The sequence below is a fragment of the Acyrthosiphon pisum genome, chromosome A2 (assembly GCF_005508785.2).
Source record: "Acyrthosiphon pisum isolate AL4f chromosome A2, pea_aphid_22Mar2018_4r6ur, whole genome shotgun sequence".
Taxonomy (NCBI): domain Eukaryota; kingdom Metazoa; phylum Arthropoda; class Insecta; order Hemiptera; family Aphididae; genus Acyrthosiphon; species Acyrthosiphon pisum.
Window position 1 is genome coordinate 11,969,746 of NC_042495.1, and position 64,553 is coordinate 12,034,298.

The following is a 64,553-nucleotide window of genomic DNA, read 5'->3' on the forward strand; positions in this document are numbered from 1 at the left end:
AAAATTTCATGTATCTGCAGTTATTCGTTTTTGAATTACAACAAAATAAGGAAATCGCTACATGAGAAATCGAGTAGAATATACAAATGTTAGTAAAAATTTGAATTTCAAACGATCATAAAAATTTTAATTTGACTTTCTTATAGATATTTTTTGTTTGATAAAGATAGATAATCTTATAAGGAATCTTGTATTACATTTTCATATCTTAGATTTAAAAAGAAAAATTTTTTATGAATTTCTAACTCAAAATAATTTGCAAATTTTCGTGATTATTATCCATATTTTGTCATTTTTTGGACTTTAAATGCTTATAAAAAAAAACTGTGACTAACGATTTTTAATATTTTTCATCTGCCTTTGAAACAATATACTAGGAGCCTTCTATTAAATTTTCAAGCTTTTTTATCCAACAAATAAAATTTTATTGATATTTTTAGAAAAAAAAAACTAAAAAAAAATGGAAAATGAAAATATCCGTAAATAGCTCAAAATATTTTGAAAATGTTATCGTGTATAGAAAATGGAAATATAAACAACCATTGAAAATTTCATGTATCTACAGTCATTTTTTTTAAAGTTACACCAAAAACCAAATTCGATTTTCTCGAAAACAGATTTTGCGTAAATATTCCCGTTTTTCCTTAATTTTTCTTTTGTTTTTCCCGGCGCTTTTGAAAACCACTGGGAAATTTAAATTTTGACCTCCCCAATGCACCAACGATATTCACTTTCTGATCGAACAAGATACTGAAGTTGAAAATCGTAGCATTATTTCGACTACTTATCATGTACACAGACACAAAAAAAATAAAAAATAAAAAAATAAAAAAATAAAAAAACACACATCATGTAAAATCAATACATTCATCGTTCCACTCAGAATCTAAAAAAAGAATCAAAATATTTTGCCAATATTCGATAAGACAATTTCATGTACCTGTACATGTTACCTACGGTAATTATTTCATTATAAATCGATTTCGATGAAAGTTGGCTTTGTGTAAAAATTCTCATTTTAGATTCTGAGTGGAGCGATGAATGTATATTGATTTTACAATGATGTGTTGTTTTTTTTAATTTTAAAACTGTCATTACCTTTTTGGACAGCAAAAATGCTTAGATTTTCTTCAACAGTATCTTTTCTGATAGGAAAATGAATATTTTGGGAGGTCTAAATTCAAAAAAAAATCGTAATAGTGTTTGAAATCGTTGGAAAAAAAAAGAAAAAACGGGAATTTTTACGCAAAGATGGTTTTCGGTTTTTGGTATAACTACAAAAAATGACCGTAAATACATGCAATTCTCACAGGTTGTTCATATTAGCATTTTATATACACAAAAAAATTTTCAAAAAATATTAATTTGTTTTGAACTGTTTACGGACATTTTCAGTTTCCATTTTTTTCTAGTTTATTTTTTCTATGAATGTTGGGTAAAAAAAATAAAATTTAAAACAAGGCTCTTAATTTATTGTTATGCGTAGATCTTGAAAAAAATTATTCTTTTATGGGTATACGCACGCTTCCAATTTATCATCAGACAATTCAGTCATACTAATACCAAACAAAAGTTTAAAATAATAATAATAAACAAATTAATACAATATTATTATATTATGACAGTAAGTACACTGTCCAAAAATAGCCCAGTACCCGCATGAAGTTCAATTAAATTTTACCCTACTTCGGGTTCTTGCGAAGACGATCGGAAACTGCCGAGCGTGTATACAATTAATGTATAGCAGCGGTTCCCAAACTGTGCACTTAAGTTTTAAAAATAGATTGTAAACCACTGCTTTATCGTCTATACACCGAATTTTGTACCGTGTATGGTTATTAACACGGACTAAGATATAATGGACTGGAAACGAGCAGCTTATAACTCTAATCAAAATATAACTCTCATGGAAGCAGATTCAAATATTAAAAGATCAATTAGAATTAAGTATTGAATCTTTTAAAGATAATATAGGAGATCATATATGAACAGGGGCGGACTTACTATTTTTCCACCCCTAGGCATTACAACACTAGCGCCCCGTACATTGGCGTGCTCCCACGGGGGGGGGGGGGGATATTGTTCCATGAAATAAAACAAAACTATAAAAATTGTTTTATTTAATACTTCTTCTTGTTTGGCCAACTTTTCTTGTCTTATTTTTTTAAACTGGTGCCCACCTTTTTACTGGACTTATTTGAGGAACACCATTGGAGAAGTAAGTAATAAAAGAAATCATAATTCATATTTTACAATATTAAATATAATTTGCTTATTAAATATTTCAGAAAAGATTAAATGGTCTGGCTATGATGTATATTCATAAGGATTTAAAATTAACGGCTGACGAAGTTTTGGACGAATTGGTAAAAAAAAAAAACGAAAAATTGATTTTTTGTTGTAATAGTCGTAACTAAAATGCTGTTTTTTTTTTTTATGTAAGAATTAAATTTTATTTAGTAATTATTCATGGGTTAAACTTTTTTGTCTTCATACATTATGAGATAATGTTAAAGGACCCCCCCCCCAGAAAAAATTCAAAAAACCGCCACTGCATAATTGTGTGCTATATTAGTTAGGAAATATAATATATCATTCTCATTAACCTACATTTAATTAATTTGTGAGAAACAATAACAATACATATTAGGTAATATTATACCTGATAACATTAGAAACAAGTCAGAACAATTATAAATTTTAATTGTATTTAATCAATATTGGTACCAATATTAACTAGCAATATAATATTATGTAAGTACTTATTTAACAATGTATTTTAACATCATAAACAAAACTTATAAAAATAGCCATCAGGTAAACGTAAGAGTACCTGTAGAGAAAGTAAAGAACATAACTGAAATCAACAAACATAAAAAATGTAAACTTTACGAGTTACCAAAAAAAATCTTATATCCACGACCGTGGTGTACCTAAATAGCCTATACATAACGCCGTGTGGTCATTAAAATATTTTTCAAATAATATTAATTAATATAATTAATTAATACAATTCAATTTGTATCAAGATATTATCTGTTGTTAATAATATGTAATGTTTTCAATTTCTGATATTCTCTTATATACTTATAAATATTATCATTTACCACCAGGAAAATATACGATAAATTGATTGGCAATGATGAGTGTGCGTGTGGTTTTTTTGTGTAGGTATATGACGTGGTCTCCGAATAATATGAAGATTGTAATAATATAATATTAAATCGGTAACTCTAGAATTCTAGATAACTATAGGTAACGCACGACCAATCTATTTTCACCATATTTGAAAACAATGGAAGCGATCCCATAGTCAATGTGTCAACACAAACACTATTTGGTGGGTGGTTGGATGTAGGTGTTGGCTGTTGATTTATTATACTATGAATACTTATTGTAACATAATTTATGCGATTATGGGAATATCCGTTCCTTTATGTCTTCATTTAACTGGTCTTCAACTTTTTCTCAATACGACCTGAATTCAGCGGTTAATGTGTTATACGATGCATTGCATAAATCAATCCTTATAAACGCTTATATGTTACTTCGATTTTTGAAAGGAAGAAGCTTATTTTGACGACTCATACAGCGCTATGCTGTTTATTTAAATTGAGATCTATATGTTGATAGGAAAAAAAAATTCAAAAATGTAACTTTTTATTGAAAATAGGTGTAAGTATACGACATACCTGTCGAATGTTGATGGCTTTATTAATACAATTTTGCAATGAAAGATTTCCTAGAGAACTTCAAAATTAAGCTAGACAGTTTACACTTTACAGCACTATCGAGTAATAACTTTGGCAAAAAAAATTAACAAAAATCTTTTTTCTAACTAGGAAAAGGATTGAGAACAGGGAGTTTATTTTTTCGGCTCAACTGCGCTATTCTATTCATTCAAATTCATTCATTTTTTCGTTGTCACGAAGGTTACCAAAGGTCACTAACAAAAACATATATTATAATATGATCCATAGATGTTCCTTGTAGACGAAAAATATCGAGTTGAATGTATATTTAAAAAAAAAAAAGCGATTTGAAAAAAATATATATTTATTTATAAAAGTATAGCATATGGTATAATAATAGATAATTATATAATATTATTTTATGGTCGCGATGTATATATTTCATATAATATGTGTTATTGTTAGGTATATGATATAGGTACATATTTACACAATATTCACGACCAATTTGATTACGTTTTTTTTTTTTTTTTTAAATATTATTATTATCTGTGTATGACATCTTAGATCCCATACACAACTGAATATTATAACATGCATTAATTGTGTTTACAAACACTATACATTTATAAATATAAATTATTTTATTATTATAATTATAATGGTTTAGACTTATAGTTCTCTTAAACACAATATTATATTATATTGATACATAAATATTATATTATACTTGCGTATTATAAGGCGCAGGCGTATTATTAATTATTATTATCACGGTAATAATAATAATAATAATAATAGTAATAATATACCTATAATAATGATGATAGTAATTAAAAGCTGGTATTGTTATAGTATAATATATCGATCTTTGTATACATGATAATATTGTTTTAAACGCTATAAAATAATATCTTTAAGACTAATGTTATACATAAATATAATATTTACAAAGATAAAAAAAAAAATAATGTACATGTTTTATGATGATAATAATAACATTATATACGTTATAATATTATAATATCACTGTCGTGTTAGAAATATAAGATTTGTAACTTATTATATTTCGACGACTGGCTTCCGCTATGACCATTATTACACACGATAAAATGAAATATAATAAAAATATATAAAATATTATCAAAGCAGTAATTGTAGTGTTTAGATATGATCAGCGGAGGAGCCGTCGCCTCGCCTTTTCTTACAAACAATATATTATTGTGAACAATTTTTTTTTAATAATATACAATTGCAGTCGAACGTGGTTAACTCAAAGTTGAAAGGACCGGCCAAAAAGTTCGGGTTATCCAATGGTAATACAGTTGTGAAAAATTCTAGGTGAAAAAGTTCAAGGGATCGAAGATTTCGAGTTAAATAGAAGTTCGAGTTAACCAAGTTCGACTGTATAATATAATATAATATTAATACGGTTATCATCTAATTCGAGCATTGCTCGTACGTCATTCGTCATACTGCTTACTACAGTAGATGTGCTTACAAATAAATAAAATAACTTAAACGGACGTTTATCGTGTCGGATCATGAAATGCTATAAACGTCCGCGGGCCCTGCACAGAATATAGTGTACTGCGCCGTATTCTGCGCATCGTAGCGTGTATCATTATATATATATTATAGGTACACCTATAATATACATTATATATTTTTTTTTTATTAAATTTTTACGATCGGCCAAAAATAGGTACCGCAATTATTGTGTGCTCGCGCACGCACAGGAAATGACACGAAGGACGATTTTTCGCAATTGTCTTTGGGCATAATTATATACTTAAGATCACGAGAACCGGTTCGTGGTTAATGTGATAACGACATGAAGATAATCGATTATGGATATTATTCATTATTATTTTTTGCTACAAAACCGCGGTGCGCGCGAATGAAAAATCAGAATCGGTTTCGTCAGATCGTATACGACCTGCCTATATATATTATTATGGATTTAACGTTGACAGGGGTGTTTGTGTGGGTAGGGGGGCGTCGAGGTGTGGGTTTGGGTCGGAAAATGATTGTTTAAGCTGATGACACGGGTGGCCCGCAGCGTGGCCGGAAGGCCCTACGAGCTGGCCATCTTGACGAACTCGGCCGCTTCGAACGCCGCGCCGTGCATGTACGGTCCCTGTGCGGACGGCGGTGCGCCGCACGACATGGCCTTCGCGCTGTTCATGGACCGGACCCGCAAGAACAGGAATGTGACCACCAGACAGGCGACCACCAATACGGACAGGAGCATGGCCAGACCGGCGACGAATGACGGAACACTGATGCACACGCTGTCCGCCGAGTGGCCGGACCGGGTGGACATGACGACCGTGTCGCCGTTACCGCCGCTGCCGTTGGTGCCGTTGCCGCTGTTGGGCACGTTCAATGCGAAGTTGACGTCGCCGGGCGCGACCACCTGTATGATGCGGCTGGTGTTGACGTCCAGTTCGGGGTCGCCGGTGGACCGACGGTGGTGTCGGTGCGGCTTGGTGGCGGCGTCCATGTCGACGGACCGCGGACGGCCACCCAACGACACCAAGTTCATGTGCTGTTGCTGCTGTTGCTCGTCACCGCCGACGGTGCCCTGTCGCTTGACGGTGGCGTACGACGCACCGTGGCCGGGCAATGGTGGTGGTGGAAGGTTCAAACCGTCATCGTCGGCGTCGTTGCCATCGTTGCGGTCGTCACCGGCCGCGGCCGCTGCGTCCGCCTGCGATGGTTTCGGGCTGCTGGCCGACGGTGGCGCCGCGTTCGGCAACACTATTTCCGGTTTCAGTTCAGAGTATGCGCCGGCAGGTCCGGATGGGTGTCTGGGGTCCGGATACGCGGGGTAGTCGGCCAACTGTGGCGGTGGTGGAGGTCCGTACTCGTTGGGGTGCACCGAATTGAGGCCGGGGGACGCGTAGTCACCACCGGTGGCGTCGGCCGCGTGCTGTGGCAGTGCGTAGTCACCGGGGCACTTGGGCTCGGGGCAGTGGTATCGGCACACTTGGATGACACACTGGAAGTGCACGTTCATCGAGTCGGGGAACTTGAACGCCTGGAAGTACGTGAATGACACGACGGACGCGGACGGTCCGAAGTTCTTGATCTTCTGGAACTTGTACATGATCTTCGGCCGGATGACACAACCGTTGTGGTCGACCAGCTGTATGGGCGTTCGCTTGCCGTCGTGCGCCACGCAGTTGCGCACCAGCATGTCGAACTTGTTCTCCTCGTCCTTAATGGCCAGAACCATGGTCATGGTCTGCCCGATCTTCACGATGCCCGACACCTCGGACGCCCACGGGCCCTTGCCCACCTGGATCTGCATCCAGCATTGCAGGTTGTCGCCGAGGAAGTTGGCGGTGACCGCGTGCAGCATGTCCACCTGGAACGGCTGGAACGTGACCGCCTTCTCGTAGAAGTCGTACCACGTGCACCGCAACTTGCGCGCCTGATCCCACACCTCCTGCACGTACGGGTCGTACTGGATGATGATGGTGTTCTCCACGTAGCTGCCACTAGGCGTCTGCCCGTAACCGGACACGGCCCCACCGCCACCGCCGCCGCCGGCTCCGCCTGACGACGTCATGCCGCAGCTGTTCAACAGTATCTCAAAAGTGGCGCTCAGGTGACCGGTGCCGGGTTTCACGTGCACGCAGTGTGGATCGCTGTAGTAACCTGCGAAAATGTTACATTTTTTTAGTTGATGTCTATTTATTTTATTCGTAGTTATTATTCTAATCGTCGGTGTCTACCGTAAAGGTTATGAGTACGTATTACGACTAATGATTGTCAAATGTATAATATTATGCAAGTTTGCGAAACATACATTATATTGTTATGTTCTATACGTATAACGTGGTCCAAGGTTTTTTTTATTCTTTGTTCCGCTCCCCTCCCCCCTCCTCATATTATATTTTCGTGTCCGAATTTAGGTATTTAATAGAATATTTAGGTTAAGTCTTGAGGAAGTAGAATGTGGTAATAGGTACTGAAAATCTATTAGGAAAAAGACACCATTGGATATTATGACTGCACGTACCAAAATTTATCCGATTTCGAAAATAGATTTTCAAAGTACATAATGACCGAAAACGGACGCTGTGCTGTGTCTTGCCATTATAATTACAACGAAGAACGCATTTTCGTATGATAGAAAACCCCATATTTACCACGGTTTTTACGTTTAGGTTCGGCATATTTGAATGTACACTTGTATTATGTTTGGTGTACACAATTTATTAATATGTACGTTTTACGTATGATATACGCGGCGTACGTGTGAGATGTGGAGTAAACGATTTCTTTTTTGTCAAATAGCTGGCACCGCGGGAAGTCTCCCATCACCGTGCGCGTATAGTAAGTTACATTAATAAATTGTATGAAACCACTTTGGAAAAGCATATATTATAATATTATAATAATACGGTTCACATATAATACACGGACCGATAATTACGATTTACGAGCTGCAGCGGTCAATTAGAGTAAAAACAACAACGAAAAAAAAATATATAAAAATAAAATACTAACAACCACTACTACTACTACTACAACTGCAGTACGCGACTTTCAGCGTATGTATATATATAATAATAAAATAGTACGCGTGTGTATGCGATAGAGAGTGGCTCAGCGAGAAGTTTCATAAATATTAATTAAAAATACGCATACACGGGCATTTAGTGGGTCAGCGGTGTGCTTAGATGTGTATAGGGGCTCTAAATACGGGTCAAGCGAGAGATGACGTGTACGGCGGCGGCGTAACAAAAATATGAACAACTATTATATTACTACCATAGTAAGTTGTGTACCATTTTATTTTTTTATTTTTTTTTATTTTATTATTTGTTTTTTCGTTTAGTCGTATAGTTTTCAACGGCCATTCTTCTAATATTAAATAATGTTATACTATCGAGTGATTGTGGTTATTGTGTTAAATATTGCAGTAGGGCCGCCGCGCCTCAATCTACGCCGTTAATGATAATATTATATTTTCTGTGTGCTGAGCCATATTATAGCATCCGTCCGTCACGAAATATAATATATTATTATTAAAGTACCTAGGGTCTCGCCCATCAATGACTTTTTACTTTATTTCATTTTTAAAAAATGTGATTTTGGAAAATTATTGTTAGGTAGTGTTGGGTTCTCTTTTCTAGAAAATCTTAATATCTTTACACTTTAACCCAGACTTTCAATAAAAAATTAATAATTGTCGTTTTCGTGATTTTTAATACAATTACAGAATATAATATACTGTTCGTATTTTGAAAATTGAATGTCTATAATATTTCTATTAAATATTGAAAATATTGTTATGTACGGTATAAAGTTATTTAGACATGATAGGTGGAGTAATATTACTATATGTAGTACAAGAAGACGGACATGTCTCGTTGAAGATCTATAGACCTATAAACGTAAAACCTATAACTGCGATCTTTGGTCTCGTCAATGAAATCCCAGCCGTGATAAAAATTGTTTTCTAAATCCGTCGTACACCCAGAAAACGTATTAAATGTTTTTATTGATTATTATTGGTATTGTGTAATTTACCTACGGAATTATATTATTATAAGTCGTATATTATACGAATCGCGTGCTTGTGAAACGAATAATACCTCTGCTCCAGCCCATCGGCATTGCTAATATAATAATTTATAACAATATCATTGGGTCTCGTTTAAAATAATTTGGATAGATCACGTAATAGATATAATAGTATACTTCGTAATGGAAATTATCAATTTGAAAAAAAAATTCTTTTTCCGACGGAAATTTCCGAGAGGACTATACGTCCCAAAAAATCCTTATTAAGCCCTTCGCCCCCCCCCCCCCCGGACCAATTAAAACTGCACGTCCGACACCCCCGAAACCGCGGTCGTCGACTGTAAATTGTTGACATTCGAGCAAACGCGTTTGCACAAAATACAATAATAATATTATTGCCGTTATATTACACGCACCTTTAGAGAAAATCACTCCGTAGAACGGCCTGTCGAATTCGATGTTCACTCGCATGTGTGTCTTCTCGCACTGCACCTGCAGGTGTTTGATCTTGACGGCGTCCGGCACGGCCTGCAGCGGCCACGTGTCGTCATGCGGCCCCTGTAGCGGACCGCCGGACGGAAGTGGCAGTCCGACATCGTAACCGCCACCGGATCTGTGTTCGAGCGGTAGCGCCGCCGCGTTGTTGTTCTCCGGCCCCAGGCTACCATCGCCGCTGGTGCTCTGTAGGCCAAACGATTGTAATTATTAATTTATTATAATATTGTAATTATGTTTTTTGTAAGGTTTTCGTCGTCACGCGGTTACACATATCAATATTTAATTGTATGGTTCATATAGATTTTACTTGTAGAGGAAAAATATCGAACAGCGCGTGCTTTTATGGTTACTTTTATAACCTTAACTATATTTTAATTTATATATAGTAATATGATGTATATATTCTGGTGATATACACCCTTAAGAAATTCAAGATACGCTACTGAAACCACGTTATAAGGTACTTGGAGAGCGTACGTATATATACTTTTATTAGCTATAATATAATATTACATACCAGACAATTTTTTTTAGGAGATCGTCGGGTCTTAAAATATTTTAATATAATTTTCTATATTATATATTTTAAACAAAATTTAATTTTTTTTCAGATAAATAGCATGTGCTGCACCTCGATATAATATTACTGCTGCAAGTCAGCAGTCAGCACTTATCGTTGGCAATTGGTACTGTGTCACGCCCAATACTAAAGTACTCTTAATTCGGTATGACCTGTACGAGGTGAACGAGACTGACAGTGTATTATAAATGCTTATAATAGTATAATATTGTTGTAACAACAACACGTATCCGAAATTACACTACAGTCGACTTACTCGACCCTGTGAGCAAAACCCGGCTATACTATTTTATATTATGTGCCTACATCCTACGTGGAATATTATTATTTTTATCTTATTTTTTTTAATTACTAGACACTGGTAGTTAAATTACTATTCTTTGTACGTATTTGTGTGTATTTTATAGGTAACATAATATTAAGACAACGATGAAAACGCGTGTTTCGTGATTCACGATAATAAATGCTAATTATTATTATATTATTATGAGGAAGATTAGCGCGCCGACCGATAGACGTCAATTTGAATATATACCAGTGCATTATACCAATAATAATTAATAATGCATAGCGTGATCTCGTGAATTGATTAAACTATAAAGTATTAGAGTATCCACTTATAATATGTACATAATATTACCATATTACTGTAATATATTTTTTCTTACGATATTCATATTATTACGAAATAAAAATTTAAAAGTGAGTTTGAGATTTTTTTAACGAACAGTTTAACTCGAATAAGAAAAATAAATGTTTTGGTATGTAAATTTAAAATTACTCCATAATATAATTTATTATTATATAACATAAAAAACTTTTAGTTTATTTTCTCAATACAGTTAATTTACATGGAATAACCTCTACAACGTCAAGCAGCTCTACGTTGTAAAAACCATCATAAAAAGAAAAAATAATAATATTCATTGCAGGCAATTTGAACGTATGTGTTTGTTTTTAAATTGTTTATAATATAGATACTTCATATTGTAATTAGAAATTATTAATTATCAATGTTGCATGTCGTGAACATTTATATTGGAAACCATAAAAATAATATTCTACTAATATTGTTATTAATGAAACACGGACGTCGATGGAACCATCATATTATTCTATAATATTATATCGAGCACTATAGGTGAACTCGAGGGGGTCTATAAAATGCAAAAGCAAATTGATATTCCACAATATAACAATAATATTATTATACTCACGTGTAAGAACAACAGAGCTCCGAGGAACACGATGTACACTTGGTGCCTCAGGCATCTCTTCATAGTGAACCCGACGGAATGATCTGTAAACAATATTAAATCAAACGTTATCAATGAAAAAAACCATGAAATGTTAATATGGGATACCCGATATTATATTACGATCCTTATATTATATCCAAACGGGGCCGCGTCTCAATCAGTCGACCCCGCGTGCGTATAAATATATAATAATATATAGGTAATATGAATACAATGTTATAAGATTATATTAATGTACTGCAATATTACGATTTACAATAATATTCGGAGACCGGATCTCAAACGTTTTCGGGGTGAAGGTCGTCTGCGCGCGGCATCCGGAACGATCGGAATCGGACGCGCCGGAGGCGGGGCAAAACGGCGTGTTTGGAAAACGTAAAATAATATATAATATGTATCTGGAACACGCGGGCCGCTAGAGGCGCTCGAGTCGACCGGGCCCGGGAAAGTAAGGCGCTTTCACTGTCTTCGGGATGTGGGTGGGCGGGCGGATGGGTGGATATTATATATATATATATACGTCCTGCCTGCCTATAATATACCTCTTATTGTATATATATATATATATATAGCGTATAGTTGTGCGTCCGTTGCAATTGCACTTTCAAATATTTTACGTCTTCGGAACGCCAATTAGAGAGAGAGAGAGAGAGACCACGTGTATAATAAAATGTATTATTACAAATGTGCGTTAGAGTCGCGTCCTCACTTATAATAATATTGTAGCCGCGTAGTTATATTATATGGAGTCCGTTCTACAAATAAATTGTTTTCGTTTCTTTCGATTTTTTTTTCGAAGCAGCGACGGTGTTAGTCGCGTCAAGCACTGCACATACATTTGATATAATCATGTCACTAACGTAAACACGTCAGCTCCGCTAAAACTCACCACCCGAACGATATTGAGCACTGATCAAAAAAACTGTAAGCCACTGCAAACCTATAGCCGATAGGTTTCACATGGCTGAAATGGCAGTATAGATACATTTTGATAACGATATATGGATTTCGAGGAGGGTCGGACCGTTATACAAATACTAGAACGGCGATATTTTCAGGATGTGGTTAAGCAGCCAACCCCCTCCCCCCCCTCTTTAATTGGACTCACGAAAAATGAACAGCAAAATAAACGTATATGATGTGGCTGTGTGGCAATACGGCACTTCATATAACAAAAAACTGCAGGGTATTTAATATAATAGGTATGAATATCTTCCGAGTAACGTGATCTGAGAATTTTTTAAATATTATGTACAGGAAAAATTTTTTTTTGCAATCCGTTAAATTTGATAATGGACGCGCGCGTACACAAAATCGTGACCGAAACGCGCGGCGCCCGAGGTTCTCATCCCGACACTCCCCCCTTCCCATCCGGGGAGTTTCCTCCCGACCGTCATTAGGCATATTCAAACGATTGTTGTCAATTGGGCGGGTCAACGATGATAATGACTAATAATAATATATAAGTAATCACATTAACAATAATAATAATAATAATTGATCGACGCGGACGTGTGTACAGCGCGGAATATTCGTCGCCACACTTGACATCATATCTATAGACTATAATATTATTATTATAGTCTTGCGCTGAGATAAATTAATATTTAATAATAAAATAGAAAATAGAAACAATGGCCCATGGGAGAAAATATACACATGTTGAAAATAGAAAGAAACACCGATCCGAAGGTTTCGATTAGAACCGGTTTAAATCAGATATATACCTATATGATGAGTGTATGTGTGTAAATATATGTATCGAATTACTTTCAATGTTCGTGTAAAAAGGACCTGTTCTCCAAGATCAAGACCAATGAACCGCGTGCACGCCTATGAATATGGGTCAGTAGGATGTAAATATTTATTCCACCGCACCCTTTGCAAGGTCAAAATCGTTTCGTCGATCCCTCACACGACGGTGCAGTCCATACTACATATAGATAATATTATAATAATATGTTATATTATGTTTTATTACTGCTATTAAATTGTCGCGAATACATTATAATGGCACACAGTTACTCGCGAACAAAATTAAATAACACGTGATTTACAAAAGCGTGTAATACAACACAATAATAATATTATGTTCGTAGTTCTAGCATTATGAATATATAGAGTAGGGTGCTATAGTGTATTACGACGTATTGTTTCGTTTTTCTTCTTTATGACGGAAAAATAATAACTTATATAATATTTCGACCAATGAGATTCGATCAACAGGTACGTGACAAAATACAAGTCAATAATATTATATATGATTCAACCCGTGTTCGCACTGTAGGTACCTATAATATTTAGGTAACAGTATAGCACTGTGTAAACAAACAAACCTCGAAATGTTTGTTTTTAAGGCAGTTGTTTGTGAATTATCATTTACTATAAAATCATACGTATAATGATGAATTATTTATATTATTCATCATAATATAGTAAATGTAGAGGTTATAATATAATGATGAATAATATGTAATAATTTATGTAGATATATAGGCCCACAAGGACTATACATTATTATTATGCTGGGAAAACGGCTTTACGTTGTAGGAAATGTATATAATTAGGTTTAATACCTCTAGGTATACGATATAAGATATTGTAAATACGTAATGGTGTTAAGTGTAGACACCATAGCCGCAAATAGCGAGATTCGGGAGTGCTAAAGCCATATTAAAGTAATATCGAATAAGCTTAAAAAAAAAATCAGGACATTTTTGGGGGACTTGGCCCCTACCCCCCTTATTGATAATTCAAACGACTTTGTGACTAAGCAGATACGTATTAAACTATTATGATAGCGTGAGGATCAAATAAACCAATATTTTTTCGTATTCGCTCGGATGCTGGATGGTTGCAGGTGGTTGCTTGGTTTTATAACGCAATATCATTATTACATCAATCGGTGGCTCAACGACCATACACCGCGTGTATAGTATAATATACAACCTAACCAAGCCATTATTACGTCTGCTACAATATTATAATATCTCGCTTGTACCTATATGAAATATTTTATTATAATAATATGTGCGGGCACCTTGGGTTCAACTGGTGGCCACCCGGCATGCCGACCTGCAGTGACCACCCGGCCAAGTCGTACGGCCACCAACCGGCGAATATTTCATGCCCAACGAACGTATACAGTCGTACCTATATAACGTATGAGTACCTACCTACGCCTTTCCAATATATATATGTAATATTATAGAGGCTTCAGCCCAAACGGATGGCGCTTTCACGGACTCGATATAGCGCGCATTCGGTGTGAACATTGTTTCGGCAAAACGGAAACGGATGAGATTAACACACACACTTACTCACACACACTCATTATTGCCGACGTGTCTAAGTAAGTTTGAATGTATGTATGTGTGTATGTGTGCTTGCATGTGAATGTGTGTGTGTGTGTGTGTGTGTGTGTGTGTGTGTGTGTGCGCGCGCGTACGAAGAGATGTGCGTCCGTGTTTACTTTCTAATTCTTAACCGTACGGACGTGACTGGACGGACGGGAGATTAAACTCAGCTCGTTAATTTTCAATTACACGCACGCCATTAAATTTGGCGCGAGTAATTCGGGGCGGTGACGGAGACTTTAATGCGACGACGCGATGTCCCGCAAACGAATTCTCAACGGCGTTGAGGGTGGAACCAGGTTCTAGTAGGTATACTACCTATATCATACAATATACGCAATATTTTTGGAAATTATTGCAATCAACACCCCGTCGTCCCGCGGACTGGAAAGTGTCAAAACGGATAAGGATATGATCAAATATAGTATTATATACAAGGTGTTCAAAAAAATTTGGAAACGCTTTAATTATACTTATTGCATATTTTTGAACCTACATTATTTAATCAGCTCACTAATGATATCATATTATCATTTATCAGTTTGATTAGTGTAATTAGTCTAATGATGACCGTTTCCAAACTTTTTGATCACCACGTATAGGTTAGTATATATAATAATTTCTGACAGTATATTACACATCATTGGCAACTCTACAAGAACAGAATATATATACATGCATATATAGTATATAACTATACAAATATATAGGATTCTTGCATTACTATTATTACATTAATTATTATAAGATGAAGGTTTTAGTAATAATCATTTATAATTTTAGTATTTTAGTTCTATGTATTATTTAACTACACGATTTTTTACATAATAATAAATACCTATTATACATAAATATAGACAAAAATATTTATTTTTTGTACTGGTGTTTTAGTTATTTGAGTAAAACGTATTGTAAGTATTTAATATTTTGTTAACTATTTAATGCATTTTTATTTCAAACTGTGAACTTATATGACTTATTCCCCCACACGAACATTTTCAGCATTGATTTTAATGTCATACGTTATTGACTTTTTAAATGCGATAATAACTAACTGTTTTCAAACAAATATGTTACAATATTATAATAATACGTTTGGGGCGACGAGAAACGTTGCTTTCGCCTTTCCGCGACAGTAATATTATTACATTGTTTTTCTGCGACTACACGATGACGCGCGTGCATAATAATAATAATATAAACAGTACAATACAATTTACAATAAACACACGAGCACATAAGGACGTACCTATATAATATTATAATAGCGGTAATGTTCGACACATGATTCAACACATCCGGATCGTTGGTCCCGTTCAGAAACCGCGGGTGGACAGACCACAGTTTCGTAACACGCGACGTTGTCGGATAAAAAAAAATATCACACTTTCTCTTTCGGGGTTTTTTTTATTATTATTATTATTATTCTATCGTCGTTCGAAAAATTAATTTGGCGATAATAATTGCGGCGACGATGGCGCGATGACGACGCCATGTGCATGCACAATGAGTGCGCCCGGCGGACAATGGAAGGACGTCCGTCGCAACAGAATCCGTTCGAAACGTCGTCGTCTCGGTCGCGGTCGTATTATTCTCCGCAGCGATGAGTAGATTACCTATTATATATTATTATTATTATTATTATTATTATTATACACGCGATGCCGACTGATGATGGCTAATTTTTAAAATTGCTCAATTATTTTTTTCTTCTTTTACTTTTATCATATTATTCTCTCAAAATCGGTCTCGAGCGCGATAACAATCGTTTTTTTTTACCGCACCGCACATAAGTATGCATGGTTCGGTAACGCGTATGCGTTATAAAATATTTAATTTGCGACTGTGTAAATTGTGACACAGTGTTCACTATAATTTGTTATATAAAAGCACGTGGACGATTTCGTGAAGCTCCTATGGCTTTATACCTATCTACTGCAATATATATTTTATTCGGGTATCGGATTGAGACGATCTATATTGGTCGATGCGCGGCGGTGTTGGGTTACACGTGGTCAAAGCGAGCTGAAGCCCGCAAACGGATACATAATATTGATATATTGTATACCGATGTGGCGATGGGGTCAGGTTTCTAGATCGAACTAAACCCGTTCTAAGAGTTAGGTCCAATAGGCCTGCGAACGAAAAAGAAACGTAAATGCCACCGTCCCGCGAGCTTATGTATATATATACGTATATAGGTACGTTTATGCGTCCAGCGGAAAGAAAAAAGAAAACTATACAGTACAAGAGCAACCGTTTGTAATTAAATGTCGGAAATCACTTGTCAGGAGGAGAAATAAAACGCACTCGTAATTATATCGCGACTCTCGACGATAACGAGACCGACTGCTGTGTACGCCTGTGTATCGAAAGGACCAGATTTCACGTGAAATATGCGACCGGTGACAAATTCATCTCTGAACGGGTATATAATATACATTATATATATATATAACATATACCTAGGCGTACTGCAGTATATATTATATGCATTGTAGTCAATCAAAAAACGTCGTAATACGCGAAGGAATATGTAAATCGCAATCACTTTCTCTGTTGTAATACGCCGTAAACGTCGTGTAAATCTCGCTGTCAAATAATATATGTCCACTATATAAATAATAGCTGATATATGTGTATTGTACCAAGGTAGGTGTATGTTTTTGCTCGATTTCATAGAAGAAAATATCAATATCATGTAAAAATATCGTTGGTCATTTTGAAATTTCTCCGACTTTAGTCGCAGGCACCGTGCTTATTTGATTTCGATGACGTTACAATATTATTGTTGTTATAAGTGTTTCATATAATATACAATTTAAATTATAATATACCCATATATTATAACGTAGGTACATGCTCTATTGCCATACATAGCTATCGTTACAGAACAGATCAAGAAAAAAAACACCCGCAACAAAGTCTATAATATATTATTATATATATATATGCATAAAAATAAATACAGAAAAATCCTAAAATTGTCCCGAATATGTAAGTTGTGCAACTTACAAAATACAATTTTTTAACACGCATAGAATAGGCAAGTCGTGTCGAGTTGTATATCAACCCACACGAGTAATATGGTGCAGAAGTGAAATTCAGCACAAGTCAAAAAACAACATTTACTCAACCGAGAATCCGGATTCGGATACACCACGTTCGCCTAAAGCAATACACGACCGTGTTCACGATCAAGTCGCACTTTGCAACGGAAAAACGCTAAACTATACGTTTTTAGATTTTAGATTTTTTTTCGTCATTTAAATTTTTAGTCAAGGGATATTGTATTGTATAGGTACTCGGGCACAAAACTGCAGTCGGCATATTAGTGTATAGAAAGTATTAGCCGTGCCATTTCGCCGGTTGTATTTTTATTACAGAAGCATATAACACACACGCGGTATGTGTGTCAGCAACGGATGCAGAGAAAGTGCCGACGTTGTTTGAATGAATATAGCTGTGTATAGGTATGTACCTGCGTGTGCGTATGAGTACGTGTGTGTGTGTGTGTGTGTGTGTGCGTGTTTGAGAGTTAAGCAGAACTTCTGTAATAGATCGTCAATCTTCTTCCCCATTATTCCGATATGAAAACATCGCGTTGGGAGACCGGTTCGCTATAATGGGATGCGCGCGAATTCGATACGAGACAATATTATGATCGCGTCAATAACAATATTATTATTGATGTGCTACAGAAATTGGATCGGAGAGCGATTTTCTTCGACGACCTTGAATGGTATTAAGAGCGAAAGTAGTATTTTCCAAAAACCTAATCGTTTTATTATTGCTCGATAATTGTTAAAGAAAGTATAATATCATTATCCTTGCTCAAAATATTAATATCGTAAATTGTATATATTATCCGGAAAACAATCTTTATAACGGTCTCCTGGTGAGCGTTGGCTGTTCGTTTAAGTCTCCACGAAACGTGCTCGAGTTTAATAAATGAAAAAAACGCTCGTTTATTCTTCTAACATTATGTGTACAATTGAAATACAACTAAAACATTGGATGAAATGATTGATTAACGAGTCGCTTTACTTTGTAGTTTAATGGAATAGTAATTTAGCGTGTGCGATTAATGATTTTATATGTAGAACATCATGTCAATATACACTTATTTATTGTGTATTGCATTACCGTCGTATTTTTCCCGATTGGATTGATGTACTTTCTTATATATTATTTTAGTCATAAAATAATGTGTGGGTGGTCCTAAATTAAAAATCAAATCAAACACCGAAAATTCACGTTGTAAACGATAAAACAGTAAATAGTGTAAGTACCCCCCGTTTCCATCGACAAAATTGAATAACATAAAACATAATATTATATAATAGGTATTGTAAATATTGGCATATTGCATCGTATTATTATTTATTACCGGGTAGTGTGGTTATATCAATGCGGTGGCGTTATTTCGTTAATATAAATATGTTAGTATAAATATCTTGTAGGTATATTATACATTGATTTCACATGAATTATAAAAATTAATAATTATTATTTTTTACTTTTATAAAATAGGTATGTTAATGAGTGTTCAAAACGATCAAATCTGATTTATCAACATTTTATTTTTATTTCTAACCAATAATAGAGGAGTATTAGGTATATAGGTACATCTTTAAACCGGAAGCAAAATTACAAATATCACAAGGATCTCCCTCTAAAAACAATTCTGAAACGATGCCACTGGGTTAATGCGAATTCGGGATGAACACGGCATAATATTCATACATGGGTACAATAATAATATGATGATATGTATAATATTATTATACATCTATACAGGAGTATGCTGCAGTGGTCGGTACTTAACTGTTATCACTCGCTCGCCGATGGTCCGGCTGTCGCTTTCTATAAAATATATAATAATATACGCTCGACGTGGGCTGTCCGCCGGCCAATTATAATGGCCCGCAGATTCCGATATACATATTATAATAATAATAATATATGATTATGTACACACGTTTAACATCTGTACATATCATTATTATATTGAATAGGTGCGGTAAATGTGTGCCAAATTTCACACCTTTGCGACTCTTGTCCCATCACGTATACCCATCATACCTACAGTATAATATTATTCTGTATACCTATTGGCTGTTTGGTTATTACGACTTCCACCACCTCGGTGATGCTGCAGTTGGATGGAATGGCCGCAGATGATGAAGCGGCGGACTCGTATTAACCTAATTTTTTATTTTTTTTTAGACGATCGTCGTATAAGGGGAAACTGGTCGCCGCGTGCGCCGCGGAACTGGTTTGCGCGCGCGGGCCCCTAATCTCGCTGTTGTGTGTATTATATTCGCTGTTGGGTCCGACCGTGACCCACTCGCCGGACGAAAGTTGCACCCGCCTTGGTACGGTGTAGAAGTGCGTGTCCGCGGTGCAAGTGCGTGTGCAGTGTATACGTGTGCGCGGGCAGTGTACGTGTGGGTGTGCAGTGTACGTGTGCGTGATCTGCTGGGGGGGGGGGGGGGGTGGCACCGTGAGCGGGATGACGTGTGACCTTGGAGAGGACCAATGAAAATATGCGTTTTCATTATCGTGTGCAGTATTATTATATATAGTAAAGAATATTTTCTTTAGAGTCAATATAATGGTTTAAATAAAAACGACAGTCGAAAAATCTCAATTCAATAAAGCATAATATTTTGTTTTTATTTTTAATGTATTATGATATTTTTTTTTATCAGTTCTATACCTACAGGTGTAAACCTATTCCAAAAACGACTTAAAGTAAGACGTAGATAGGAGTAGCAAAAGCTGTTTACACATAATATTATGTAAGTATAAACCTATACGCTTATGGAGAGACAGGGACTCCCGACGATAGTGGTTGAGCACGTCGCGTTGTTATTCGGAGACTTTGATCAGATGCAGCATCAGATATCATTATTGTAGTTCACGCGATCAATACAATAACATAATTAATCAAGAATTCGAATTTCGATACGGCTAAGGACTTGAAACGATTCAAGTACCGATCGCAATCGATTAGACAAATTATTTGTCAAAAAAATTTGATTATTCGAATTTACTTTTCGCCTTCATTGAGATTTTTAATATTTTCATAATTGATAATAATAGTTATATTTCCATGTTTTCAAAGTAATCTGACAATATTATAAGAACACTATTATTTAAATTAGTTAAGATTTTTATAATTTAACGAGTATTTTTATATTTTAATCCATTTAAAGTTTGAACACCTCTTTTGTTTCGAAGAAATGGATTTACAGATATTTTAAGTACTTAAAAATCCATTAAACCGATATCTACTGTAACAACGAGTCGTCAACGACAACACACATGATTTCATTCTCCGTGCACAATTTTGAGTAGTACGAAAACTAATTAGTAGGTAATTGATAATGTAAACAACAAATTATCAATATAATCGTTTCTATAGAGTATTGAAATACATTATTAATTAATCACTAATTAATAATCACTGAAAATGACAAATTGATTTATATTCAATACCTAGTCCCGTTTTGTTTATGTTTTGGGATGTAATAATTAATGTCATATAATGATATTATAATATTTGTCCTTAAATTTTTTAGAATATTTTTTTTTACTTTAAACCGGTTACAACTTACTTGGTGTGTGTTACGCTATTTTACATAATTCGTTTGGTTATAATATTATATCGACCGCGGCCATTGACAACATCACGCATGGACTATTATAGGCACACTAATAATATACCTATCGTACTAAAAAAAAATTGCCGTCTTCCATGTTATATACTTATTATTGCGCTATACTCTACTAGTTACAAGATGTCGCAGAGAGGACCAAAGCGCCAAGGTCGTTTGAATGAATTTTGGCCACTGTTTACCGCGGTTCAGTGACTCTGAAAGTAAATTTCTTCTAAACCTATATACACATCTATGCACTACACGTATTATGCACAACGGTTTATTAAACTGCGGTATATTTACTATTTAATCGGAAACGATTATTCAATAATATCATTTGAACGATTGGAATTGATTTTGAATCCGATTCCGGAATAGCGTGGTACGTGCGGTCGCGAGTCGTGACGAGCAAGACTTTGTTCGAAATCAACGAAAATGGGCGAAACGAAATAAAAGCGGAGAAGATGTTGTATATACCTATATAGCAGTGATATTATCATATAGTACGATTTTTTCGTTTATAATATCGTAACAGTCGATTTGAATGCATTTCTAAACGGCTGACCTTGGGCGACAGTCCTTTCTCCGTGGAATGTCCGTTTATTCCGACGAAGAAAGTACCTACCCATATTTTATGTGCGCCTATACCCATAATTATTATTAAACTACGCGAACACGCGCCGGCCGGATGATCTTCGTCACGGGCCGGTACTCGCCCGTGACAGTAACCGGAGGGGTGAATAAATTTTGGGCTTTCTTGGCGTTTACCTCACACACACACACACAAATGGTCTTTTGTTCCGTTTTAATTCCCATTGTGCGCGTCTGCCCACAGTTTTGTCGTTTTACTTTCAATTGAAGGACGGCGAAAAGAAAAGAATAGTGTAACAACCTTAACAAACAAAAAAATCGTTTTTTACCGCGCGCCGCTGGACAATAATATCACCCATCATCGTTTGTATATTTAAAAATGTTGACGTTTAATAAGCCAAAGGCGAACGTGTGCGTGTATACAAGGCAAAAACAATACTCTAAATAGTTAGAGGACGTATTTGCTGTAGAGGCGGGAAGTTATATAGGTACAATAATCAATGGTGTTATTATATTATAATGTTATATCATAATATAGAGCCATTTGAATAATAACTATATTACTTATATTGTATTTGTTTGTATTATAGTACTTATATTAATTGGTATATTATTTAGTCGATGGAGTAAATATAGAAGTACGAGAAACGAATTACGTATATTATAATATACCATGGTTAAGTACTTATATAGTTTTTCTTAAGACTCTAAATAAAATCGATCTAAATAATATTATTATTATAATTCGTTATTTACTCACCCAATTTTACGACCATGTATATATACAACTGTATCCAGGTGGACTGTCACTACGATAAAAACCGGATGATGCGCGTTGTATATTATGGACGTTTATATTACGTTAAGTACAATTTTTTTTTCAAATGTTTTTTAATCGTTAAGTTTATTTTATGCTTTGCACCGCGTGGACACTTTCGCGAACGAGTGTAAAATTGTACTGTCCGATGTTCGCGCTGAAGACACTAGTATAATACTGACCCAGTGTCAATCGGTCGGCGCGATACAAGTCTAGTCGGCGACGACCGACTTTCTCTTCGGTCCCGCTTCCGTTCTCCCGCCCTCCCTCCCCATCTTCCGGTCCGGCGATCGTCCTCTACGCGAAGTCCAGAGACCCCACTCCCCACCATGTGTCCGAAACTCCACCACCATGGTGCACCACCACCACCACCACTACCTGAACCCGGTGTGCAATGCGCGTATAGTAATAGTAATAATAATAATAATAATAATAATATTAGTAATACGCACCTGGAGCAGCAACAGCGGCAGCTGCTGTCACGAAACTTTCTACCGTCACCTTGAAAGGGAGAACCGGCGGTGTCGTGTCGTGGGCGGTGCAGGCCCGGTGCAGTGCGCGCCGGGCGGATGTACGCGCGCTCGCTCGCATCACGTAACACACGCGCGCACACGGAGGTAGACTCCTCCCCCCCGGTCATCACGTGGATTGGGTGGAGGCGCGAAGGACACGGCCGCGGTGGAGGAGACGCTCTGTCCGGGTTCTTTGTACGCTAATAATATCGTCGCGGGAGACGTCGTTGCGCAACCCGGCCCGGAAAATCCCGGAATTTGTATACGCGAGACCTGGTGACGGAGCTCGGACACTGGTCACGATAGTCATAATATTATTATTATAACGAATTATGTAAAAATCTATTGCGCACATATTTTTTATTTTTATTTTTTTATTTTCATTTATTTGTCGTATACCCGGTGTTATTGCCCTGTAATACCCCCGAAAAAATGGGGCACGCCACGGAACATGCAGTTCGTGTGGGGAGGAGGGCATGAGTTCACAATTTGAAATATAAATTCATAAAATAGTTGATATAAATTAAATAATTAGAATTTACAATACACATTTCTCGTACATAACTAAAATATCAATATAATTAAATATATAATATAGTATATTATTATGTATAATCTTATTTAAAAAATCGTGTACCTAGTTGTGTGACCAACGATCCGCGACATCCGCATTCAGGACTAAGATATTATGACTCACTATTATAATGTCATAATAATTATTATTATGTCATAAAATATACGATGATAATATTGTCATCATATCGCTGCAGGAGTTGTTATTATAATATTATTATACGATGCCAGCGATTCGTCACGTGACATCGGTTATATCGGTTATATATTCTTATTATGATACATACGCGTTTTGCCGCCAATCGTTATATCATACGGTATTATATAATTACTTTTTATTAATTATTAGGTGATCCCCCGTGCGTCATCAGCCGAATCCGCGGGCATAGTCAAACTCTGCTTTACCTAATTCAAAATGTATATGAATAGCACTCGTGTTTAAAAACAGTATATAATGTTCAAATTGTATTTTATTTGATCTCAAGATTAAAAATTAATTTTAGCTTCACAATATTGCATGTTTTTCGATCGATTTAGTTCTTTTAGTTTAGAAATAAATGTTAAATATGATGAGAATTGAGAACCCTTGTGGAACGAGTGCATACGACCATTACATTTTTCTGCCCCGAGTGCCACTCGACAAAAATAGTGCAATTTGACCTTATCCAAATCTACCACCCTAACTTGTGTCTCGATTCAAGTCAATTATTGATTTAATCGACATTTTAAAGGCGAGTTCAAAACTTAAAAGTTGCATTTTCTGTGTTGGTTTAAAATGTAAATTACAAAAATGTTTCTATAATACCTGGATAGTGTGTAGGGACTTGTGAATAAGAATTAAGAATAAAAGATAGGGATTTTTTTTATAATGTATTAGTACAGAAACTGAATGTACCATACTGGTTATAGTGATTAGATTAGTATTAATAGGACGTTTCAGAATTTTTGTTTCAGAATGCAATGAGGAATGTATTGATTTTACAATGATGTTTTTAAATTTATTTTACTATCTAAATTATTACATATAATATAATTCTGTTAACGCGGCCATACATAAACAGATAACAGATAACTACAACAGATAGAAGCATTGCATTAAACGTTTATTATATTTTACCTACCATTAATAAATAAGTCAGTAACATTTCCAGGAATTAATGATAATTTTTTGAATTAAGGCAACATAAATTATTTTCATCAATAACTGGTTTTATAGATTTCACTATATTTTTACACTGTTTTGGTAATTTTTACTTACACCTAAAGACATTACCAAGAAAATCAAAAAATGACCTCTTTTATAATATCAACAAGGTACATACAAAATTGATCTATTTAAGAAATTATAGAAAAAAATAATAGTGGGTACCTGTACAAAAAGAAAAACCAAATCATCGTAACATCAATATACATTACTCGCTACGCTCAAAACGGAATAGTAATATCTTCCTAGAATATTTTTTAATGGCATCATTTTATTTTATTAAAATAATACAGTGCACACGTATTATATATGAATCAATTAAAAACATCACAGCTATTTACTGCATATTATTTTATATTTTATAATGATATTCCTTACTACTTTCAATTAGCAGGTCTAAATACTTATTAGTTATAATAATTGCTTATTGTTATATATATATATATATATATTTAACCGTTATTAGATGCACTAATGCAAGTAAATATAATTATATATGAATTTAATGAAATATGTATTTAGAGTATTCCGTGTAGTTGTATGACTGACCACTAAGATCAAGCATGTCAAACTCAAATTATTATTTATTATTTGACCAAAAATATTGAATAGAATACTTTGTGGGCTACATAAAAAACTTACCAAAACGATTTAAAAAAAAATTTTCATTAAATATAAGACCACATTGAATATATATTATATAATATGTGTGTGAAATATTATATCTCTCTCTAGCATAGTTGCGACACGAAATCAAAATTGTATTTATACATTTTTATATTTTTACATACTTGTCCAATGATCCCGAAGGCTGCAGTCACAAGCGGTGTTGGTCAATTTATATAGTTTTCATGATAATTTTTTAACGCATGAGTATGATAATGTGGACATCTAATAATGCAATCATTTTTAAGTTTTTAACAAAAACACATAATTTGTTGTCCAAATTACAATTTTAATATGACAAATTATAACCGATTTACGATGGACATTACGATTTATGATACTCGTGAATCTATTGATTCCTGTGTAGTGTGTATGTTAAAATATTTTTATACTGCATGACACTATCACAGTATTGCACTGTGTCACGAATTATTAACGTTTTCTCACATTATTATAAACAATACTTTATCATTATTATGATTTAAAATATAATAAAATATAATAAAGTCTCTTTATAATAAGCCAGACATACTCTACTTTATAAGGAAAAAACGACTAGAATGGTTCGGACATGCATGGAGGGCAGATGGACAATTAATTAAAAAAGTACTTATCAATAAAATAAATAAAACGAGACCCCTAAGACGACCCAAAACCCGATGGATTGACGTGGTTGCCAAAGATATAGAAATGATAGACCAGGACGCAACTTTTGAAACAGCATATCAGAGAGAGAGGTGGAGAGAGATTTAGGTGGCAGCGATGGTCCTGAATGGACCGCTAAGCTGAAGAAGAAGAAAAAGATGATTTAAAATATAGAACCGACTAAATTATATTGTCTGTTACTTTCGATATATTTTGAGTTAAAAATTTCTCAAGCAAATGTTTGAGACGAAATAATATGATTTATAAAATATCATATAGATTGCAAATATTATAATATTACCCATATATTATGTATGCATTATATATTATAATATATATATATATATATATATATATATATATATATAGATCATGATTTGTATTATTAAATTTATAATGTACATTTAGAAATTAATAACAATTTCGCGCTATAATCATGTCAAAATCTTGTAGACGCAAAAAATATATAATATATGTAGGTACACCAAGGCCGAAGAGTTTCATTCATGTTCAGGAAATAATAAATTTACGATGTACACGCGTTAACGTGGTATATTTATATTATATTATGTTAACAATATACTTATAATGTCACGTAATGACGTTTTTTAACGTACACAACAATAGCGAAAATTGAGTATAAAGTTATAGATATATAGTATATACAATAGCTATATATATTATAATCTATATACTGTATATAGTATAACGAATGTTATTTACAATGTGAATACGATGTTCATTAAGTAAATTCATTTGAAAAACCCGCTATCTTCTCGTCACCTCATTTACTAATTTAGCAATTTCTTCTCATGGTATTTGTTACATTTATAGAACAATACTACAATAGTCTTCCGTTGAATGACTTAATATTATAAAAGTATATTACTCTTTCTAATTTCTGGTAATGGCGATTACAATCATTCGGACGAGCATTATTGCTCGCAAATAAATAAATAAATCGCAAAAAATGTAGGAATTAAATAATAATGAATCCATGAAGTATGCCTATTATTAAAAATCTGCGGTGTTAAATTACAAAAACTAGCTTCTTATAGAATTCAATGTTGGAGAGCATCTAAAACTCAAATACTAAAATATTATTCCACAATCTTGCTGGTCAATATCCCTCAGAAAGTCAGAACAATAACCAATGATCAAGTTCATGTTACGTTAGTATAATACCAAACCCTCCTACGCTTTGATGACCTGAACCTAATGACACCCCCGATGGCCCGATAAATCATCTAAACTTTACAAAAAGATTCATAAACAACTATAATATCATCGTTTAATCAAATCCTCTCATATCAAATTTATCCTCTGTATATAGTATATACCTAGCCGAAACAATATCCATCGAATGAAAAGAAAATGGACCTGAGACCTTTTAATCTAATCAGTAATTTTTATTCATATATTAAAACAAGACAATACTTGAACTCAGATATCTAAATAACTTATAGTACCTATAATGTTATTATTACTTATGCATATATTATATTTTCATATTTTATATCAACAGATATTAATTTCTCTATTAAAATGTTTTTTTTGTATTACTTAATATAAATGTATAATATATTGTGAATACAAATAATTATAAATAATAATAATTAAAAAATTACAACAATAATAATTATTATTGATGTCATATTGGTGTAAATGTAAGCCATTTAAAAACTATTATTTGTAAATTATATGATATACGCATGCTCCAGGTGTTCGTTAGTGGAGATTTTACTGTAGGCAAGTAGTAGAAGACTAGAAATTCCAAATAGTAATTAATACAAACACGTATATGAATTACTATAATATGTCTATATAATATTATCATTTTGTTTTATTTTGGGCTTGACCGCTGACTAATAATGTCATATACGATCCTTTTTTTTAAAAAAACAGAAGGTTCTATGTTTATCTAAAGATTATAATATGTCATGAAGACTCGGAACATTTATATTTTATACTGCAATTTACTTTTTTCCGTGTGGAATCGACTACTATAATTTGTTAATAACTACCTGATAGCAACTGTAGTAATTTAAATAAAGATAAGTTGATATTGCAGAGTTACACAAAAATCGGGCAAAATTCCTGGCTTTGCGTGTAGTCATCGAATAGTTTGCGTATGAGATATGTACAGTAATTTCATGTACATAATTCACACTGACTATACACTTGTACATCATCCGAACATTCGCATCCAATCATGCCGATATTATTATAACGGTTTATTCAAATGAAGTCAGCTATAATCATTATTAAATGTAAATGGTGTACCGCAGTAACACCTAGTTTTTTGGTGCCGTACCTACGCGTATTGTTTGAATTCGACAAGTGCTTTCGGAAAGAGACGTGCCCTTTCGCATATTATGAATAAATACATTCGTTCGACCCGACGACAACGAAGACGGTACGACCTAATCAGTATATTTTCAATTTAAACTTGTACCGCCTGGAAACAATAGTTAATGTAAATGATAATATTGATACGGCCAATAAAAGTAAGCTATCTTCAGAACTTTTTTTTAAATGTTTATTCTGAAAGTCTGAACGTCCACCGTTTAATACGGGCCATCGTATACGATAAAAAATAAAAATCACCCGCAAATGAATAAGTAACTATATTTTACTATTATTATTTTAAATTATTTTTTGTCTACATGAAAAAATGTCAAACTAGTTAATTGATTGGGCTTTTCACTTGTTAAATGATATATTTAAACGATGCCTTTGATGATTTAAGAATTTAAAGCCTATCAGTTAGAGGAAAAAATTGGCACGCTTAAATTTTGGTACCGTTATTAAAGAACTTAAATGGCGCCACAGGTAATACACTAATAACTACCTTATAACTAATAAGTATAATAGAAACACGTGCCATTTTTCAGTTAGCTAATAACTTATAATATTGACTTATATCACTGATATCAAATTATTATTATAATGATTTATGATTATACAATCAATAGTAAAAATTAAAGTACTTGATATAATTTGTACTATGTAGGTACTCAATATTCATAGAACAATAACTAATTATATTTATTGGTTATTAATGGTTTTTTTTTTTAATAACAAATAAAATTAAAATTAAATTACATAATGGAATAAAATAAACATATATCAACGAATCAACCATATATAATTAATATGTTTAAGATCAGAGATGAATACTGTAACATTCAAATATGCAACTGTATTGTTAAAGCTCAAACGAACGTTTATTATTTTGCTATGTAATAAAATATGTCATTAAAATAACCACAACAATCAGCTGTTCAGTGTTCTCGAAATGAGAGAAACGGGTACGTCTTTACGATACGAAATTACGGAACACACAAATTAAATACATAAATCTAAAAGTTTCATATGATCGTGTCGTATATGTCACTTGGAATCGTTGATCAGGTTTTAAAGCATACGAACATATTGATACGCGTTAGCAAGAGCCACGATTTCTTAATAACTGTGTCAAAAGAAAAGAAAATGTCGGTTTCTAATTTTTTTAATTCATCTCACAAGATTATTATATTTTGTATTCATATATTATTTACGCGCTGATTCCTCATATGATCTCTGAGTTATGTCTTAATCATAATACGTCTCGGAGCAATTACTTTGGGAAATGGAAACTTAATATAATTCGTCTACCTTATTGGGATTCATATTTAATTTTCTTAATAAAAACCATGTGCTAAATGAATACGTAATAATAGTACCTAATTTATTAGCACAAAATATATGGATACTAAATATATTCTCAAAAGTATTTAAAACAAAAATAGCCCTAAAAAATGATACTATATTTATCAACTCACAAAAAAGTTGAACGGCAGATAATATAACGATAAGGTCTTTGGTCATCAGTCATCTAGCTTTGGCGACAAAAGGGTGTGGTTGAACACATCTACACACACTTCAAGAGATTTTCTTTAATGCTTTTTTTGTTTAGTGTTGTTGGTATAGGATTTTGATTACGCTTGATATAACTGCTGAGAAAATTATAAAATGTATCAACTAGACGCTTTTTACTGCATAAAAGATAGTTACTACAATATAATAAAGAAAAAACAACATTCTAAAGTCAATACATATTCCGCTCAATTCGGTCAGAATCTAATATCTATAATGTTTATTATATTCTTAAATAGAAATTCTTGTTTATAAATTATCTCAATAAAAATAAATCAAGTATAATCATCGAAAAAATATATGGATGCGGAGGAAGTCTGTACAGGTTAGGTTATCTGTAGTTAATTATTTACTATTAAAGTGCATCGGATAGATAATGATACTTTGGTCTGCGCTGTCTATTCCCTTTGCCTATATAAGTACCTATGTCCTATATATAGTATTTATGTAAATATTGAAGACATCATGTATCGATACGGTTTAATATATTATAACATTATTGTCAATACTTAAACTCCATTGGAACATAATATGTTACCAATCAATATGACTGATATGCAGTATAATAGCATTGATATATAATCAATGATAATAGGTACCTATACCTACGAATAAATTAGGAATTGAAAATTTAAATACAGCGATGACTTTCACGTGTAGGTCTCGACGAAATCATGTCAACCGTTGTATACCTATATACAATCTCTATAAAGGCATACGCGCGGATAATAATAATACACACAAAACCGACCAAAATCTGAAAACAGAACGTGTTGACGATCACTTGTATTTTTTATTCGTGCTCATAAAAAAATACCAATAAATGTATTCTGGCAACAGGACGTGTTAAAACGTCGTTAAAGTATCTATATAGATATACATTTAGGTTTATGGTCGCGGGCGAAAATCTTGTAATATAAAACAAATACCGTAGAAGGAGCTTTAAACACAATAAATATTTTTAATAATGCGTATTATGGAAACGACATTCATTTAATCCGTACAAATCAATATCGTATACTCTATATAGAGTATTATCGCTTATATTATATTAATTGATGTTCAGAGATTGTAGAAGAATGATATATTTTATTTCCAACATCTAACTAAGGGACACATTTCTCTAAACACTACATAGGATATTACTACACGTAGATACCAATAATAATTATTTAAATTTGGATAATTTTTACGTTCACATTGAACACGAATGTATTTAATAATATAAAATTATATAATAAATAATACTTATATATATTAACCCAAATAAACAACTGATTACCGGCTTCATTTTCCTTGAAGTTCTTACTTGTAAATTGTAATTATATTATAAACTCGTTGAATGTCGATTATATTATCATTATATCAATAGAGATTTATTTTCATTTCGAGTTTAATACGAAATCAACGCATTGAAACGTTTTTTTGTCCATCATTGTCGATCCCGTCTAGTTTTCAAGTAAAGTTTTCTCAGTAATTATTAATATTTTTATAATTTATAGTTATATAGCAGTAACATATTATGTTACCGACTGTAGTTTTGTAGAAAAAATGGTTATGAAATAGCGTTTTCGTACTGAGCACTTTATATCCTCATCACACTTTCAATTAAAAGAAATTACTTCTAGAGGAAACTTTAACTACTTACCCAAGTATTATACACGTACGCCTCTTTCGTGACGACCCATATTTCCAAATGCCTATTATAAGTATGATATTAAGACGTAGGTATAAAACATAACTATACAGACGTGTAAATCAAAACATTGTATAAGATTTATAATATTATATTAATACTAGCTGAACCCATGCACTTCGTTGCCCATTAAGTTTACCAACTATATGTGACTCAAACTTTGTTCTATTCGTTATTTAATATTCGGTGTATGGTTTCAAAATGAATCTTAACTTTTCCGTTGCCCGGAATAAAAATTCTGATTCGCCTCAGTACATTATCAGGTAGACAATCTACCTGCGGTAGATCGCGGACCCCGTGCTGTATGTACGTTAGTGTATGATTTAACTCTAAAGTATCAAAGTTATACCAAGTTTGTCGTATTCTACCTATGGTGGATTGATATAATCAATTAATACAATATCCTAACCTAACCTATATCCGTACTAAAATCAGATGAATAAACGCAAACGCATACAAAAAAATTCATTCAAATCGGTCTAACCATTTAGGAGGAGTTCAGTCACAACACATGTACAGTAGCATTATTGCGCTTAGCAACACGTTCTGCGATTCATTTTTATATTATATGAAATCAACAAACATGCCCGATAAAAGCAACTCTTAAAGAAATTATGATTGTTCAACTTTTTTTGGGTGTAACTTGCTGCATAAGTGCAACTCAGCCACTCTGGTAGGCGATGTTCAATAATTTGATTTGATGCGAGCTTTTACCCGATCTGCCCGAATAACCAATAATAAATAAATACTAATTTCTACTGTAAACTGTAACCAATGGCAACTATTAATAAATAAAAATAAAATTTCCAATTTCCATTGTGAACCTCAATATCCCTGTTTGAGCACCTCTTTAAAATGCGAATTTCAGCAAATCCTTTCTTATTGCACGGTGAAAATATGAGAAGAACCTATATTCCAAATTTCAAGTCGGTACGTTGCGTAGTTTTTAAGATACAGCGATCAGTCAGTCAGTGGTATTTGGATTTTATATGTATAGATAATATAATATATTATTATTCCTGTGAAGTATTGTAGCGTAGTACACTAGTACTATAGTGTGTATATAGTAATATATTATACTGTATCCAATACGGTGTTGGCGAGAAAACCCTATGGTTGCGTTCATTTAAATTTCACTTTTTCGAGAGCATTTACCTATGCGTTGGGTACCATAATACAATTATACAGAACAAGTGCGGGCGTGCACGTGTTTATTTTACCTAGGTATGTATAGTATACAATATAAGGACGATGTAAAAATAGTAATAATAATAATACACTCAGCGGTAAACTGCGGTAGCTAGCAACTAGCATTAATAATTTATGATTGTTATTTATTATATTATGTGTTGGTATAACGCTATTATAATATATATTAATATGCGATGTATATAGTTATAACTTATAAACGTCGTGTGTGCTGTTTATTTGCAACCGTTGGTAATACACATGTTCATAATATTATAATATTGTTTATAATAATATAAGAAGCATTTTGTGGTTCGTCTCGCACGTACACTGCGAGTGACAGAAAAAGTAAAGAAAAACGCAATATCATGACGTAAAACAGTTCATTATAATTTTCAACGTACTACACGGTCGCACACGGTCATCGTAAGTATATAGTAGTAAATTATAAAAAAAAAATCTAAACAAATAATTACATAACGTGTAAACGTCACGAACAATAATAATATATTAAATTTACCTTAAAGTGATAGCGCGCCATTATATCGTAGTCCTGCGCGAATTTATTATTATTATTATTATTTTAATACGACAACAATGGTTTTTGTGGTTTGGAAAAGGTTCGGAAAAAATTAACATAGTATCATTACCTATAACAGCTGTAACACCTTCGCGGTTTATTTCCCGTTGACGTGCACACGCGGCCACATTTATAATACAAATTATTATGATATCATAATATATCCGGGACCCGGTATCTATATGCGGTTGATTATTTGCGTTACGTATTATAATATTGGTTTTGACAATCATTTTTTATTTCGGCACACACACACACACACTCACATAATAATACCGATATCCGTCGTCGACTCGCGCCGCTGTCGAAATATGTACCTAGGTATAGTCTATAAACATATTATAGGTATGACCGTATCCGTATGTATGTGTATATATAAATGAACGTATTTTTTTACTGGGCTTATATAGACTAAGAAACTATTCTAATCCGATTGACACCAAATTTTGCACACATATGAATATAATATTATCCTATTGAGACTCGGGGAGTGATTATATAGTTTCGTCTTTCAACCCCTAAAGGTAGCAGGTTGTCATTGGTCACGTATTTGTTACTATAATTAGAATATTAGCCTCTAGTTGTCTCTAAAAATAGTCAGGGATAAGCTCCAAACATTGGCTTTAAGATAATATAGTTTCTTAATTCTTTAATCCTTGTAACCAAAATTAATGCTTTCACCTCATTTGCTTGAGTAATCAATGGAAACTAATAGAAAAATATACTAATTTCTACTGTTATAATCTGCAATGAATGGCAATTATTAACAAACAAAACATTTTTGATTTCCATAGTAAATTTCAAAATCCTTATTTAAGCTTTAGAATTCTCTTTAGAATGTGAATTTTAGAAAATATAGATTATATTAATAACTATTTTATTTTAATTAACCATATACAAACAAAAAATATTGGTTTTTCATGAGCCAACAATTTTATGTGAGAGCCCTTCTTTAAAATGTAAAACTAAAAAAATTGGCTTCGAGCATAGGCGCAAATAGAGGGGGGATTTAGGGGCTAAGCCCCCTTAAACATTTCCTACATTTTGTTTTAAGCTTATTTAATATTATCAAAGTAAGGCTTTAGTCCCCCTAAACGGCCTAAACCCCAAATGGTATTTGCGCCTATGACTTCGAGGTAGGTACATGGTTATCTATTTAAGACATTTCAGAAGTCTGAACCATGAGTATAGTAAGTGTATCTCTTACACACACACATACACAAAAATTCGATTAAAAACTAATGTACTCCAACAAATCAATCATTCTAGGCACATGCCTCAATAATGAACCATCAAATATATCAAAACTATACCAGTCTCAAGAAAATTATTTAAAAAAGAATATTTTAACTGTATTGCATGCTCTATAAACAGCCCCCCCCCCCTCTCACCCAAATTCCAGCAGATAATTACCTTTGTGTGGTCGGAGCCTTTTTTTCGTAAAATAGTTATAAAAACATTCAAAACAAAAGTGTCTGAACAATGTCTGGGTCTAGACAAAACGCAGGGAAATATTACGAATAATAAGAAATAATATTATTCATTATTCTTTTCTTTTTTTTTTGTGGTTCACTTTCCAGTTGCGCACAGAAAACCGAACACCACGGATCAAGACTGTTACGAAAAATGCACTCGTGTGTACATTAAATATTTAAATGACGTATACGATATCCTGGTCGTGTAAGAACGTTTGATGGGTATGCGGTATATTTTTTACGTACAATATCACCGGGATTTCCGACAGGCTCGGCGTGGTGTTACGCAATGGGTACGACGTGCGCGATTACACGACTGTATGCTTTCGTACACGATATAGTGACAGTATTTCACGTACAAAGAATAAACTGTTGTTTTTTATTCGGTTAAAAATACCTACCTGGAAATATAATATATCATACTCGAATAGGTAGGACATGATTATCTATTCGAATAGCTTACGAGAATGTGGTAAGCGTGTGGACAACATATTATGCATATTATAATTAAATATAACATATTGTACATTATAATATATTAATATACTCAAAGATATTAAAATATGATAAACAGCAGTGTTGAGCCGAGATAAAAAAAAATTTGATGTAGATAAAGATAAATTATTGGATAATTATAGCACTCTCCGTAAGCTCGTAGCAATATGCCAATATAGAATAACTAAATAGTATGTTATCGAAAATGTCGATAGTTAGTAAATACTACCTACTTAATAGATTACTTAATTGTCTACCTATAAATTATAATAAATAAAAGCCGTTTAATAAATTAAATTACCTAGATAAATTCATCTAGATAACGGCGATTTTTATCTCAGATAACTCTGTAAATTAATATTCTCTATTTATCTAGATAAACTCAACACTGATAAACAGTCGGCTGGTTTGAAATACAAGTATTAATGGTTTAAAGTCAAAGTTTGTTTTGAAGTCATAACTATGAACAATATTTTTGAAAAATGAAACATAATTTTTACTATTTTTAACGTTAAAATTGTATTTTGTTTAATTTTTTTTTAATCTGCACACTACTAACATTTTTATATTCATATTTCATAATAATATATTCCGTAGCTCGCAGAATTTAATTTCTGATTGAATTTAGATTCATTATAAAAAATATATTCAAACTAGTAGTGAAATAAGTACTATACCTACCTAATAATAACAATAAACTATTAACTAATATTATAATAACTAGCATCGTTCAAAATTTAATTTTATGTATTGAAATTCTCAGAAAAATATTTTACTAAGGGAGACAAACAATTAACGTGTTTATACTTTCGCTCAAAAGAGTAAATAACCTGTTAAAATTATAACGTAAGAATACATAGTAAAACTATAATATTTTTTGAAATACATTTTTTTGTAATAACACTGCGTTGTAAAATGTAAATCATCTAAAATAGAATACTTCTAAAAGCGTCAAATACTTTTCTAGCAAATGAACGTTTATCCATAAGTCTGTCAGTGCAGTATTATACCGCTGTAGGTAAACCATATTATTCTTTTATCATCGTCGTCGTCGCCGTCCAACTGCAACCCTTCGTCTCGAAACTACCGCGTGCGGATGACGTCAACGGCATGCGCCCAGCGACCTCGCACTTTCACCACCGCCGCACGTCCGCGATGGCCGTGACGCAACATATAATAAATAAAAAAAATATATATTTACAAATACCTATATTATATGTATAACGCGTTTAATGCCGGCCATATAATGTATAATATATTACCATTATATTGTATATAGTATAATGTGTACGACGAACATCGCGAGCGCAGCCCCTACATCCGGCACGGGTCAACGCCGTCACTTTCACTATGCGAGGGTCACGCCGCCGCCGCTGCCGCGTGCACACAGCAATAATACCTACAACAGTCATCCAGTAGAAATAATTGTAATTCGAATTTTATATTGTACCACTATTGTGCGTATAGCCACAATATAATATTATACACTACAGCGAGTTCCGCTATTATTGTGATCGCATTTGCAGGGCCGGTAATTTCGATTTCATACAACAATTTTTTTTATTCTAATTGCCTATTATTATTATTATTATTATTATGTAGTATATTCTACAAACTCGATTGATGAACCCTTAGGCGGCGGAATACGCCGTGTATAGCCCCAGCCTTATTTTGTACTGCAGTACAAAAGATAATAACACCTGTTGCGGGAAGCGCATGCGACAATAGCGCGAACATATTATAACAATAATAATACATATTATGCGCACATCAACACGACAACTGACATTTTGATTTCAGGATTTTAGTTTTAATTTATATTTATTTTCTGGCCTAATAGACATTAGATGTAGGAACTCTGACTCACAATATAAATATTAAATTATTGATCTAAGACCTATTAAAGGCCTTTAAATCACCTATTATATAGGTATTAATTAGGTATTATTTTTGAAGTAGTATTTCTAATTATAAATATTTATACTTAACATAATCAGCTTATACGGTTATATTACTCTTATATAGTGAGTGTCGCATTGGATACTCTTTAAGTCTAGGCTTCACCACTCCACTCGTAAAATTTTTAAATACTTCAATATGAGCTAAACTACTTGGTCAAAAATATCATTGGCGACACTGGTCTAAAGAACAATAAACAAAGCGATATTTTTTTGGAGAAATCTTTAGTGTAACTTATACTCACGAGTATTTTGAACGAGTAGAAAAAAAACTGAAAAATGGACAGAGAAAATGAAGTGTCATACCAGCACACAGCGCGTTATTTATGAAATTACATCGTATAATATACAAGTGGTTGTTATTATTATAGGTTACATATTATTATGCTGCAGTGCCAACGACCGGTCCCCTAGGATAGGTATAATATAATAAATAATGATAACATTTACATATCGTTATAATATTATATTGTGTATTATTATAATAATATTCTCGTTGGCGCGCAGTGATGGCGTTTTTGTTGTTGTTATAGCAAGTAAATAGTAGTCGGTCGTTGGCCAGTTGTCACAGTTCCGACAGGATTATAGCGTGCTGTGAACGAGTTTTAAATGTGTTTTTCTATGTACTTGTATATAATGATGTGTATGAGAATTTTTTCCTCTCTCGATAGTAAACACAACCACGCTCTGTGCAAATGCAACTACATATATTATATAGGTGGTATACATAACGTCATAGACTTGCGTTTTCGATCTCACCGACAAAACCAAATTGAAAAAAAGAGCGGTCGTTTGCTTTTTTCATCCGTGGTTTAACGATACTGTTCGCCGAGTAATAATAGTCTCGTACCCCCCATATTATAATAATGTAGGTATAACAGGTAGTAGGTACGCACAACTTTCTAAGGAAATATTTGAGAAGAGATGAAAACAGAAGTTTGATCGGACGAGGAAAATTTTATTCTACGAAGACCTACAGGTGGTTTTCGATACTTCCAACGAACTATTTATATTTTATCTTAATTTTATTCCAAAAGTTATACCCATTATGCGTCGTTGTTAAATCTATCAAATACGATATGTTTTCTTATTGTGCCTAACTAGTATGTGTTTGAAAGTATTAAATGAATACAGTGAATAAATCAAAGGAAATAAGATCGTGATTCCGGTTTTTGAATAGAACAAATATCAATTAAATTATAATCATTTGTCAACGCTACGAATCTATAATACAAGTTATGACTACGAATGGGTTCAACATTAAAAAAGTAAAAAACTTCACTTTCTTAAATATTTCTAACACTATACACGTTGTGGGAAATATCGTTTTTATTTAACGATAATTTGTATTCAAATAGGTGTAGGTAATTGAAAACGGGACGCCACATTTAAATAAAGGTAGGTACAAAATATAAAATATTATATATCAATCCATTTGACATTTCATAGGTACTCTGCCGTTTATTATTTCATTTTTTCACAACATTATAAAGTTAATATTATAATATACAGAGTATAAATGTATGATATATAGTGCGATTGCCGATGGGTAAGGCGAGTGCGATTAAGGCGTGTCGTCCTGTACCTGTAACCTAAAATTTCGTTTTCAAATAGCTAGCAAGAGTCAACATAATTTATATTATATTATATTTTTTACTAGTAGCAGATAATATATAACAAGTTTTAAGTCCTCTATGGAAAAATGATTAACTACTGTCAAAACGCGTACCATTATTTATCGCTAACTGCTAACCACCAGCCGCTACCTTATACCTACTTAACAGCAGAATTTATAATTTACTATGCTCGTAATGTATCTATATATGTTTGGTGAATTATTTCGTTAACGCTGGTTAGTTCTATACCAAACTATAATGTGTAATTACTAATTATATACTTCTCAGTTCCTATATACGAGATAATTGTACTACTTGTGTTTCTGCAGTAGCCCCGAAATAGTTTTAACTTATAACTAATTACAATAGTGATTCAGCCATATATCATGTATGGGTATTAATTATAGCTATAACGTTTTATTAGAAACACGCCGGAGTACCTACAAACTTTTAATGGCTAATGATTGCGATTTGCAAATAATAATTGAACACTAACTGAAATTAAAATAATTTTCGAAGACACGTATAATTGGTTTTATTTTATTTCAAACTGCAATTGATTGCTCGGAGACAGACTCCTAGTTTCACACCTTAACATTGAGACTTGTCGATGCCCACGCCATATACACATCGATGAGCAATGTTGGGTTTGGTTTTTTTTTTCAACGTTTTCGTGCTTATACCAACACAATAATCGTGTCACACATAATTATTATACAGAACGCGTATAGAGATTAAAGTTATTTATCATCGATTAGTTTTTTTTTTATTTTTTATTACTAATTATAAAAGTAATAATATAATCCAACCACTTTTCCTGCGACGATTAATCACATCACACTGTTTAAGTTAATATAATAATATGTATATCTTCGTTTATATACCTGCACATATCTAGTACGTGTTACACCAACGATATGTGTCGACTTGAACGAACCTATCGGTCGCTTCCGTACACACCTCAGGCGCTAATTTTGCTTCTGAGAAGTGTTTTTTTTTAAATTCCCAATTCCCATAGTACATTAAACTACATGTCTTGATTTCATGATTTGCATACTAAAACGTATCAAATACAATACAATCATTCGTAATTAATGAAAATAAACGTTACACCTAATAGATATAATGTACTTATTGCATATTGTGTATGTAGTGTGTTCTAATTTCAAATCTACACAATCATATAACCAATACAAACATTATTTTATATGTACGGCACATAGTCAGAATATAAAATATATAATATGTAATCTCATTGATGACAATATTAATACGCAGTACGTATTAATAGAAAATTACGTCAATTTTAAAATTTCTCTTCTTAAATCTCTATATCTGATTCACATACTAATATAATGTACAAGTTTGAATTGCATTAAATGACAATTAATTTCATCATTATCCTAATAGATACTATTAAGAAAGTAAAACAATCATAATATTATATTTACAATACATGTAATAATAATAGGTACCTATTCACTATTGTAATATTACGATTTACAAGTTACGAGTGAAATTCTAAGCATTATACATATCAGTGATATGCTTAAAAACATTAATTAATAATCGCATAATAATTTTAATTAACTTGATTAGTTGTAACAAGCATTAATAATAATTATAATATATAATCGTGAATTAGTATACAAAGTTTTGAGTTACATTGTAAAATGTAAATTTATTAGTAATAATTGATACCTAAGTATCAGGTGGGTAGGTATAGGTACTTAATGTTTTCAAATATTGAGTACAATATTATAATACCTACCTATACTGACTATAAGGCATGAACAACGAATATTTTTTTACTACGAAACGATAATATAATATAATTGTTTTATGATTTAATTTGTAACTTTTCTACCCAATTCTCATGTTTGAACTTCGACTATTAGATTAATATGAATATTAATGTCAACAATCTTTATAATAATCTCTATGTTACTGTATTATATAATAAGCAGGCATTAAACTAAGCATTTTAAATAATAACGATAACAATTATGATTATTCATAACTTAATTCCATGTTCAGTATGTATATTATATATTTATATATAGTAAAAAATTACAATAAAAGTGAAATTTTCCATACGGTTAAACTTTTTGTTTCTTCGAACAATGATGTATGACTTATATAGGTAGTTACATTATACTCCGGGTTTGTTTTTGCCTTATCTTTCAGTGTCTATCTGTAGGTATTTAAAATCTTATCTTGAACCGGGACAGCTTTTACTTGCCTTACTTTTACTTTGCTTTTTTGCTGACTAATGAGCTTTACATACATCTAATATTTTAACATTAATTCTTTACAGTTTACAATGAAAAAAAAAGGTAAGAAGATTCACTCAATAATTTATTTAAATAAAAGAGTATCTAATTCTAAACAGTATTACAATTTATAATCCATCATAGCGGCCTAATTAAATATAATTTTAATAGAAACTATTGTTCCCCTTTTTTAATTAATACATTACAAAATTATGCATACGTGAAATATAACAATTCCTTTTGGTAAAATGATTTTATAATCATCGCAGTCATTACGATCATCATTATTACCAACCATTTACACTCACTTACCACTTTTTCAGGTAAAAATTGTACACTGCTGGATGAGGAAGAATAAATATATTTTCATTATAAATAATATAAAATATAATATATAATATTTATTTTGGAACACCCACGCGACCGAACCCGAATAATTATTTTATTGTATTAATGACGTCAGAGGTCCACCCGGATATGGATATACGTGGCCTTAATCTGGATTTCATTAACTATTACAAAATATCAAACTTTCTATAGTAAAACAATTTTTTTTTAATAAATAGCAAAGAGCCATGTGATTGACGTGAGTAGATTATAGTAGTTAAGCGCGTAATATTGTAGGTCATAAACATATGATAAAATAAGTAAAAATCACAAGCACACACGGTGTAATTAGAAAAAAGTGTAACACTTCATTTGTATGTATATCGGTGCAGTATATAATTAATTATTATCAGTGTATATACTTTATTATAGCTTATTTTTTATCGGTTGGATCGGTTATTTCATTTATCATAACTATAATGATTTCAGATTACAGTAATGCAATTTAAATAACATCGACAGTGTTAAACTTAAAAATCAATATAATAATAAATACCTCAGATAATTAATAATGCATTTTTTATTTTTTTTAAATGAATAAAAGACATTCGTGGACGACTTCAAAACCATAAAACCTATATATTAAAACAAAATACCTTCCTAATATTATTGGGTATCTAAGGCAGAATTGTTGACTGTTGTTATAGAAGTTAAATACCTAAGGTATTAAAAATACTGAACACCATATTATACTGATGGTAGCGTAGCCAAATGGATACTCTCTTTATAATTACTAATTAAAAATAAAAATGGTAAACTGTCATTACTTTTTGAAAAGAGAAATAATTTAAAATGTTAGATATGAAATGCAACTAGTTGAACTATCCTAAGTTAATCATCTAAATTAATGATGTGTGTAAAATATTCTTGGAAACGGAGCGAAACAGTTTTATCGTACATTAACGACATATTAAAATATTAGGCACCTTAATCAAACAGCCAAAATAAAAACTATACGGATTTTCTAATTTCTAATTGGAAACCGAAATGTAAGATCATATTATTATTATTATTATTATTATTATGACCTTAGGGTTTCCATAGACTTGTAGAAATATTTAACACGTACCGTTTAAGATCATTATCCAACTAGGTATAAAAACTTTTATCGCGTGTATACCTAATCAAAATAATCTGAAATGGAATGATATTTACGATTGGTGGTTAATGGTTTGATGGAAAAATATATAATATAGAATGTCTATCAAAAAAAAAAAAACTTTTCCTACGTATTTTTATTAGTATTAATACTGATATGTAATAAGTTATTATTTTATTCATTGTAATTATTGCAGTATACAAATGAAGAAATTAAAAATGCAATTTACAATCATTACAATTTACAATATTAATAGTATACACAAGTCTTAATATTATTATTATTATTTTAGTGTCTTATATTAAAAATTAGGTCTCAATTATAAGTGATGCATGTAATCTTCCGTGAGAACTCGTAGAAGTTTTTTTGGGGCCGTGGAGGAAAGTAAACTTGTTTTTAAGCGAATTGTAGCACAGTAAAACAGAAATCATTTAACTTTTGATACTATTTTATAACGTTGAAAGTGGGGAGATAGGTAGATGGAAAGGGACATGAAGAAATCTTAATTGAGACCGAAAACAAACGTATATAACAAATAGTGTTTAATATAAGAATATCGACTGAAAACAAAATTGCTCATTTCCTTTTAATTATTTATTCAAGAATTATTTTCAACTGATTAGTAAATACTCAGAATATATTAAATTTAATTAAGCTTTATCTATTCTGTGGTAAATACAACAAATTTTATCAACTGTTGAAAATAATAATTAAAAATATGTTATAATTTGTAAAATCGCGAACCATACGAATAAATTTGTGTGTTATATTGTTATTAGAACACGATATAATATAATAATATTACTTTAACATTAAAAATATTAAATGTCAATTCTGTTTTTAAATAAGATTAATTAATTTTTTATGTTTTTGATACGTCGTTTAAAATTTTAACTATGGGCGTGTAATCATTTTTTTAAGATCTTTTATAGTTATTTCAACAAACTTGTTACGATATTTAACAACGCGTATTATGAATTATATTCATATTAACACGTTAAGATCTATTTAAAATTTAAATGTTTTCCCTAGATAGTCAACAACTCTTTAATGGCATAACAACTATAATAGGTACTATTGTTTCATGTTCTGGACATTACTCCACCAATTTCAAAGTACAGACAGGATAAAGGAAGGACTAAAATAAAATTCACCTACAGCATTGTCGTTTGACAGTTTATATATTAATATATTTGATGTATATACATTTGCTTATATGTGAAATAAATAAAAATACTGATACACTAGAATATACGTAAAAAAAAAAAATGTTGTTTTTGTTGAAACTTTTACTGTGTGTATTTAACAAATGTAATGTAATAACATATTATATAATAGTTAAAATCAAACATTTAGAAATAAAGCCATGGCTCAAAGTGGCGTTGAATTTTGAAGAATGAAAAATAATATATATAATAACAAAAAGTAAATAATAAAAAAAAAAGCAGGTAAGTGGATGTCGCTCTGCTGTACAGTAGATTACAAGTGGGTCATTGTATAATGGTTGTATTAGATTTGAATTCAATGATATAATATCATCGTATAAGAAAAACGATTCTGAGCAGAGACGGTTTGTCAGTCTGGATATTTTATATTTTGTTATTATTTATTTTATCATGTGAGTTGAATTAATATTAAAATATGATAATTTTTTATTCGTTTCTATGGTGATAAACAAAGCGTTACAAATTAAAATCCCATTTTTAGCGTTGTTTTGTAATTTTCCGGTGGTTTTTCCCGTGGCATTAAATAACTATTAAGAAAATCGAAAAATGACCTCTCTAAAGTACCATCTTGATCCAATTTGCTAAAAGATAAGGTACTATATGTTGAAATCGAAACACTCCTTCTGGAAGAAATTCTGTATACAGGATATAAAAAGAAAAAGAAAAGGAAAAAAAAAAATAAACACCATTGTAAAAACAATAGCTCCCTCGCTCCGCTCAGAATCTAAAATAAAAAAAAAAACTCCAGACAAGACACAATAAGCAGGCGAGTGGTACGTGACGGCGAGGTGCTTGCATAGAGCAAAAACCCACAGGTTACCTCTATGCGTACTCGCGACCCGTAATCTTTTTTCTATGAGTGCTGCCGCCGGCGCGTTTGCTCGCGGGTGACGACTATTATGACGGCGGGTCAGGCCCGACCGCGACGAGATGGTTGACGGCGAGCAGCTAGTGCGCATACTGACTGATGTGTGACGACGGTGACCAAAAACACTGAGCGAGCAAAGGCAGCTCTATTGGTGCTGTAGCGGAATCAGCGGCGACCGGAGACGTGACTCGACCGGCGGGAATACAGCTAGGCGAAAATGGGAGAGAATCGGCGGATCGCTACGCAACGCAACGCACCGAGGTCCAGTGACTCCCCGTGATTTTTGCCCTGGTTTCCCGACCCGGCCGGTGAGATTGACGCTAGGCGAACATGGGAGAGAATCGGCGGATCGTTACGCAACGCAACGCAACGCACCGAGGTCCAGTGACTCCCCATGATTTTCACCCAGGTTTCCTGACCCAGCCGGTGAGATTGCCGCTAGACGAAATTGGGAGAGAATCGGCGGACCGCACCCGCGCGATCCTGATACTCTCCGTGATATCAACCCTGCTGGCTTCCCGACTCAACTGAATGGAAGCCTGTTGGGGGATATATAAGTTTAAGTTAAGTTCAATACTAAAGTTTTAAACCAAGTGATATTTTACAAAAAAAAATAATACTAACAAACATAAATGTTATTAAAAGTTAAAACTCATTAGGTAAAATTGTAAATTTCTTTCTATGATAATTTTATTTTTTCATCAAGTATATTTTTGAAATTTTAGTTTTTAGAACTGACAAATAATTATAATATATTGTTAATTAAAAGTATAAATATTTATATTAAGTTTCCTACATATTTGAGTGGCAGCTCCAGATATGATTATTTTTAGTCTTTTATATCTATATAAATATGTTAATCATATTCATGACCACATGCCATAGCTGATAACTGATAAAAGATTGTACCAGTGATGATTAATACAGTCCACGTTCGATATAACGAATGGAGCTATTGTTCCCTTGAAAGTGTCACGAGATAACGAAAATTAAATGTATTTTTGTACCCTAAATATACCGAAGTTTTTAGGCTGAAGCTTTCGCGGTGTAACGAATTTTCACAATTTTAGGTTCCTCCAATTTTTAATTTTTATTAAGATAAGATTATACACGTCTGCTAGTGTATTATGACTATATGACGAGCATGTATAAAAATTAATAGGTTGCTATTACGAATTTTTTTCGACGATAATCATGCAATAATGTGTTTGAATAGCTATATAATATTATTGTTATTGAGATAAGATTCATGTCGATCCATGTATAATAATGGCTTTACGAATAATGTATAAAAATACCTGGCATTGATTACAGTGTGTTTTCTAACATTTTAAAATCTTGACAACTCTATTGTCCGGGTAATAGTTACACAACACAAATATGACCAATTTAAAAAAAAAATAATAAACATACATGTAATAAATGTATAACAGAGTATAATTTAATATAATGACTCATATATTTCATAAATAAATTTAAATTATATGAATATATAATATTATGTATAATATAGATCTTTACTATGGATATACCTATTACATATTATAAGTATGTAAATATTATTAAATTAAAATTAATATGTATTTATGTGTGTTGATTTATATTTTGATAAATCTCGCTATAACGAATTTTGGTGGTTTATACTCTTGAGTCTTGATTCTTGATATAACGAATTTCTATGTAACAAACTTTCAATATACCGAACTTTTTTCTCGGTCCCTTGAAATTTTTTATATGGCTAGTTGACTTTTATACCTGAGACATTACCTAGTTAGCAATCCAAGAATCATTCTGTTCTAACTATATTTATATATGTATAAGTATAATATTAGGAATGTTACGTTTTATGTTCAGTTGATAAAATATATAATATGTTTAATATAATTACTTAGGAATTAGGATGACAATATAAGCTTCTTGCTCGATTGTGATGGCTTACAAGATGATTCAATTTATCAGCTAAAAATATAATATGAAAGCCGTGGTTTGACACTGGAAAACTGTTTAGTAACACATCATAGCTGTGGGTCAACGCAAACCAATAGCTGGACAACATAACTCTATGGATTCAGTACTTACCGATGATCGATTACTCGAGATTTTTATCAACGCTTCGTGTTTTCCTACGATCTGGTACGAGTCTTAAGTACCAACAAGTCTACACGGGGCTTACAAAGGAGGTTTTGTGAAAAATTTCAAACATTTAAATGCTGTATAAAATTAAATTAATGATTGATGGTGTGCGTTGCATGCGTATATAGATAATATTTATAGTGACGAGAAAACCCTTTCCAAAAAATTAAACCTCCTCACGCAGACAAAGTTTTATTAAATATTTTTTTCTGTATTTTTTATTTAAGTCCTTTTCGTTTTAAACCACGTATATTTTCCAAACTGAGAGAGTTGAGTGGAAGGAACTTTGATTTTCCACGTGTTTGCGACTATATGGTTCGTCCTAAATTTAACTTTGCAATAACTGAGACTTAGTGTACCGTTTTTCTTTAAATTACCTATCACGAGATTTTCAATGAACCGAGATGTACCTAGAATTATCAACAATTATCGTATGTTTGAATTAATATCGGAATTCGACAGTACCTAAATGTATAATATTTTGTTACAAGATATAATAAGTAGATTTAAATAAGTATTTTTTCCTCTGCACATTTTTAATTGAAGCCGGAAGTTATTTATATTGTAAAGAAATTGTGCTAAAAATAATGTACCTGTGATTTTTTGAAATTTAATACCAATTATAAAAAATTTTATTAAACTTCTTTAAAATTTAGGAAATGTTCATTAATATATATACCTATATATAATGTGTGCATATATATTTTATCGGTTAACAGCAGTGTTGTTTGCAAAAAGATTTGTAGAAAAACCAGTTTAGTTAAATTCTTATTATAAATACCTATTGTGAGGTGTCATTACTGCTACACCTAACGTGTGAAAGTTTTGCACTGGTTTAGATTATGAATATCATACACATAAATTTATTCTTGTTCAGAGTCGAGCAGAAACAAGTTAATGGCATCGTAAAAACATAAGCAAATTCGATGTTTATTTATTTTATCCGTATACAAAACGTAATAAACATTTTTATTATTATAATATTTTTTCCGATAGGATATATATACAACGCACAAATGCACAATGTATATTATTATACACGAACTGAACGGTGAATTATTTCAACTATTGGTGTAAGATTATATTATCGAATGTTTGACGTAAATATGTCTTGTCAGTGCCTACGTTCGAGTGAATAATATAATATATGTAAATATACATACCTAAGCTTACTTGCAAATTGTATATTAATCATTAAAAGAAATTATTTGTTGTATTATTTTTCACTTATAAGTGGCACAAACAGTCGCAACTATAAGCCAATTATTATCTCCATACACAGATCACAGCTGATGCTGAGATACTAATAAGAAAATTGTAGATGACCACATAATATTATATCGCTATACTTGCTATACCTGCATATGGGTGCTAATAACGTACTATTTTATAGTTATGATTTGACAAACGTTTTAGGTATACTCTTAAGTAGATCTAATTTAATTAGGTATAGATAATATAATCGTATCAATATAACAGTTATAATATAATCATACATATAAATGCAAACAGGAACTAGAAAACAAATAGATAAAACAATAGGTATAATACACACAACATATTTATTTATTTTGTAAAAACCGTTTGTAACTCACGTGATTGATATTCTATAGGCACCTACCTATACTGTTGCCTGTCAATGTCAATATAAAATAGTTCATATAGTGTGAAACACAAACACTGGGCTGTCGAGTGTCAAACGGCCAATCGTTTCCGGGGCGTCGAAAACCAATAGAAAATTGCATTTTTGATAAATTTGGCTCGAAAACCACGAGCGATAATATTCTCGTACAACAGTAGTAAATCTATCGTAAATCACGATCAAACGGCGGCAAATTTAACACTAAAATTTGTATTAAAATTAATTTAAGTGTAAATATTTTAGCCTATTGCTTTGACATCAATTAAATTGAAAATTTCTAGTTTCTAGTCAGTAGTCATCGCATACATCTGACTATATTATTATGTGGAGCCCTGAACATTAGCTATATGCTATTCAGGCCCTCTATTCCTATATTATATTATTATAAAAAATACATATAATAGGTAATTTGAATTTTGAACTTGAATTTTTTGAAAACAATAAATTATACATAAAATCAAACACTCTGTTACGATATTCAACATTCTGTGTTTATACTGCATGATTATATTGCCATTTCACATGTGTTGTAAGTTTTTTTATAGATGATACAAATTACCGCTATAAAAAAACCAGTGGGACGAGAGGGCATTAAAAAAAAAAATGCGTACTCAGGGCAGCAAAATTCGAAATACCCCACTGACTATACCCTACATGATATTATTTGTTATTACTCTCGGATCTAGTGTGGTCATGGCGTGAATGCATCATATTATATTCATGAAACTTCTTCGAACGCATCGTTCCCACCACGCGTAATTCTATATAATATAATAATATGTACGGCGTACATTCCTTCAGATTATGTTTCTCTCATCCGAACAATTATCTAGTTTTACGTTATAGTACACCACACATTGTACTACAATGTACCGCGTATGATATATATATATTGGTCGTTGTATCTGTTTTCTATATCATCATCTTCGTGATCATCGGCAAACGCGTATTGCAGTCCTATATTATATACTATTTTGGTAGAAGGTTTTGTTTTTTTGTATTGTAGGCAAGACGAAACTTTCCAATCGTATGCTAGCCATCGAACTCTTCATACCGAACCCCTATAATTTGAATTTTAGTTTTTTTTTTTTCATTCGTATTAGGTTAGTTTTTCCATTTGGATTCGTGCTTTCAACATACATAATATAATATTATAATTATAATGCATAATATGTTAATATTAATGTACCTACACATATAGTTTGTATTTTATTCGATCGCTCGTTCCTCCTGCAGGCGCCCGAATGACGCGTATACACCTACCCATATTTAATATCATATTGTATGGGTAGGTTATACTATAATGTACTTATCATCATTATAATGCAATTATTGTTGTTGTAAAATGCATTGTCAAATACGTCTTATGGATGATAATAATAATATGATATGCCCGGAAAGTTAATTTCGATTGCACGTGGTCGGTGAACATTATACCTATATTATAATAGTGCTGCAGAGACCACATATTTTATTCCGCGTTTGTCCTTGGTAATTGATGATATTTGTAAGACAATCTTGTACACCGGCAACCCGTCGTTGACCTCTGGGCTCTGACGAATACTTTCACTGAGCCAACCCATTTCGTTCTTCACCTACATTTTTTTTCACGCGACTGCACGGTAACGCAAGATGCTGGTAGATAGCTGGCTACCGTACTTACCATCCGCATAATTTATATACCTACCAACTACTACAACACTGTCGTGTTACGTCCAAGTAAATAAATAAAATAATTGACAATAATGCGTCTTAACGAGTAAATTTTAATAATATTGTATTACTGCTGTTCGTATACCGATCACGAATCACGCGATATACGGGAAATGGCCATTTTATGCCATGCACAAGTTATGTGCAAACATTTATCGTCGTCTACAGACCTGAAATGCTTTTAAGACGATTCGAATAATACTGTCAACTAATTTATTAAATGTCAATGATAAGGTCCACAATAACGTTTCGGCGATAAAAATAAAAAGCCATAAAATAGTGGCAATCTTTTCATTTCTCTCTGCGTCAACACGTTTGGATGCATAGTTAAAAATGTACTGGAAATTTGCAAATAACGAAATTCACGCGTCGAGACGTAAATACATGTTTAAGCCGGACACCGTATCGATTATTGCGTTCCAAGGTTAGACCCCTTTTTTATGTTTTGATCGCATCCTATTGTAAAGTATTAAATTACATTAGTTAAAATATTATTATGAAGGCCTGTAGAGTAGTAATTATAGTATGAGATTGGGAAAATTAAGCCAAACATTATAAGCACATAATAATTTATAATACCATTATAAATTATACCTATTGTATAGGAGGTGCAATATTAAATATATATAGTCAGTCAAACATTTAATGATTGAAGAATGTGTACGTATAAACACAAATCAATCAGATGTCTGCAGTGTCAGTGTCGAAAAAAAAAAAATAATAATAAAAAACATTACGATTACATTTGACCTGCAAGGTGCTTATTTATTTTATAATGAATACCTAGGTCTTAAGTAAAATAATTTTAAACTATTGTGAAGGAGACAAAGTTGTATTTTTTTAAATTGTTTATTTGTTTATCAATAAATCCTTGACATCTTAAATCTTATGACTTTTAAATATAGATCTGCACCCCACGTGGGCCTAATATGGTTACCTACCCCTGCTGATACAAATTTCCGACAAACTTCATATTTTTTGGTTTCCCCGACTTAGGGATGCAATCGAAACACTGAAGCTGCGGAACACGTACAAAAAAGGTCGATACGAAATGGGATATTTATTGGATAACAGTGCTCGTTAAGGCGTGGCGTTAAAGTTTGATGGTCCTTCATCCGAGTCCTCGATGCTCGTGGACAAGTCGCTGAAAAGCGTGTGAGGAGATTTTCTCGTCTATTTCAGTTTTGCGCATTTTTCATAGCTGCTCACCCAAGTCATATCGCTTTGGCGAAACGTTAGAGGTATTTCACGCCTGCGGCGATGTATACGCGTATATAGAACATTATTATTATTATACAAACGTACCTATGCATTGTATATAGGCACTGTATTATATACACACATATAATAGTATTATATATATCTATCGCCGTCACGTATCATTAACCGCGGTGTATATATAATAATAATAAAATGATTTCGTTGTGTTTGTGTTGTGCGATATGAGTCATCACAGTCGACTTTCGTTTTCTCTGGGGGCGATGTGTCCCGCGCAGCACAGGTGTGGATTTGCTGATGTTGTTGAAGCGGTGCTCAATATTATATTATAATGCCTGTGGTACCTGCCTACCTACTACCAGCTATAGTATACCACCTACCAATACGGCAATACCTATATACCTATATGCAACCACGGCGGTCAAAGTGGGCAAAACGCTGACGGTATGTATTTAATATTCGTACCCACCTCTCGATATTGTAATATCAAAACACGAACTACTATATATATTATTATTATTTCGCCGATCTTAAAAAAAAATAATATCAGAAAAAAAATCGTAATAACACGATAATGGCGAAAAACAACAACAAAACCGGATCCATCATCGAACCGTACTCGACGTATATTTTATATTATATATAGAGCTGGTACCTACGCGGTGCAGTGTATAATAATATTTCATTTTTTTTTTTAACGAGGAGAAATTGCCACGGATTGTCTATGCATACCGCCCATGATACCATTATTATTATTATTGTTATGCCATTTCCATCCGACCGCACACACGCTCGCTCGCCGCTTTATAAATATGACGTTGTCACTTTACTAGCGTGCCGCGCCCGGGACTCGCGTTTTTTTTGTTTTTGATCGGCGGGGCAGCAGCAGAAGACCAAATCTGTTATTATAAATCGGTTCACTAATCATAGTAACTTATAGTTAATAGTATTACAAGACGAGAATGACATATTTTTGCACGCGAGTCTAACGTTTTCCCTATACATTTTTGTGATCTAGAATAAAAACGTTTTTAATACAATTAATTATATTTTCATCTCATATTATTATGCGTTATTTGAAGTAGCTATATTTTAATTCATCAAATTTTTTCCATAATTTATTCTAACATAGTATATTAGCATGGCATTAATAGTTTTTACTTTTTTTTTATTTAACATTAGATACCTACGCTGTTTACTTACAATGGATATTTTGACGGTTTTAGTTTTTACTCAACCTTAGATGACGTTCTAAACTACTGCTTCGGTCTTAATTTCTAAACATAAAAATTTTAATTCGAGTGACTTATAAGTTATACTTAATAATACTGGGTTTCAATGTTCAATCAAATGTGTATTGATTAATTTAAAAATATAATGTATGTTCTAGAATCTAGATTCTCAATATTTTTCCTATACAAGGAAAATCTATGAATCATAAATATGTTTTTGTTAATAAGTTTTAATACTCGTTTCTTAAAATTATGTAAAAATCAATATTAACTGATAAACTGATATAAATGATAAAATTGATATTTAATATAATATTTATAATATAAATTTGTGTACATATTACTTTTACATACCTACAGTAGTACAGTATATGAATTAAAGTTTCACATATATCGTAACCATTCTAAAAGTTGATTTACAAAATTAAACAAATTAAGAACTTAATATTTTATATAAATATGATTTTATATGCACACATGAGAAAATGATAAATTTATACTCACAGCAAATTAAATCATTATAACCTTACCGTGCAAGTACTTAGTATTTGCCACGATACATTTTTATGAAGGTATCATAAAATGGTCTAAACTGTAGACTTGTGCGCAGACTCATTTGGCCGTTCCTATATTTAATGACTATATTTTATAGGAGAGACGTAGACTGATAATATACTGTCTCATTATAATTTATAGTATACCTACTAATAGAATATCAATATAATGTACCTTTACAATGTACCTAATAGTAATAGACCATAATAATTAGAATCAAAATGAGATATTATATATTACCTTCTCGTACAGATAAATAATATTCTAAAATGTTGTTGTTTAATAAATATCTATGTTATTTTATCTTTTTTTCTTTATAAAACAACCGTTTACAATATAAATAGTAAACTAATTCTTAAAGTTTCACTCTGGATCTTATGATTTACGACTAATAGTTTTCATGATGAAATTTGTATACATTATATTTTATAATTTATAAAACATATTGAGTAGATATAAGCCTTTGAGGATTTAATTAATATCATATTTCTAATACTACCAATTTAACAATAATTTGAGAACACTATACATTACATCTAACGAGTCACTCGACTTCAAAGAAAAAGTACTTCACAGGAAAAACTCTCACATGCTGTAAAATAGTCAGATTTTGTTAATTTACTTTTTATTTAAAAGAAGAGAACATTTTTAGGTCGGATCAAAGGCCAAATTTTAATTTTACTTTAAATAGTGGTAAAAAAATACGTTTGAAATATAACAAATATGGTGCATTATTCAAATGCATATTTTAGCTTCTATACCTAATTATAACTTCTAAAATCGGGCTTCGATCCGACCTGAAAATTGTTCTCTTCTTTTAAATTAAAAAAAAAATTACCGAAATCTGACTATTTATTCTACAGGGCGTAAGACTTTTTCCTGTAAGATATGTTTTTGTATAAAAAAACGCACATGGCTCCGACGCTCAAGGTAGGTACCTATATCGCATAAAACTCATAATTTATATTAATTATGTTAATAATAAATTGCAGTAATTTCAAACATATATTTTTAATTTGTGATGTTAATGATGTGTTTTTTAAATTTCTGTGTCTGAAGACATTTATTTATTAATAGAAAAATTATTGTTTAATCATCAGCTTCGAAGAAAGTTTCTGGTTGAAAATTGTAACTAGTTTGTACTATGGTGAGCCAAAAGAAGACATTTATGGGTAATAATCGAGAAATACAAATACGAAGTTTTTGTTAAAATTATAATATTATTATTAAAATAGGTAATTGTTTGGTATATAATATACCTTGGTTATATTTTAATATAAGTTTAGTCATAGTGTTATAATGTGATTGATTTAAAATTAATCATTTGGTGGTTTAGAACTTTTTATTTCTGTCACTCATTAAGTACTAATGCGTATTAATAATATAATATGCGTTATAATTTTTAAGGATGCAAAATATATATTTTAACGTTAAAAACGTTTAGGTGTATTTTTAAGACAATAAATTAACCGAAAAACTAAAATATATTTAATAGTAAAATAACATAACACTTATTAAATATGATTATGAATACAAAATTACAAAATTTTAAAACATTAAAAATTTACAAAGTTATAATGTTTTTGTGTCTCCTGAAAAGTATCAATTTTTGACTTAAGCCCTTTCTCTTAAAAATCGTCCATTTAACGTTAAACATGTTTAGGTGTATTTTTAAGACAATAAATTAACCCAAAAGTTGTGTGCAAATAAGAAAACGTTGAGTCATATAAAATTACATGGCTTATCATTATCCTATTAAGCTCATATAGGTACAACTTGTAAGATTAAATCTATTTTTTTACGAGTATAATAGAAATTCGCTTGTTAGTTGTTGTTTGGCAATTGTCGGCATTTATTTAATATAGCTCCACGAATCAAAAAACACCGCGATGTTGTTACCTATGATGAAAAACCACGACAACATACACGAAAACATAACACTTTAAACATAATATATCAACAATGTCATTTGAATAATAAGTAATTGATTCTAAATTTTAATGCTACAGGCTTGGTACATATTCTATATAACACACACACACACACACACACACACACACACACACATACTTAAACACTTAAACACTTAACGCTATATGAATACAATAAGTATGTCGTCTGTAAACGGTACGACGCCTGTAAATATGATATTAATGAAATTATATTTTGTATGGTAACCGTTAAACCATATAGGTATAAAACGTTTTAACGTGTACAAAAAAAAAAAACTTGCTATTGTTAATTTCAAGCTCTTCGTTAATCGTTTATATGGAATAAATTAAACAAAAATAAATTATATTGTGAAGATTGATTCATTATTGGTTTCACGTTAATTATTCGAACACAATAAATGTCCATTAAAGATTCGTGATATTTTTTTATTGTTATTTAATCATTTATTCTCAGTACAATACAAATTTTTGAAATGTTAATTAAATTGATGGTAAATAAAACATTTAGACATATTTGTATGGAAATATTGAATGAGTATTTTTTTCAAACAATAGTTTTTAAATACCAACGAATAAGACTAATGAAAAACAAAATATTAATGACAGGAACACATTTTAAATAACAAGTTCTGCTCTTGTATCTTGGCAATATATCAATAATGTGACGTTTTAATTTTAATTGATACAATTCATCAACAAAACTTTAATGTTACCTACAATTTTTGTTTTTAGTAATTGCCCTTTTTCATACAAAAATTACAAAATATTAGCGAGAAATCTTGTAGTATACAGGCGGGTATATAGTCGTAAGCTGAAATGAAGAAAAACTTTCTTGTTACGGGACCATAGTCCACAGTTTCCATCATAATTATTACATACTATTGTAACAAAAACCTCGTTTTATCAGACCGAAAACCAACGAAAACGGGATATTTTCCATGTTAGTTTTAATAAATTATAGATAGTTTTTTACATTACTTACATATTAAAATTAACTAAAACGAATAAAGTAGTCATTAAAAGTGAAAGATAGATCAAAACATAAAATAACACAAAAAGTCGATTAATATGCACAGTATTATCAGTTTTCTCTTTATTTCATCTAAAATGACAGACTTCATAAACAATCAACTGTTATTTAGTAATGGGTAACAAATATAATACCTATCTTATTAAACTATAATTATACGAAATATGACAATTTGTAAGATTGAGTTCCATGATATACCTTTCCATCATTTTACGTAGGTCTACTAAAATACATTTCCGTACCATGCAGTAGGCCAAATCCAAAACATGACAGATCAAAAAAATCTAAATCTCATTTGCGATTTCAAAGCCGTTAACATTGTTTGGTCCACAATAATTGACCCGAGAACTTTTTTTGAAAGTATGACACTATAATATATTGCTTGTTATATACCTAACTGCATTATAGGCACAATCTATAATTTATGGATTAATATTGCAATGATTCTCACGCTTGTAGGTTAGGCGTAATTAAACTAATTTTTACGCTAAACTATTGTTAATAGGACTTAAAATGGTTATAATATTATAACATTATTCTAATATTATTTATGTTAATATATTGTATGTTTTTGAACGATCGGGCCAAGTGGATATGGTGGAGAGGTTTCCAACAAGGCTCTACAAAATGAAAATTGATCAAAGAAGTTTATTAATTATCCGTTGTCTATATATTATAATACCTCACTGGAGGAGGAGAGTTTATAAACGTATAATTAAACTTTTGGTAAGACGATGTTTTCTTTGAACTTTGTATTTGTCGTAGTCGCCGGAGAATACCTAAAGATAATAATATAAGTATTAACGCTACAAAGTGATCATTATAATGGATATCATATATGTATATAATACGTTTAAGGTCACTCCAACCCATTATTATGGTACGTCTTCTCCACCCATTCATAATTTCCTTAGCACTCTAAACAATGCACCGTGCATGAATGTGTCGTAAACATTCACGATAAGGTTACAGTATAATATGTGAATATTATAATATATTATAATATGCACGTTGTAGGTTCATCAATAAAATATAATATTTGATAAACATTCGAGATATTTTCTCTATAATATACTATAATGTATAATTATAAGTATTTACAACTAATAATATTACTACTATTATTTATAAGAAATGACCATTACCTCTACATTGTATTTTTAGCTATTTATATTTTATACACATGAACAACGATCATACACTCAAACAAACAAATGTTTGCTAATGATAAGAGTATAAAAACTTGTATTGTTACTTTGATCATATTATAAACATCAAAGTTTTATCAAGATACTTAAAAACATTTTTTCACGCTCAAATGCTCAATATAGGTACTAAAAAGTTAACATGTCATCACACGAAAATAGTGTTACTAGTGATTAGTCCTAATTAATAGATGTTTTAAATAAATAAATAGGTACCTACATGACATAGGTATTATGATTTATTATAATTTTAAAAAACGAACGTTTCTTTTACCATTTCCGTAAAATAGCCATTATTGTTTAGTAATTATATTTTTTACTATAATTACCATTTTTAAATCCTTAACGCCGAAAGTTTTTGTTTAGTGTCAAATATCAATGTACCTACAACATATATAAGTCATAAATACAATAATATGATTGCTCCCATAAATTAATATCTTCTGATAATAATAGTTAATGAGTAATTACGATTAACGATATTATTTTAATTGTTTTAAAATAAATGCATCGTTATACAACGAATAATAATATGTGTTATATCTACCTACTCTTTCAATTGAAAAGGTTCCTAGGTATAGAATATTATTATACACTTATCAAGTAATTAACTAAATATAATATGTTTTTTTTTTGTGTGTGGTATCGAGAGCCAGAGGAGGAACTGCGTTAGCATTACTTCTCCTCCGACTCCAATCGTTTATTGATTAACAATTACATCAAAGTTAAAGTTAATGGTGGAACAGTCCCCCACTCGCTAATATTCACAAGAATTATACAAGTTATGGGATGGGTCACATCTCCTTGGATCTCACTCCCGAGCCTCAGCAGCCTGACGGACTCGCTCATCTTCTTCCTTCGGTGGAAATAAAATATGTTAGTACGTAGTTAATAATTATTTATTATAGACTACTACAGGTAAATAATATAATTATGTAAAGCTTAAACCATCAAAACAATATCTACAGAACACTAAGGTAAATACATCGTAATGGAGTAATATACAATATTAGAGATGTACAGTCTTATCCAGTACCTAAATTAATTTTTCTAATTAACATTTTTAAATAGATATTGATTGTTAGAAAAAACCGTGTACGTATTGTGCACGCATTTAAAAAGCACAACTAATAACATTATTTAAAATATACATTACACGCATACCATGACAAAATCAAATTTTCAATAGTAAAATGTAATACATATATTGATATATTCTATGGTAGAATGAATTTTCACAGCAGATTTCTCTTTGAAAATCACATCATTAAATAATTTTCAATTGCCAATCTCAAAAATGATTTCCATTTCCTATTATGTTATGTATAATATTATGAACTTATAATAATGCGAATAGTATTATAACTGCATTAACGGTGCTCATTCAAAATATATGAATACAAAACGGATTATATCCTAATTTTATTATTGTATGGTGCTGGATGATAATATTTGTATCCAATGTCCCTTAAACTTTTTATTCCGTCGTCTATTAATTTTAGTTTTTGATTTTATTTTTAACAATGGAATCAATAATTGGTAAATGTATTATATTAAATTATAATCCTATTCATACATGTTATGTTACACGCAAGTATTGACTATTGAGTTTATTGGTGAGAAAAAAGTGTAGGTACCTATACATATATTCACCTTTTCTAATGAAACAGACAAACATTTATATATTACTATAGTAAAACGAAATATTATGTAGTTTTCAAATTATGAGTTTTAGAACACAAATACGCCGTAAGCATGGTAATGATATGCATATGTTTTAATTACTGAAAGTAAAAATTAGTAAAAAATTAACATAATTTTGCACGCCTAATTTTTAAAATATGATATTGAATAATAGTTTATCGTATAGTTATAAATACTATCGTATTATATAGTAATATAATATATCGAATTATAGTAGGTACATCAGTGTATGAAAATAAATAACTTTACAACAGTGTGGCTTTTATCTAAGTATAACTCTAATTCAAATGTATTTGCATATTTTTTCTCAACGTCTTATCGTTCTTACTTCATTATATCTTTAAAATATTATAAATTTAATGAAGGCAGTTAAGCACTAACTTAATTTTTAATTGATATATGTTTTCACTAGATTAATTTTCATATAAATAGCATTTTGGAACTTAGACATAATGATACGTACTGAATGGATAAAAGAATATTGTCACTGAAAAATAAAAAACAGATTTTCATATCAGTGTTTTTAATATTTATAAAAAAATTTGAGTAGACAGATCGCAATCAAACTTCGGCAACGCAACACGGTAATAGCAAAAACGTTGCACACTGTAATTAATTCAACAGACAAAGTATATTATATTGTTTGGTTTTAGTCAAAATGTATGTAAAAAAACACACTCACAGGACAGGTTGATTTTCGAATAAAGTCTCGACGATCGCTGCCTTTGCTGCAGCAGCTGCTACAGATCACAACCCTTACGATACTACCGATCTTCAAACGAATACAATGTTTTAAAAATATTACACAGGCTATAGTATACTATTATCCATTGGGATACTTTTTGACAAAAAATTATGTTTTAACCGTTTCTTCTATCAAAAATTTCGTTCTGCGTATTTTTTTTTCTTCGTGATGATCGATAAGTCCTATATCAGACATTTTTTTAGGAGTTAAAGGACTATTATAGACCCGAAATGGGGTATCCGTATGGTATATTATATATTTACCTATAATATTGTTATCGACATTACAGCGATGCCGTCGTATTCATATACCTAGTAAAATAAAGTTAAATTTATCGATTTTTGAATAAAATAAAACAAATTAAAGCTCTTTAAACGAATACGGAATATGGTACCTATACCTACTTCTACAATAGCGTGTGACTTTTGTTTTTTCGTTACTCTCGTACAGAATAATATGACATACCAATTATAGTAGTCACGTGTGTACTAGCATATAATATACGACAAACAGACAAAATTGTTTACAACTTTCTATCGTCGCATACTCATAAGCAGCCTATAAATATATATATCATACATACGGTGCGTGTGTGTTTAGGACGTTTGAGTCACCCGTCCACTGTGTGTCCCCAATATCCTTTTCGGACGACATGCAAATCGATGCACGCCCGATTTTAAATATACAGATCAGAGGCAGCTTCGGGCTCTGCAGTATAGATTCGCAACAGGACCACACCTCGGCTATAGTGACAAATACGTGTAGCGATGCGCAAGCGCGCTTATGTGTGTGTGTGTGTGTGTGTGTGTGTGTGTGTGTGTGTGTGTGTGTGTTTGTGCATGTCTAATTTCTTTTATAAAGTGTTCCCATTAATATATCAAAAATTATTATGTACTGTAAAAAATAAATACCGTATATTATACTGGATGTCAGCGCGTGTCAGTACCTATCATTATAATCATGGTGGTGGATCTGAGGAGATATAAGCGGCACATTTAAACGTGATTTCGGCGTACAACAGTCACAAATCCTACAGATACACGCCCTTTCTGGACGTGAAATTCGTACACGTGATTCCTCGATTCTGTATAAGTAATATTTATATGCTGGCAAACGATATCACTCATTTATCAATGATTATTTATTAAATCTGCGTCAGGTCGTCTTCTGCATACCTAATCAATATGCTGTGGCGGATACGAGAGGTGGGCCACGTGGGTTGAGCATCTCTGCTCAATTTTTCTATACTATTTTATGGAAGCCCTTATCGTGTTTATAATATGTTAGTTTATGAAAAAAAAAAATGCTTATATCCTGTAGGTATCTATCTTCACACTAACAGTTCCCACAATATTGGAGATGTGTTCTCTTTAAATCTACGAACATTTAATACCTAATTATTATATGACGTCTTATTGTAGATGCATATTATTATTCTGTGTCATGAGCACGATATATTTTACAAGTAAGGTAAATAAAATTATTACGTACATTAATTGAATGAATATTTTCACTTATATAGGTGATAAAAATACATTTTATTTAAGTATACTATTTAGTCTACGCACACACGGTACTATACTACAACTGACGAATGTCTATGTTAATAGCAGTTATTCATAAAACATTTTTAAATGATAAATGAAAAATTCTTTTTTCGAAATGGCAATACAACTATATACACCGTAAAGGTTTACTCGGTTGTTATGTTTTTATTGAAAAAAAAATCGTAGTGAGTAGATATTTTAAATGTTTGCCAATTCTTATTGAGTATAATAAATACTTTGCTATGATGTGTTTACTGTATAGGTAAGAAAAGAACAATTTTCCCGAGCGATATATCGTCACGACAAGACTTCTTCAATCTATATATCCAGTCTAACGTTGTGGGGAGGGGCTCATTCATAGATCCGTCGCTGCTTATATTACCTATTATATACAAGTAAGACTTGTACGAGGTAATAGTATAATATTGCATTGTTTCCGTCCCTGTAAAAATTCGAGAAACCGAGCTCATAATAATATGTCATATCGTAATTTAGGTGTATACCTAACGTCATATTATATTTTACGCGATCAGTGTTTGTTTTATGGTAGTAAACGTATATGAAACTGTTAATGTATTATTTTTGTTTTTAGGACACTCTAAACACGAACAACTTGCACAATCCACGCGGATTAAATTTCACGCGACTTAATGGTCGACATTATAATATTGAGATGACATTCATCTGACCGCCGCTCGCCGTTAAGTATATTATTTATCCTATAATACTGGATTTGCACAATTTCGTATACGGTTGTTTTTATGGAGAGTTGTAACTCGCGCGAACATTCGTTTACATAAACACTGATTAACGACCGTTATTTTACTCAAAGTACAATATATTTATATATATATATAAATAATATATAATACCTATGCTAGAATGTTATTGCGAGAGAGTGTGTATAATGTATATATATATATATATATATATATTATTATAACTTATAATTTAGAAGATAAGGGTAAAAATTATAATATTCACAGTCAAACATCCGGCACGCGAGTAATAAAATCGTCTTAAATTATATACTTTACCTATTATACTTAATTTCGACAGCGCCGCATATTCGATAGTATATTTTTTTTGGAAATGACACTGGGTGTATAAATGTATAATATTACAATTAAACATATGATTTATATAGCTCTACACCTAAATAAACCATCCGTGAGTAAGCTTATTTAACCACACGTAGAACACGAGTATCTGTGGTCCACATTTTTATATAAGGAGTGACGTACGTAGGTATTGCACCAGCCTCACCCATCGCATCATTCGAAAATTTCAACTTTTTCCTGGTCGGTAATCGGCACGTACCTATATTATAGTTCAAGAATAATATGAGGCATACGCCACTAAAATATACCTACCCTTTAATAGATAGTAAATATTCGTAAGAACTATAGTGCTATAGAATCTAAATCGTTTACCTACCGTAGTACTAGCAGCAAAGGTACACACTATAATATATCCATGGAACTTAAAAACTTAACCAGATATCATTGATTATATTTATACATTTTAATATTATATGGTGATAATTTGACTTGACAAAGTCGTAGGATAGCATGTCACGGTTTAAACGGTACACGCTCAAGACACACAAGTCATATAGACATGTGGCCACTGGCCACCCATGGGGCATATATTATGAAGCATCCCGCAGATAAACAAAAATTAACCGTTAGAACACTTACGCATAAAAATGGTCTACAATCGGTTTTTGTTTTGAATATTCTTAATTTAATAGACATAATATATATAGTACATTAATTAATTGGTGTATGGTCTTATTGATTCTATATACCTACCTGTCTATAGGCTTATTAGAAAATGTAAATAGCCATAAAACAAAATTGAAACCTTATCAGACCACTATGCAAGTAAATGGAACGAATAATTATATGATATTATAAACACGGACTTCTTATTTTCGACGAAAAATAATTAATATGTAATAACTATAATACATATACACACTTTCACAGTCAACACATACTGCAATTAGTGACTGCCGTCAGGTACGCTGGCTGTATACGTTTTAGTCTTTCGCGTGACATCGGTGATTGGTGGCATAATATAATGTTCATAAATTAATTATTGTATTTCTTTTCAAACGCAGAGCTTTACACTCAAATCATTTATTCGGGTTTCGAGTTTCCGATGATATAGATGTATCCTGAAATAATTCAAATAACGTTTGGGTACGCATAACCCTTATAATATTCAAGTAAATATAAAAAGTGTTGAGTATTTTGATAAAAACTTAAATATTTGAAAACTTATGCTTTAATTTTTGATTTTGTTTTAAATAATATAGATCATATATTCTTTAGAATATATATTTTTTTATTTTTTTTTTATTTTTAAGAGAAATTTACAATCTATACCTTAGGCACAATAGGTAAATGTGATACAGAATATACATATAAGGTATCAAAACAAATTAATATTAATAATAATAACAGTTTAGAATATTATTTAATTTTATAAAAT

The 64,553-nt window shown here is 31.9% G+C and overlaps 1 protein-coding gene across 1 annotated transcript; it reads right to left on the bottom strand.

The window, feature by feature from the left end:
* Window positions 1-4,488: 4,488 nt before the first annotated feature.
* Window positions 4,489-23,192, bottom strand: LOC100160987. The gene is made up of 4 exons (XM_001944483.5): window positions 22,943-23,192; window positions 11,529-11,611; window positions 9,650-9,914; window positions 4,489-7,358 (listed from the first exon to the last, which is right to left on the bottom strand). Exons 1-4 carry the CDS (start codon window positions 22,956-22,958, stop codon window positions 5,770-5,772), a joined length of 1,953 nt encoding a protein of 650 aa, XP_001944518.2. The 5' UTR covers window positions 22,959-23,192; the 3' UTR covers window positions 4,489-5,769.
* Between the last annotated feature and the right edge of the window lie 41,361 nt (window positions 23,193-64,553).

Bases quoted from the DNA above. Each gene is read 5' to 3' on its own strand.
- LOC100160987 (XM_001944483.5), bottom strand. The intron at 9,915-11,528 runs GTGAGTATAATA...TTTGGCCTACAG, and splicing joins GAGCTCTGTTGTTCTTACAC to AGCACCAGCGGCGATGGTAG. The intron at 7,359-9,649 runs GTGCGTGTAATA...ACATTTTCGCAG, and splicing joins CGGAGTGATTTTCTCTAAAG to GTTACTACAGCGATCCACAC.